Source organism: Lotus japonicus, chromosome 1, assembly GCF_012489685.1.
Source record: "Lotus japonicus ecotype B-129 chromosome 1, LjGifu_v1.2".
In the NCBI taxonomy this organism is placed as follows: domain Eukaryota; kingdom Viridiplantae; phylum Streptophyta; class Magnoliopsida; order Fabales; family Fabaceae; genus Lotus; species Lotus japonicus.
Genome location: NC_080041.1, coordinates 113380273 through 113442036, shown reverse-complemented (window position 1 = coordinate 113442036; position 61764 = coordinate 113380273). Strand labels below are relative to the sequence as shown.

The 61764-nt window shown below is 36.4% G+C and overlaps 8 protein-coding genes across 9 annotated transcripts; 5 read left to right on the top strand and 3 right to left on the bottom strand.

The window, feature by feature from the left end:
• Nucleotides 1-4412: 4412 nt before the first annotated feature.
• LOC130729423 (uncharacterized) lies at nucleotides 4413-6087 on the top strand. The gene is made up of 4 exons (XM_057581180.1): nucleotides 4413-4510; nucleotides 4596-4702; nucleotides 4848-4913; nucleotides 5461-6087. The coding sequence occupies exons 2-4, from the start codon at nucleotides 4601-4603 to the stop codon at nucleotides 5830-5832; spliced, it is 540 nt and encodes a 179-aa protein (XP_057437163.1). The 5' UTR covers nucleotides 4413-4510; nucleotides 4596-4600; the 3' UTR covers nucleotides 5833-6087.
• Nucleotides 6088-7980: 1893 nt separating this feature from the next.
• LOC130729421 (uncharacterized) lies at nucleotides 7981-10303 on the bottom strand. The gene is made up of 2 exons (XM_057581179.1): nucleotides 10071-10303; nucleotides 7981-8512 (listed from the first exon to the last, which is right to left on the bottom strand). The coding sequence occupies exons 1-2, from the start codon at nucleotides 10197-10199 to the stop codon at nucleotides 8216-8218; spliced, it is 426 nt and encodes a 141-aa protein (XP_057437162.1). The 5' UTR covers nucleotides 10200-10303; the 3' UTR covers nucleotides 7981-8215.
• An 11730-nt stretch (nucleotides 10304-22033) lies between these two features.
• LOC130729420 (histone H4) lies at nucleotides 22034-22539 on the top strand. The gene has a single exon (XM_057581178.1). It carries the CDS (start codon nucleotides 22103-22105, stop codon nucleotides 22412-22414), a length of 312 nt encoding a protein of 103 aa, XP_057437161.1. The 5' UTR covers nucleotides 22034-22102; the 3' UTR covers nucleotides 22415-22539.
• Nucleotides 22540-33212: 10673 nt separating this feature from the next.
• Nucleotides 33213-34347, bottom strand: LOC130732464 (EPIDERMAL PATTERNING FACTOR-like protein 9). Its single transcript, XM_057584505.1, has 3 exons — nucleotides 34054-34347; nucleotides 33699-33760; nucleotides 33213-33597 (listed from the first exon to the last, which is right to left on the bottom strand). The coding sequence occupies exons 1-3, from the start codon at nucleotides 34124-34126 to the stop codon at nucleotides 33415-33417; spliced, it is 318 nt and encodes a 105-aa protein (XP_057440488.1). The 5' UTR covers nucleotides 34127-34347; the 3' UTR covers nucleotides 33213-33414.
• Nucleotides 34348-38164: 3817 nt separating this feature from the next.
• On the top strand, nucleotides 38165-39505 carry LOC130729419 (cysteine-rich repeat secretory protein 55). The gene has a single exon (XM_057581177.1). It carries the CDS (start codon nucleotides 38203-38205, stop codon nucleotides 38986-38988), a length of 786 nt encoding a protein of 261 aa, XP_057437160.1. The 5' UTR covers nucleotides 38165-38202; the 3' UTR covers nucleotides 38989-39505.
• Nucleotides 39506-40148: 643 nt separating this feature from the next.
• On the top strand, nucleotides 40149-49080 carry LOC130729418 (uncharacterized). 2 transcript variants are annotated; one of them, XM_057581175.1, is made up of 10 exons: nucleotides 40149-40351; nucleotides 40505-40613; nucleotides 42209-42308; nucleotides 43357-43500; nucleotides 44729-44787; nucleotides 46082-46149; nucleotides 46235-46286; nucleotides 46853-47020; nucleotides 47177-47776; nucleotides 48680-49080. In XM_057581175.1, exons 1-10 carry the CDS (start codon nucleotides 40344-40346, stop codon nucleotides 48893-48895), a joined length of 1524 nt encoding a protein of 507 aa, XP_057437158.1. In that variant the 5' UTR covers nucleotides 40149-40343; the 3' UTR covers nucleotides 48896-49080. The 2 variants fall into 2 exon arrangements, with proteins under 2 accessions (XP_057437158.1, XP_057437159.1); XM_057581176.1 differs by lacking the exons at nucleotides 40149-40351; nucleotides 40505-40613 and adding an exon at nucleotides 41845-41961.
• A 1014-nt stretch (nucleotides 49081-50094) lies between these two features.
• LOC130729417 (ras-related protein RABA5c-like) lies at nucleotides 50095-53757 on the top strand. The gene is made up of 2 exons (XM_057581174.1): nucleotides 50095-50570; nucleotides 53119-53757. The coding sequence occupies exons 1-2, from the start codon at nucleotides 50234-50236 to the stop codon at nucleotides 53430-53432; spliced, it is 651 nt and encodes a 216-aa protein (XP_057437157.1). The 5' UTR covers nucleotides 50095-50233; the 3' UTR covers nucleotides 53433-53757.
• Nucleotides 53758-59088: 5331 nt separating this feature from the next.
• Nucleotides 59089-61503, bottom strand: LOC130729416 (cytochrome b561 and DOMON domain-containing protein At3g25290-like). The gene is made up of 3 exons (XM_057581172.1): nucleotides 60717-61503; nucleotides 59776-60030; nucleotides 59089-59641 (listed from the first exon to the last, which is right to left on the bottom strand). The coding sequence occupies exons 1-3, from the start codon at nucleotides 61329-61331 to the stop codon at nucleotides 59339-59341; spliced, it is 1173 nt and encodes a 390-aa protein (XP_057437155.1). The 5' UTR covers nucleotides 61332-61503; the 3' UTR covers nucleotides 59089-59338.
• Between the last annotated feature and the right edge of the window lie 261 nt (nucleotides 61504-61764).

Genomic DNA, 61764 nt, shown 5'->3' with positions numbered 1-61764 from the left:
ACATAAAATACATCCAAACAAGAGAATATTCCTATAATTTCTATATAGTGTTTCCCACTTTTACATATAATCGGTCAAAACAATAAATGAGTAACACATTGCTAACAAGTTTCAATATTCTTCACAAGCTTTGAGAATGTCTCTTGTCATGTATTGCATGTCCTCTTGTGGGATGCCATTTTCCATGCAGTACATGGTTTTGTCGTCGGTAACTAATCCTGTAAAAAAAACTACTGCCAATTTACCGCAACTTTTTCCGTCGGTAGGTTCAATTTTTTTGTTTATAAAAGAAATACGTTAACTGTCAATAATTGTGAGATTTTGCGACGATAATTTAGTATTTTCTTGTAGTGATAAGAGCAACAAAGGGCGACGGACGAGGGAGACGACAGAGAAAGATAGGAGAGAATGTAGGGTTTGAGAGAGTACTTGAATGACTTTAAACGATCTTTTCGAACAAAGGGCGGCGGTGGTAATTATGGATTGATGAAGATGATATTGATGAACACGAGAGAGATTAAAAATTAAAAAAAAATCGATTAAAATGTTTTAATTAAGAAATTTGGATTAGGTCCCCCATTTTTTGAAAAATTGGTTTTGGCCCCTCTATGAAGCACATTGCGTGCCATGTCAGCACCGCCGTACACCTGGCAAGTCACCGGAGTTCGTTTTTTTCAGTGAGGACCAATCTCAGCTATCTCCCAAAGTCTGAGGGCGTATTTTGGAAGATTTTTCAACGAGGTACGAAAATCAAAGATCGCTCAAAATTTAGGGACGGAAAACTTATTTAACCCTAGAAAAAATTGATATCACTAGTTTCACCTCAGAAAATGAAAGTTGATATATATATTTCTTGTATTGCAAGGGGAAAAAGGCCTTGATCACGGAGCATTTTACTCACTCACGTATCTTAGGCCAGTGACCTTGATTTGACTATCATTCAAAGCTTTCCTAGACGCGCAATAATGCCATAGAGGCACAAACATACAACAGGTTCATTTTCCTCATAAAGGAAGGGGACACTTTCACGTTCCTATGACAACAACATAACCTATTTGGCCAGATAACCCCAAAAACTTAATTTTCAAAGACAGGACCGGAGGACCCATGAACGCGTGTAAATGATAAGTAAAAGATTATGGAAAAAAATAAAACAGGGTTAAATTATGCATCTAAATATTCCCAAAATATTGAGAGGAAAAAACTTAGTTACATTTATGCACTCCTTACTTTGGCCAATGTGATTTTAGTCTCTCAGATTGCTTATTATCCCTCAATTTTTCAAATTGTTACAATTGAGTCCCTAAATTACTATTACTCTACTTTTTTTTGAAAATCACTATTACTATACTTAAAACTCTTAAATTTTAAGTACCAAAAAAAAAACTCTTAAATTTTCAATTTTTTAAGAAAAATATTCACAATTTAATTATTATATTATTCTCACCAAATCTAACAAAATCCTTCAAAATTATAAAAATATTATAATTTTTTTTTACTTTTAAACATTGAAAACTAGATTTGGTAATATAAAGCCAAAAAAATAAGAAAAAAAAAATTAGGGGTGCACATGGATCAAACCAATCCAACTCAACCTAATCTTAAAAGTACGGGTTGGTTCGGGTAAACAGGTTGCTTTGGGTTTTGTAAGAGAAAAAGCGATCACATTGGTTCGAGTATCTGGTTCATAGTTTGTGAACTCTAGTAAACCTGACTGAACATGTCCCTTGAAAGGTTTCACTCATAGTCTCACACGATCGCTCTTTCATATTTCACTTACGTTGTAAACAAAACCTAAACCCCTTAGGTCTTCGCCCTGACTTGCGATTCACCCTCAAGCCTAGATCCATGCTATCATCGTCACACTTCTTTTGTTGTTGAGCTCGTCCAAGGTCATCGCATTTCAATGGGATTTAGAGGTCACAGTGGATCGTGGATTTCGCCCTTTGTTTAGGTATGCACATTTTGCAAGAACATCACGTAGCTCACGATTGATCTATCGCCTCCGCCCTTCATGCTATTGTCCAAGTCATCTCCTCAATCCCAGTGGCAGATCCAGGACCCCGGGGTCAGGAGATTCAAATTTTTCAAATAAACACATCAGTAAAAATATAATTAAAAACAACTTTAATATGTTTATACTTGAGAAATTATACAAGTCGTAGTTGTGCAAATAGGTGGGTCTTTGGTGCAAATATGTGCAAAACTTAGTCTACTAGTATAATTTAAAATTTTAAGGGTGTTCAAAAAAAATTATATAGGAAATTAAGCGTAATTTTTTTTTTGTTCAGGGGGTTCATCTTGTACATACATCGTGTTGTCACTCCATCCTCGTTGCTTCTTAGCGTACATCGCCTCCATCCAGTCATCATCTTGGTCTGTCACCTTGATTTTCGCTTCATTCCAACTTAGATGGTTGTACCCAACGTAGGGATGGCAATTTTGCCCAAACCCATGGGTACCCACCCGAACCCGATCCGATTTGACGGACAAAATCCGAGTTGACTGGATTTGGGTTTGGGTTTGGGTTTTGCCCGTTACTATAGCCATTTATGGGTTTGGGTTTGGTATTAGTTAAATCCGTGCCCATACCCGCCCAAACCCGAACCCAAAGATACCCGAAACATAAAATTACAAAAAAACCCTCATACATATATATATTTATAAACTTTGTTCTTAGTGTTTGATGATTAATTGTACTTTTGTATGTTTGAGAAAGTAAACTCTAAACTATTGTTGTCTCACTTTAGTGATGGATGAGGATGATGAATAGTATTTGTTTTTTTTTTTTTCTATGAATTTCACTTTTTTTTTATATGAAAGTAAGTTCTGGATTGAGTTGCTACGTTACTAATGGGTTTGGGTTTGAGTTTCGGGTAAATCCGAAACCCAATGGATTTGGGCATGGATTTCATTTTATCGCCCATAAGGTTTGTGTTTGGGTTTGGGTTGGGGTTCTGGGATTTGGGTTTGGGTTTGGTAATTGTAAAACCCGTGCCCGATCCTACCCGTTGCCATCCCTAACCCAACGGGATTGGGATCCTCTCCAGCCTCTACGGCTCATTTATAGTCATAGATCAAAATAACTAATGGTTGAGATGTGTTGAGGTGAAAAAAGTAATTTAAACACTAATTTTTTTAAGTGTAGTATACACTGCTGGAGGGTCTAACCGCTAGAGAGGATTCAGATCCTGCCCAACAAGCTCCAACCTCTTCAACAAATTTCAAACTTATTTGATTTAATAGCAAAACAATACTTTTCTCTATGATTTTAGTTGTGCATGTTAGAATTTGATTTAGGTTTTCATGTTAATGAACTGTTGGTGAATGATGCGAACCAAGGGGTAAATTGGGTGCTCTTATCTTTCATCTTCAATTAAATTTTTTGTTAATTCATGATTCAACCAAAATGACCCGGGCTCACATTTGAAAAATGCAGAAACCCGATCCAACCTAACCCGACCCCATTTGATTGGTTTGGATCCAAAAATGTCATGAATTGATTCAAACCAGTACTACATCGCTATTGAAAATTGAATGAAGGACTAGATCTTCCTAACTTTAAAAGTAGGGGCTCAAAAATAAAGGAACAGATTCACACATACTACAAATTAATTGAAAAGAAATGCATTTAAGGAAAAAAAAAAAAAAGGTGATGAAATGAAAGTAATAAGAGATTTCAGTGCATCAAAATATTTGTGAGGAGGATTTGGTTCTGCCATAACAGTAACAAAATCTGTGAGGAATAAAGGTACCACCAAAACACACACGGAAATAGTATACAACAAGTGCATGGAATTTGGCTCCTAAAGTGTCGTATCAATTTAGAAGTATAGTAACCATTTTTTCCATTGATTTGAAAATCAATGGTTAGTATTGTGATGATATGTTGGTGCACCGTACATATATAACAAACTGTGTAATTATTTAAATCTCAAACATGATTGTTGAATCAAGATTCAGATCTGAATCGGAAGACCTATTTTCCGAATCGTGAATCAAATCTTTTTATGTATAGTAAGATACATGATACTAAAAACCTCATGAAAGTAGAAGTTTAATGAGACTTAGTAAAAGATAATCAGAAAATATATTTCTTTATAAAAATGAAAGTAATATGATGTAGGGGAAATAAGATTAGGAAATCAAGAAGTGTGGACCATGGAGGGAAAAATATCTCTTTAGACAATTTAACCATTTATCTTCTCGACCAGTTACAGTGGGATATAGCTAAACAATGAACTTTGCGAGTCTCTCCATTATTCTACCCATTAGCCTTTATTCTCGCTGTATTTATCTTAGGTTGAATTCCGGTCCTAGGTATGCCAACTTTTATAATATAATATGCTATATGAAACAAGCTTCATTGATAATATGTGGAAAGTGAAAACAAGTAAATGATATTGATTTTTTTTTTTGTTTGGGTTGTATGTGCACAATATTCTCAGGATCTGTTTGATTATAAATCTGAAAGGGGGAACAGTGCCCTTTTTTTCCTTCTGCAAATTGAGTATGATTCCCTAAATATTCAGCATATTTGAGTGACCATGTATTATAGTAGTGAAATACTTAAATCTGTCAATTTGTCACTTTAGACAGGATGCCTGTTATTTTGGGTGACAAGGATTCAACTGATACCTGGCTAAACAGTCCTCCTTCCAATTTTAAGAGTGTGCTGAAGCCATATGAAGAATCAGATTTGGTATGAGCTTTATAGATTAAAATATTGGGGATACAATTTTTATCTTCTTCATTAGTGTGGAATATATAATTTTATTTTCTGTTTTTTGACAAGTTTGGTATTGTGACATTCAGTAGTTATGTTTTTTTGTTTTTTGTTTTTTTAGGTCTGGTACCCAGTCTCACCTGCTATGGGCAAGGCATCATTTGATGGACCTGAGTGCATAAAGGAGGTATGACAATTGAACTTTCTTTTGATGTTGCTTCTCATCATTTGATGGACCCTTTAAGGTAATTTTTTCCCAATGTCTGATTTTTTTTTAAAACTCTGCCCTAATATCAATTGATAAGAACTGCAACGAAGAAGAAAGTTTGTGTTTATTGGTGAAAAGTATACTGAGGTAAAACTGAACTGTTGAACTGCCATAAGTTGTTTTCTACAGATAACTTCGATTCTGTTGTTACTCTTGTTTCCTATGCCTCCGAGTGTACGCCTACTAAATGGGTGGCTTAGCTAGTTTATGGACCAATATATTTGACTGGTTCCCATCAGGATATACCAGTTGAGGCATTAATGCGCCAGCACTTTTGGCAGTAACATTATTTTGTGTCAATGTGTGTGGAAGGGAACCCTACGAGTTATAATGTTAGCTGTCTGTCATCTTCTTGCATACATAGCTACATGTTTGCATATTACACTATGCCATGATTTCAAAAGAATGCTGGCTTGACTTTATCCCTAATGTTAATCTTTAGTTTGCGCGAACTCATGTTTGGCAGATTCAAATAAAGGCTGAAGGGAACACTTCAATCTCTAAGTGCTTCTCAAGGAAAGGAGCTGGAGATGAAGACTCAAAGCCAGAGCAGAAAATACCATGTCATGAGTTTGTCAAGACCGAACATACAGAAGACCTGAGTGAAGGAGGTAAAACTGAAGAGGGAGACAAAGACTTAAAATCCAGTAGTTATTCGCATTCTCCAAATGATACTAAGTTCCCAATCAAGCGTGATTATGATGCTCTTTCTGCGGATTCAAAGCCAGCTTTTGGAAATAATGATCAGGTGAGTGCAAAGCCTGCAAAGAAAAAGGAAAAAGCGAGGATTGCTGATGATAAACAACCAACCTTGTTTTCCTACTTTGGAAAAAGGTAACCACTAACTAGTTTTGGGTTTAATGACCTATAAGACCGTGATGTTCTGTATCTGTGTAAATTATGTAGGCCAATTTTCTTCTAGCACTTGTATGTCCATGTAAGTCAAGTTTTAGTTGTACTTGTACACCACATAGGGGTGGCAATATGGGTTGGCGGGCCGGGTTGGGCCCAACCCGCCACTAACCCGTCGAAATGCGGGTTGGGTTGGGCTAGCCCACTTTTGGTATTTGGGTTCAAAGTCTCAACCCAACCCATATTTTGACGGGAAAACGGGTTGGCGGGCTAGCCCACTTAGAAAATGTAGTGAAATAAAAAAAAGAAATGCAATGAGAAATTTTAAGCAATCTTTCACTTTTTATATGTTGACACATGAAAAAAGTAGAACAAGTACTTGTTCTTTATCTTTAAATGTTATGAGTTCAATTAGAAAGTCTCACCAATAGCAATAACAAAAAAATATTTATCATGTGTGGTTATTAAAAGTTGTAAAACTGTAACCTCACTAGCAACAAGAGTTTACTTTAGCCAATAATAGTCAATCAACAATTATAAAATATAATGTCGAGTAGTCATGAAAGTTTTAGACAAAACATAACCTACGAATAAGAGCAGCAACTTATATAGGTGAATCCATTGAAGGGAGTTTTCAAAATAATTTTATTTTTAGTTTAGGTCTGTCGTATTATATGCGCACCTTAAAATAATCTACTGAAAGAATAAAAATAGAAATAAATTTTAAAAAATTTCAAAAAAAAAAGTGAAAAATGGGTTGGCGGGCTAACCCAACCCAACCCATCATTAACCCGCCAAAATACGGGTTGGGTTGGGTTGACCCACTTTTAAATTTGGGTTCAAAATCTCAACCCAACCTGTCAAAAAAGGTGGGCCAAACGGGCTTGCCCCTAACACCACATCCTACAATTACAATCTGTAGTCTTGTTGAAGGCCTCAATCTGTAGCCAATAGTTCATGTTCATGAAAAAGACTGACAAACCGACCCTATATTCATTCAATACATGAATAGGACTTGACAACACATTGCAATATTCAATTCAATGTCATCAAAAGGACTGACAACACACACATTGCAATATTAAATTCAACATCATCAAGGCTAATATTCAATGTTCAATACTTCAATGTATTCAACCAACAACACTAGTAGACAAAATTACCATTGAATACTCCTGTTTCAGTACAATATTTCACATAGGTACATATATAGAGGGGAAAATAAAAGCGCACTGTTGTAGACCAGGATTTTGTGTGTTACATACACTATAAATAAAAGCACCCATATTCAGCCACACATGCACAAAGAAGGGGAATAAAGAAGTGGAATAAACATACCTTGATACATGATTGGGAGGCAACGAATCTAAACCCCATAAAGAGCCAAATAATTGACTGTTTGTCTTAGGGACCACAGCTTCTTTTGCTTTCGATATCTCCATCATATGGTCCCTCTCAATGTGCTGCTCTGACTCAATAAGGTTACTCCTCGAGTTTGTCATCGTCTCCGACATAGGGTCCCTCTCCATGTGTTGCTCTGAATCGACAAGGTTGCTCCTCGCGTTCGTCTCCAACATAGGGCCCCTCTCCATTTGCTTCTTCTTCTTCCTTGGCGTAATCTTCTTCCTCGAGTTTGTCATCGCTCCAGTCTTCTCCTCGTCTTATCTCTTCTTCCTCTCAGTTACTATTTCAATTTCAATGCTAGGGCTTTCGAATTGGGGTAACAAATTGACGGAATGACTAACGTTGTTCACTGAGTGTTAGGTGAGGGACGATTTATGTAATTAAATTAGGTAGGGGACTAAAATCGTCGCTTTTGTAAATGTTAGGGACCAAAGTTGCAATTAAGCTAATTTTTTTTTAATTCATGATTCAACCAAAATGACCCGGGCTCACATTTGAAAAATGCAGAAACCCGATCCAACCTAACCCGACCCCATTTGATTGGTTTGGATCCAAAAATGTCATGAATTGATTCAAACCAGTACGTGCTACATCGCTTTTGAAAATTGAATGAAGGACTAGATCTTCCTAACTTTAAAAGTAGGGGCTCAAAAATAAAGGAACAGATTCACACATACTACAAATTAATTGAAAAGAAATGCAGTTAAGGAAAAAAAAAAAAGTGATGAAATGAAAGTAATAAGAGATTTCAGTGCGCATCAAAATATTTGTGAGGAGGATTTGGTTCTGCCATAACAGTAACAAAATCTGTGAGGAATAAAGGTACCACCAAAACACACACGGAAATCGTATACAACAAGTTCCCATGCAAAGGCAGAACCTATTACACAAACTTGTCCAAAGTCACTTTCCCACTCCACCCCCTAAAACAGGCAAAGACTTTCACCACCACACATCACCACCAATCAATCACCTTCAATGCCAGAGCCATTATTGATAGGGGCAGCAGGGATTTCACTATCCTCCTTCATCTCTTTGCAAACTTTAGCAGCTGGGTATTTTATGGCATTGAGTTCAACTTTTCTCAAAGCAGCTTTGCCCAAATCAACACCACACATGTCAGAAAGCCTCACAAGGTAAAGCAACACATCAGAGAGCTCTTCCCCAAGATGAACTTTTTCTTCCTCTTTCCAATCTGGAAGACCCTTTGGAACCTCTCCTTTCCACTGAAATATCTCGGACAATTCTCCCACTTCACCCACCTACAGAATCAAAATAAAAAATTAGAAGATAACACCCCCAATCTAACAGTCACAGGTGCTTGATTATAATATTAACATAATTTTGCCAACTATTGCATTCATGAGTGGACCGAATCATAAAAAAAATTAACAGAAGGGAAAATAATAACTTTAGTGAAACATTAGTCAAATTCAACTTTAATTCATTTACCAACATTTTCTCCTTCATCCAAATTTCACCTATATGTTCTTCATATATTTGTATTAGAATATAGTGTGTGTTTGGCTCGGCGTTAGTAGAATTGGATCTGGCCAGAATTGGATCTGATATGAATTGGATCTGGTAAACGTGAGTTTGAGTGACGTGATTTATGTTTGGATACATTTATCAGGAATTGGATCTGATAGACTTGAATTGGATCTGTAAAAGGGAAAGGGGACAATTGGATCAACATTGATGCTGAAGCAACAAATTGTTGTGTTAGGATGGATCCAATTCTGGGGCCAGAATTGGATCAACATTTAACATCCAAACATCAATGGAGATGGAAAAATCACGTTTGAGGTCTTTAAACGTGCATCCAAACACACCCATAATATAACCCCATTTATGTGACACTTACCTACATGTTTGATATTATATTCTACTCCATCCGTTCCTAATTATAAGACTTAATACAAAAAATTACGCTTATTAAAAAAGTATTATATGTATCTAATTAGTGTATTGAATTTTTAAAAATGCATATATTCTTTCATATTTACCCTTTGTCATTTTCTCTCACTAATAAATGCAAGGTGCTAATTAAAACTTTGGAATTGAAAACTGAGGGGTATATATGGAAGAGAGGGGTATATATGAAAGAGTGGAATACTTTTTGCTAGATTATTGTTAAAGGTCTTATATTTAGGAACATGAAAATTTAAAACTAGGTCTTATAATTAGGAACAGATGGAGTAATAATTTACCCTCAATTGCTCCGCTATCCCAATTTCACTTCTACTTCTACATCCCTCTCTTACTTTTATACATTTACCCTCATTTTCTCTTCTATCTTAGTTTGAGATTCAAATTTTCATTTTAAGAATACAAATGTGATTGAGAAGTTTCAGAAATAATTTTAGGTGTAAGATGTGGTGTCGACTTGGACTCATAGTCTAAAGTGAAGATCTCCCAACACTTACCAAAGCCGATTTTGACTTGAAATTGACAGAGGCAAAAACTGAGAAACAGTCTATGGCCAGTGTGAACAAGGAAAAAAAAAAATTCTTTAGGACATTAAAAAGCTTCAATTTTTTCACTTTCCGATTAAAAAATAGACAACTTGAACAAACAGCTTTGGAAAAACACAGTCAGATTCTATGCCAATCTATGACACTGTCGGGTTAATCTTCAAAACCCATGAATAAAATAACAATAAAAAGTGCTTCTTCCCCCTAGACTCTTCGTATGAGACACCTCAAAACCCTCACCAAAGATTGCCAAAAAAATATTGAAACAAAAAAAAAGTTGATGTAAGGTGCAACAAGAACAAAATGAAGATAAGAAACCAATTTTGATTATGGAAAAGAAGGTTACCAGAGCCAAAAGAAGGTTCCTTGGGCTGTGAAAGCGTTCCCAGTCTCTTTCCTTAGCAAACTGAGCCATTATCTGCTTCAGCATGTCAAGGGTAACAGAGCCTCCTTCACCTTCAGGAACCCCAGTCATGTTGAAAACACAAGAAGACTAGAGAGACAGAAAAAGAAGAGAATGAAGAAAATTTATAATCACACAAGAGAAAAAGTGAAACGCTGTTACATAGAAGGGTTACAAGGAGTTATTATATATAGACATAAATATAATATTGTTATTATTTAAGAGAGATGAAAAAGGGAGCGAAAATAAGGGCAAAGAAAAGGGTTGGTGCTGCTGCACAGTCGTTTTCGGAAATTGGAATTGTGAAGTGAATGGAATGCGCGTGTTTCGTTTTTTTTTTTGTCACTGAATAATGCTTCATTGATAAAAGGCCGTAGCCTTGGGCCCAAAGATGGGAGGTACAAGAGAAAAGACAAGAAACAGGGACCCGACATAGCGTGGTCAAAGCTGCAAGAGCACATGCTCAATAACTCCAAAAAAGGTGAAATATGTGAGTGGGCCAACAATAAAGGTGATAACTGGCTATTGCCTGTTATTTAATGAAGCATGTAAGCCCATCATTAGCCGTTGGTTCTAGATGTGTGGAAGGGATTAAAGTGTTACAGGCTTGATTCCTCTCGGCACAATATAGACTTCTAGGAAGGCTTATCGAATCGCAACTTTGGCTGAGTTGCAAAATGGAGCCGCTGGTTAGCGCGACAGGGGGATCTTCTCAGAAAGTCAGCTTAGTTCATTGTTGTTTCTAGGATTTTAGGGGTTTGATTATGCGCGGAAATTGTGTATGTTGTTTTGTGCACAATAAATGAATTCAATGGGTTGTCTAGGACTTGGATTAGATCATGGGTGTGATGTCTTTTTATTTGATGGCTTATCAACTAACATATGAGTTAAGCATTCGAAAGGTGGTTCAAAATGTTAGATTGTGTCAAAAAACAAGTTGGAAAACTACGGAGTTATTTGGTGATACATTGGGAAGTTCAGTCTCCGAAGTGAGCCTGTTCGATGAACCACTAATAACTCAAAGAATCAAGGTTCTAGTGGACCAAAATTTGGGTTTCGAAAATAAACTCAAAGAGTAAATCAAAGTGCGAAAAAGAAAGAACTAAAAGGAAATGTACATGGAAAGTAAAGGAAAGCACATAGAAAACCATGAAATTAATGTAAAAAGGGTAAAGAAATGTGCAAGAGCAAATAAATGCAAGGAAAATTGCATTAATTAAATAAAAGGAATGAAAAAACAATTGGATGAGACTCTGATACATTATCTCGTGTACCACATTGTCTGTATATTAATTTGTGTTTGGGCGATTAAAGTGTTAGTATGTTGGTGTCCAACCCTTTTTCCATATTTCATTGGCCTGTTTATAGTATTGGAATTTAAATGAACTAACTAATCTTGCGGACTAGATTAAAATTAAAAGAAACTTCTTAGTCTAAGTCTTTCCGTTGGTATAACCTGTGTTCTTCTTCGAACTTGTGTCTCGAATTCCTTTTACCGCCTAGACTTGATCCACACGCACTAATATTAATGTTCGGGTAACTGCTCCTATCATGTTCGTGTGGCAACATGGCACATGAAGCCTCTAGATCTCTAAGATCGCTGGTTCTAAATGTGTTCTAGTTACGGTGAGCTCCAAATTATGCACGTGTCCTCGAACCAAATGACTCGATTCGCCTTGACTGTTTTTCCCTACTCTTGCCTTAATGAAAATTTTCTAAGTGTTGAGACCAGATGATTCTCGAAACCCTCAAGTAATTCAAATAACCTATCACTTGAACTTAGCTTTCCTTGAGATGTTATTAAGTTCATATCAGTTGCTCCATATTCTAGTATAGATGATAACAACATTTGCGGTCTTAAAATTATTGAGAAATATTTTGGGTACTAATGTGAAGTTGATGTTTCAAGAAAGACAATTACAAGAATTTGAAGATATGCCAAAGCAGTATTGGAACATCTATCAAATCCAAAGGCATTTCTATACAAGTGTTAAGACTAGACTAACAAGCTCATTATCATCCTTAATTTTCTACTGTCTTCCAAGTCTTCATGGAACGACTGCAACTCTGCGTGTACTTTCAAAAACAACATCTATAGAGATTAGAGAAAGCAAAGTCTGCAAACCTTGAAGTCAAAATCATGCTTGTCCTTTGACGCAATTATCATGGTCGAAAATAATCTCATTGAAGTATAGTGAGGATCAAGCCTGAATACTAAAAAAGGGATCAAGGCAAGCAAGCTACAATGACGAAGAGTCAAACCTTAATAAGTCCTTGTATCGTCTCAAACAGGCACCTTGTGCTTGGTTTCAACAACTCAGCTCTTTTATGTTGAGACTTGGTTCTACCGGTAGTCGTGTTGATCCTTCTATGTTCTTCTTCTATTGAGGACCAATCGCTCTCTATCTTCTGGTCTATGGGGATGATATCATTCTCACGGTAGTGATCCGCTTATCATACATCAATTTATTACTCGTTTGGGCACTGAGTTTGCCACCAAGTATATATTTGGGTAAGTTAGGCTAGGGGTGTGCAAGGGACGGGTTGAGACGGGTTTTGGTTAACCCTAACCCGGCCCTAAATATTGACCGGGCCAATTCTTAGACCCTAACCCGTCCCTAGACCCGAAGCAACCCGACAATATGCAGGTCCAATTTAGGACGGGTCTATGTAGGACGAGACCGGGTTGGCCCGAGGGACAATAAATCTAAGAGCATTTGATACTAATTGTAAAATTTAAAGATAATAACATACTAAATGAGTTATAAGTGAGAACTATTTTTTAGAAGAAAGAACTTGAAATTATCCAATTCTTGCATAATCTATGCCATAATCTATTGCACTTGAGAGGTTCACATTTTGTTTGATATATATGCACGTGTCACTCATTTTGTTTGATCTCTCTTCACTTGTCTCACATGTGCATTATATGATTTTCTCTTATTAAAGCATGAAAGTGTCCATCTTTTGACCAACGTTTATTTAATTCATAAGTTAGATGTTAAACATTTTCATCTCATCCACATGGTAAGATAAATTTGAGCACCATCTATCACATTTTGACCATTATAACAAATTGAAATCTTGTAAAATGTATATGTGGGACGAGCCGGGTGGCCCGAGTGCCAACCCGAACCCGACCCGACCCGAAGCCGGATAACTCTATGATTAACCCTAACCCAACATCTTTTAATGATCGGGCCGGGTTCAACTCGGTCCGAAAGGCTTGGGCCGGGACGGGTTGGCGGGTAGAGCCGGGTCTTGTACACCCCTAAGTTAGGCTACTTATGTGGGCTTGATATCATTTATACCTCAAATGACTTATTCTTAGTCCAGACCAAATATGTTCATGACTTACTCTCTCGTGCTCAAATGTTTGACTTTAGTTCGACACCACTGGTTGCTAGTACTCATTTGATTATTGATGGTTCACCCTATTTTGATTCGACGCATTATCGTTCTTTGGTGGGCTTTACAATATTTGACTATCACTGGTCCTGATTTATTCTTTGCTGCCAATACAATTAGTCCGTTTCTTCAGGCCCATATGGTAGAGCATTTTCAAGCCGTTAAGCTAGCGCATCCTTTGTTATGTCCAAGAAACTTAGCATTTCAGGCTCACTTTCAAGTGAGCTTGGCAAAGTGGCCCTCTTTACAAAGGTTGTTTGCCCAGGAAAGTTCAAAGCCATAAAGCAGCATGTCACGAATCTCGGTACATGAAATGTTGTTGGTTTCATGTCACGAATCAGGCTAAGATGTGAGGTACATAAACTCTACACGATACGAGTCTCTCAGCCCCAAATCCCCAACAGATTTGTCAGTGGCACTTTCAAGAAATCCGCCTCCCCAACAATTCTTGGTTATAGTGATTATGATCGGGCGCAATGCACCAACACAGTGGCGGAACTTCAACAAAATTACCGGGGGAGCTCAAATAAATTTAAATATATAAATTTCGAAATATTTTGTGAACAGCAAAAAAGTATTTCATAGTGAATCACCAATATCTAGTGTTTTTTTGTAAGCTACAAATTCATAACATCTAAACTAAAAAATAAGATGTAGAATCTAAGATTAAAGGCACAAAAAAACAGCACCCACCATGAGATAACCAACATGTTACAATTAAGAACATAACACTATGAATGTTGCATCTCTTTACGGTTAATCCAGAATTTACAAATCAAAACATTTTGCTAGATCTCTTGATCTAAATGCTTTAAATATACATTTCATACATTACAAATCAAATCCCTTTGCTCCTCTCAGCAAAATCAATTTACCCATTTTCCTATTATGACTAGGGTCTAACAAACCAAGTAACCAACCATTACAGTATTAAGGCTTTAAAGAGTTATTACTTTGAACAAAGAAAAAAACCAATCAAATGTTTTAAGTTGAAGGCACCACTACTAACCTCCTTTGATTTTGATTTTTGAACATGTGGAATTGTGGATTGGAGTTGCAGCCCTTGGATGAATTATTTTGTCTTGAGCCAATGACTATGAGCCGTGAGAAGTGAGAAAGATGAAGTTTTCAAAGTGCAAATCCAAAAAGTAAAGTTAAAGTGCTTTTGTCAATTGTATTCAGAAAGTACTAAAATATTAGTATTTTATTTTTTTTATAAACTTGTTGGGTAAGTCTCCTACTTTTTCTCCTTTTTCTGGTACTATGAGTCTATGACGTTTTTTTTAAAGAATTTGGTACTTGAGTCGGTGACATTGACATAAGTTTTTTTTTGTGTGTATTAAATTACTCTCACAATTTTAACCCATGTGTAGTGAAAGTTAAATATATTTTTAAAAATGAGGCTCCTAAGGATCAAAGACTCAACATATAATTTAACAACAAGTTTTTACCACTGCAACTTACACTTATTAGATATTATATATATGATTTTATAGACTATAATATATATCCTATATACTAAAATTTTTTTTGGCCAAATCTGTGGCGGAGCTACAGCTCCCCTATGTCAACCTTAAGGTCCGCCACTGCACCAACACTCGACGATCGACTAACGGTTACGTCATTTTCCTAGGTGATAGTTTGTTGTCTTGGAGTGCTAAGAAGCAACCCATTGTTGCTCACTTGATCAGTTGTGAATCTAAGTATTGAGCTTTGGAAAATACAACTTCTGAACTTGTTTGGTTTTGTTGGTCAATCAACTTCATGAGCTCTGTAACACCCCCTTTTTCCCATTGTTTTATTTAAAAACGTTTATCAGAGTTTAGAAACATATCTAAGGGAGTATTACACTTCTTCACGAAAACTCATTAAAATTAACACTGATTGTGTTTGAAAATTTATAAGTTCATATAGTTTTCAAAGAATAAATTATTCCTGCCAATAAAATTTCTAAACCAGCCAGATAATTCTGTGATGCATAAAATCACTTATTTAAATAGGTTTATCTTCCATGATATTCCAATAAAATTGATCATACTCAGAACTTAATTTCATAAGCACTTCGGCCATCAACAGTACGACATCGCCATAATTTAGAAAATTATTCAACAACTTCCATAAGGAGAGGTTATAAAATCCTCTCAACAAAAGTGTAAAAGTAACGTAAAATATATACTCAGTGTTACATTACAGAGCAAGACACTTATTTTATAATAATAATAATAATAATAATAATAATAATAATAACATAAGCTAAGACTCTCTGAAGCTACTCCTCATGAGCCACATCTCTACCTCCAGTACCTGAGCGATGTCGCATAGAACATCATTCCAACATAAGGGTAAGAACTTACATTGTATAAAATATAGCATAACAAAGAGCAAGTAAACAATTCAGATCCTGCTTTATAAACTCTTCAAATTGTCTTTAAAATCTGAGTGATTATAATATTTTCTCTCAAGACAGTTTCACAATTCTTATTAATGTTTCGGAAAATTATAAGCTTTAAGAAGAATAATAATTCGACTTTACCACAACAGCAAAACAATTCACCAACAATTCACCAAACACATAAAACCACTGAAAACGTGAAACTTAGTGTGTGAGACTCTAATGTAAGCATGTGGTACCAATTGTTAACCTTAGCGGTATCACCGCGTCCACTCCAGACAGTTAACCACCAATGAAGTCCACGCCAGACTTCCAGAACCACTCCAGTTCTGGGACAAACCTCAGTTTTATGATGAAAACCGACACGTTGCCTCTTGACTAAATGAAGTGTATTTCGTCCAAAAAATCATAAATTAAAACATGCAATTTGAGACCACTCCAGCCCCAAATATATAACATATTTTCTCACCAAATTCCATAACGGAAATCACACCAAGATTGCACAAAATAACACTTCAATACAATTATCAAATCATTCACTATTCCACTGACAAAATAGCAACACAAAATCATCAAATGTCTCATATCAATTACTAGAATCAGTTTCAGAATCAATCCCAGAAATAAGCAAAAACATAGCAAACTTGCATATAATCCTGGTACTAAATGAGCAGTCCAAAAATTATTAAAATTTTACCAAACATAGCCTTATACGTTAGCTTTCATATAAAATTGGTTTCACCCAATTTGGAATTCTGTAGAGAGAGTTATGCTCTCTACAGCATAGGCTGTTAGGGTGTCTGCGAGCAGAAATAGAGTTAACTTGCAGATAATTCTGGTATTCAACCAGCAACCCAAAAATTACGAAAGTATTACTCAATATAACTCTATGAGTTAGCTTTCATACAAAATTGGTTTCACTCAATTCGAAATTCTTTAGAGAGAGTTATGCTCTCTACAACACAGGCTGCTAGGGTGTCTGCGGGCAGAAACAGAATGAACTTGCAAATGATTCTGGTATTGAACCAGCAATCGAAAAATTATGAAAATATTACCCAACATAGCCCTATGAGTTAGCTTTCATACAAAAATTGGTTTCACTCAATTTGGATTTCTGTAGAGAGAGTTATGCTCTTTACAACACAGACTGTTAGGGTATCTGCGGGCAAAACAGAACAGAACCCAATTTTCCCCGGAACCTCAATTTCGCTCAAAATCAATTTTGCTCACCACATGTTAACACTCAACACTGTCTCTCAGTTCTGAATTTTCAAAGAAGATGGGGGTTCCTTCATGTTAAACTCAACCTCTGTTATTCTACAATTATACAAGGTAAATTCAAACCCTTACCTTCTATGACACCGGTACAAAGCCTCCTTGACCCTTTTCTTCTTGAAGATCAAATTCTAGGTTTTCTCCACCTTTTCTCCTCTCCTTCACCTTTCACGTGTTTCTCTCATAATTTTCTGATTTCTCTCTTTTTAATTCTCTCATAACCCTTAAATAATCTTACAATGGGCCCCACTCCCAACTATACTCACTTAAAACCTAAAACCCTTATTTATCTATATCACATAATAACTTAATTATCTAATAAAATCACTTAATGACCTTATCATCTAATTAAATCACATAATCATATAATCCTCTAATTAAATCACATAAATTATCAAATTACCATATAGAATAATAATAATTAAGATAAAATAATAAATAACATAATAAATAATTAAGACAATGGTCCCGAGTTGTTCGTTTAAGGAAATTTTCCTAGGTGATAGTTTGTTGTCTTGGAGTGCTAAGAAGCAACCCATTGTTGCACTTGATCAGTTGTGAATCTAAGTATTGAGCTTTGGAAAATACAACTTCTGAACTTGTTTGGTTTGGTTGGTCAATCAACTTCATGAGCTCCGCATATGGCTATGTTTGGTTGGAAAATACAACTTCTGAAAAGTAATGTTTTTTTCTTAAAGAAGGGAGAAAATGTAAATAAGATATTTTAATCATTTCATTTCTTCAGTCTAATATTCTATTAAGAGGTTAGTGAATGAGTATCACATTTATTAATTTAGAGGTACCGTAGAACTATGCACAATGGACTCATGTTGGGTCAAAGTTAATGTAGGCTAGACTTTTGGACCGTGAAACATGCAGTCAATATTTTTAGCTTTTTTTTTTGTTTTTATAAGCAGTCAATATTTTTAGTGTTTGTTTGGCAAATGCTAATTTGAGTAATCACAAGATCTGCTGTGCGATGAGATCTAGATCAACTGGCACTTACAATCATTTGGATTTGTCGTGTTTGAATGTTGCTTTGAGTTAATAAAATTAACTGTTGCTTCGTTTGGTATTGTTTATAGTTGCTTATAATGATAGTATGGAACCACCAACTTGAGAGTTAAATAATCTTCTGATATGGAGTTTTAGAAGTGGAGAAAGCATAATATATATGCAAAAAGTTGTTAAAATTCACGAGTTAAAGTTTCACTTTTCTTCACAATTCATTTTCCTATCTTCATGCACCCAATTTTTCTTTCTTTCTTTATTATTTTTGTGATTACATCATTTATTATATCATTTATTTTTCTCTTTTATTTTTATTTGTCCCTGAGAAGGTGTAAACAAAACGTAATTCTTAATTCAGAATTCATATATCTTTTTTTGAAAGAAAAATTCATATATCTTTATTCCTACAGTACCGATATGGTTATTTCTTATTTGAATATTCCTAATACGCAAGCTATTCTTCATTCAAAATATAATCTAATCTTATCTAATTTTTAATACATTAGTTGGAAACTCTATTCTCAACTGTTTTAGATTTAATTAATGAAAATGGGAGGATCTGAAAGATTGTGGAGCTGAAAGCGTGGATGTGTTTCAAACCTGGGATATGGTTGGATTCTTTTCAGTCGATCGACCATTTATGAATTGTTGAATCATGTTCCCATTTGGACCTGAAATCATTTGAAAAGTGGAAAATACAAAGAATAATATACTTTTCTTCTCCACTGAACACGTTCCAGTACAATAATACAAATACTAGTTAAAGATCCCTCAGATTTTATTCGAAAGTGATCAAATTGTTAGCCTAAGGGCTAAGACAGTAAGACATATTAAAAGACAATAGCTTTAACGATCATTGTCAGTTTGAAGGTGTGGAAACCTCTCAATATTTAATAGACTCTTCAATCTTCATCATGACTTGGTCCAATTATATACAGAACACTGAATTAGTTTTTTTTTAACCCTGGAAGAAAGAATAATTACAAAGAACAAGAAGAGATGCATCATCAGTTTGGAAAAAACAAATAGAAATCACTGTAACAGTAGTACTGGATAAGAAAACCAGGATCACCAACATCCTCCTTCCCTTCTGAGTTCTGAGTAACTCATGGCCGCCGCCAACATTTCTTCTCCTTCTTCCCCAACCTGAAGCACAACAGCCACCACACACTAATCCTTTCTTCAAAGCACTAGTGAATCAAAATTCTCCCTTGCCCTTCCTCTCAATGCGCGATAGAGGCTCTGTTAGTGAATCATTTTTGGATTTTTGTTTTGAAACTAAAAATAAGAACAATTTAGAGTTTTAGACAACCCCTTCTGTAAACAATTTGTGTGCTTGTTTGATTCACTTATCCGTTTCCTAAATTACAAAACTATTTTAAGAAACAATTTTTACAGTAGAAAAGCAAAAGAAAAAAACAGTTTGAATGAGGCGTTAAACACCCGCAATTTAAAAATTAAAAACATAAACAGAAAACACCATTAAAGCCTAGTTCGGGGTGGTTATTAGTTTTATGTTTTGAAATTTGTAAAAATCAAAACTAGTTTTAATTTCTTTTAGTTCTTTTTTTCCAATTTAAAAAGTTTAAGTTGTTGTTATAAATTCACAATAATCGTCATAATTGTAAGTCATCTTTTATCAATATTACTTAATGGTGGTGGTGGTGAATGTTATCTGTGGCGGTGATAGTGGGGACAACGGTGAAGGGTGGCAGTGGTGTAGTGTAGTGGTGATAACGACAGTAGTGACGATGATGACGGTGATAGTGGTAGTGCACGTTGGTGGAGGTGGCAATGGTGGTAGTAGTGGGTGGCGATAGTTGGAAGTGGTGGCAGTTGCAGTGATGAAGAAGGCGACGACCATGGCGATGGTGGAGGTAGGTGGTGGTAGAGGGTAGAGGTGGTGGTTGTGGCGATGATGGAGGTGGTGGTGATGATGGTGGCAGTTGCGGTGGTGGTGGAGGGTGATGGAGTTTGGTGATGGTGATGGCGATGGTGGTGGGGGTGGAGGTGGGTGTGGCTGTCGGTGGAGGCAGTGGTGGTGGATGTGGTTGTGGAGCTAGTGGTGGTGGTAATAGTGGTGGTAGTTGTAATGGTAACGTGACGACTGAGGTAGTGGTTGGCACTTATCAGTGATGTGAACGACGGTGGTAGAGGATGGTGGTTGGCGTTGTTGGCGGTGAGTTAGATTACTTATTCTGAAAACTAAAAGCTATAATCAAAAAATCATTTTTATGATTTTCAAAATTATGATGAAGTTGTTTTGAAATTACGTTGAAAATCATTTCAGCTTCATTTTTGTTGAACACATTTTATTTTCAATTTTACATATGAAAATGAAAAACTAAAAACTCGCAACCACCTCGAACAAGTCTTAAGATATTTTGAGATTTAGTTTTAAAAATTGAAAAATAAACGAGCCAATGTTGGAAAGAAAATCCAGCGGGCAGCCATTTTAATTTTTAGGATGGGAGAAAGATTTGAGTTTTTGCGGAGCTGTGAGAAGGAGAAGAGAAAAGATAAAAGTATTTTCTTAATCTTGAGTTTTAATTATTTTTTCTTATTATTTAATCTTTATAAATTATATGTAATCTGCACGTTTAAATTATATGTAATCAGGAAGAGCGAAATGGAAGTAGAGCTTGGGCCAGGAGTCAAGCACAAGGGCAAAACGCAATACGATTTGAGGCGTGCCTTTGGGGAGTATGACAATGGCGAAATAACATGATTTTTTAGGAGATTTCGTGGACTGCCAATGAGGCGTGGCGTACCTGAGCCATGAGCACGATGAAATAGAACGGCTCTGCAATGGGAGTGATGAAACAGAGAAGGGTGTTTGGATGGCTCGAAGGTGGCAGCGGCCACCGTCAGGGAGAGTAAATCTCTGAGTTGATGGCAGTTTTAACCCAACAACCAATCACATTGGTTATGGAGGTCTAATGCGTGACTCTCATGGAGATTGTATTTGCGGTTTTCATGGTTTCCAAGCAGGGGCAACGTCTTACTGTCAGAAGCAAGGGCTCTAAAGCTTGGATTACAGATAGCTTGGGACCAAGGGTATAGAGATGTCACCCGCGAGCTCCTCCTGGTATTGGATGATCAGGAAACTTGAATCTTCTTCCCTGTTTTGCGTGAAATTCATGAGCTGAGGATGAGAAGTTGGAATTTGACTCTTAGTGCTATCAATAGAGATTGTAATCAGTCTGCGGACTGGCTATCTAAGAAAGGTGCATCGTCTCCGTTCATGGCAATCTGTGTTCTTGAAGCTCCGCCGTCGGCGTTAGAGATCCTCATTTTGAAAGATCGTTTGACTATTCCTTAGTTTTCTTTTTTTGTTAGTTTTCCGATGTAGCAAAACAAAACTATTTTACTAATAATCTAAAGACTTACAAAGATTTGGCACAAATGACAAATTATTTTAGGACTATAGGAAAACAAACGGCCCATCATAAACCTGGTCCTTATTACCCAACCTCAAGTAAAATGTTTTCAAACCCCTAGCCAAAAAAAGTAGTAGTAGTACAAAAAACCTTGAAAATAAGATTTGTCAAAAAAAAACCCCTGAAAATAGGAAAAACGAAAAGCAGCAGCGCCAAAACTCAAAAAATCGAACAGTCAGCAGTGATCCGCACACGACCTACAATGCAAAATCTAACCGTTAAAATATCTTTATCGACGGTCACTAATTCTCCATTTAACCATCCACGGATCGCGAACCAAGACCGTCGATTAATCCAAATCCAACGGCAGAGATCAAAACACAAAACTCAAAAGCCTCATCCTCTTCCTTCTCCCGCTGCAATAAAAACCCACCATCACCTTCAACGTTTCTCACAATTCAAAACCCTAAATCCCCAAATTTCGAAATCCCCAAAATTTTCTCGGGAAAATGTCTGGTCGTGGAAAGGGTGGCAAGGGACTCGGCAAGGGAGGAGCCAAGAGGCACAGGAAGGTGCTGCGCGACAACATCCAGGGCATCACGAAGCCGGCGATTCGGAGGTTGGCGAGGAGAGGTGGCGTGAAGAGGATCAGTGGGTTGATCTATGAGGAGACTAGGGGTGTGTTGAAGATCTTCTTGGAGAATGTGATTCGTGATGCGGTGACGTACACGGAGCATGCTAGGAGGAAGACTGTGACTGCTATGGATGTTGTTTATGCTCTCAAGAGGCAGGGAAGGACTCTCTATGGATTCGGAGGTTGAAGAATGTTGTTACTTGTTGTTTTGTGATATGTAAATCTGAATGAAATGGAAGCATAACTGAATCTTTGTATGCTTAATTGGAAATTAGTGTTTTCTGATGAATGATAGTTCAAGTTTCTGTTCAATGTGTTTTCTCAATTGTCTTCTCTATTGGTATACTGAAAATGTTTAGGCTAACAACTGTTTACTGTGGGTTGTAATTTATAATTATCTGGAGAGTTTAACTTTCTAGGGTAAATAGGGAAGAAACAACAACCATTAGATTCCAGCTAAAGAGTAATCATGGGTTCAATTGCTGGCTCTAGCATTATTCAACTAAACCTATATGATTGAAGCGTTTTGATTTGACTACATAATAGAAGTGAACTGTGAAAGCATAGAAATGTTGAGTTTGTACAAAGTTATTCTTATAGAGGAAGATAGTGCTTGAAAAATGTTTTCTGATTTTACTCTTAAAAGTTGAGATATCCACATTTTGAATCCAACCTTCATAATGTGCTCCCATTGGACATTTTTAATCCATCAAATGCACATAAAGTGCAAATACTACTCCCTCCGGTCCTATTTATAAGCAACAAAAAAAAAAATTCACATAGTTTAAGAAATGTAGTTAAATTAGATAAAATGCATTAAATTTGTCTTGAATCAAAATAAACTTCCAAAATTACCCTTTGTTATTAGTGTTGGAAAGTGAGAAAGAGAGAGAATAATTAATGAGACACATTTTACAAGTTAGAATTAATAAGGGCATCATTGGAAAAAAATAATTAATATAGCTCAAACTTTCATTTGGTTCTTATAAAAAGGACCAAGATTTTTCTTCTTTTTCATGCTTATAAATAGGACCGGAGGGAGTACATGATATATTATCAAACACTAAGAAGAGTAAACAATGCTAACTGAACTATTCACTACTGCAGCATATGTAAGGTGAGGCTGGGGCATGTAAAAGTCCAATATTCATGAGGAGGAGACCATTACCCTTTTGCAATAGATAAGTTTCAACTCAACTTTGCAAAACAAGTTGCAGTAATACAAAAAGGGTGCCTTAAACAATGCAAATCTATTATCCAAATTCTAGATCATTCCAAGTTAGTGAAGAAGATTGGTTATATCTAGAATTAAACTACTCCTACAGAAAGCTATCATGTCAGAAGTGCCAATTCTAAACTCACCCTATCATGAAGCTTTGACCTAACATTAACATTCCAACAAAAAATCCGCTGTTACTCTGTAACTTCATTCCTAGCTTACTTCAAAGATATTTGCGAACTATCAATGCAACTCTGGTAATAATCTTTTATTCCCTGTTTCTAACAGTATCCAGCAACACTAGTTTCAATGATACATGTGCATCAACTTCTTTGTGCTCAGACAAAGAGAGATTGCGCATAGACCAAAGAGACCTATCTAGCTTTACTATGAAATGGATGCTTATCAACTATGAGCAGGGAAACTGTGCCTTTTGAATTGATTCATATGAATATTTGGGGGCCTTATTCAATTTCATCAATTCATAACCACAAACTTTGTTACTATCTTGGATTATTATAGTCGTTTAAAATGTTTTGTTGAAAACTAAAGTAGAAGTAAGCTTGCATATGAAGAATTTTGTCAAGTTTACTTTATAGAACTCAGTTTCACATAATGGTAAAATAAGATTTGAAGTGACAATGGGCCAGAGGCAGAATTTTATCCTTCCAAGGGGATATTGCATCAAAGATGCCGTGTAGATACTCCTCAACAGAGTGTGAGAGTTGAAAGAAAAGAAGGCATCAACACATTAAATGTTTCAAGCCAATCATTACTAATGTATTTTTCATTTAGTTTTTCTCATAAATAGAGTACCTTCCAACCTTTTGAAGAATAAGTGTCTTTATTAGGGTCTTTGTCATTTATTTAAAACCAGATTTACAAGATTTTCGGGATTTTAACAAAGCATCATGATTTTCTTACTCAGAAACAAACACTACCTATTTCTGTTACAGATAATGAGATTTCTAATACACAGCCATTGTCCACATCTATTGAGCATATTAGGTGAACAAATAAACTTTCTAAACATCTTGTCTTCCTAGATTACCGTTGTAGGCTTGTAGCACCCTTCTTACTTCTCTTACTGTTACATCCACTTGACCACTTGTTATCCTATTTCCGATTATGTTAGCTACCCCAATTAATCCCCTTCTCAGCAGCAATGTTCACAAGCAATTAGAGCCACATTGATATGAGGAAGCTAAACAATTTCCTTGCTGGGTACAAGCTGTGACAGAGGAACAATTAGAGCCACATTGTTGATTTTCCTCCAAATGTTATTCTCATAGGTAATAATTGAATTTACAAATCAAACATCATGCTGATAGAACCATTTCCCGTTGCAGGGCTCGTTGATAGGTATTCAGAGAAAGATGAAGAATGAACAGAAGGAAACTTGTATTATTTACTAGGATTCTGGTGAAATCACCAAGAATCAGTGTAGAAACAGTACAGAAAGAAAGGAAATAACAGTGATAGCAGAAGCAAATTCGAGAGTGCTTCACTTCTCTCCTAGTCCAAGATTAATCCAATTCTAGCCTACCCCCCTCTCTCTCTTCCTTTGGTGTTTATACACACCACCTGGCCTGATTCTCTGCAAAGGGAATCTGCCAGCTTACAATTAGTTACCCTACTCTCCTAAGGTAGTGGGACTAATGTTTATCCCCACTTTACCCCTACGCTTGTAAACCTTAGAGTAATCCTTGCTCTTACTAGAGATAAGGTTCCTATCATCACTCCCCCCTGGGAAAAACACCTTGTCCTCAAGGTGGAATGTTGGGAACTGGTTCTGGAACTGCTGCAGTGACTCCCAGGAATTCTCAAAATCAGGGAGGTTCTTCCAACTGACTAAGAGTTCAGTTTCCCCAAAGGGGTTAAGTCTGGAGTCCAGAACAGCTGCTGGCTCGACTTGTAGCTCCCACTCTTCAGATAAACAATGGGGTAAAGGTTGCACCTGAACTGTAGGAGCCAAGGATTTCTTCAATAGAGATATGTGGAAGACTGGATGAATCAAACACCCTTCTGGTAGCTGCAATTTGTAGGCCACAGGGCTGATCTTGCCAACCACTTCAAATGGGCCATAATACCTAGGACTGAGTTTTTGATTGGTTCTTTTAGCTAGGGTCTGGAGTTTGTAGGGCTGTATCTTCAGATAGACTTGATCCCCTAATTCAAACTGGACATTCCTTCTATGCTTATTGGCTTGTTGCTTCATTAGATTCTGAGCTTGTGCCAAGTTTGCTTTCAGCTCCTCTAGCATGTTGTTCCTTTCAGCAGTTAATCTGGTAACCTCTGCTACTGCTGTGGAGGTCACATCACCTCTAACTATAGCAGGAGGGTCCTGGCCATAAAGAGCCTTGTAAGGAGTAGATTTGAGTGAAGAGTGGTAATTGGTATTGTACCAATACTCAGCCCATCCTAACCACTTAGACCACAGCTTCGGTTTACTCCCTGTGAGACACCTCAAATAGGTTTCCACACACCTGTTGACCACTTCAGTCTGACCATCTGTTTGTGGATGGTAGGCTGTGCTATATTTTAATTTGGTTCCTGCTAGCTTGAAGAGTTCTGACCAGAATGAGCTTAGGAACACACTATCCCTATCTGACACAATAGTTTTAGGAAAGCCGTGTAACCTGACCACCTCTTGAGTGAAACTTTCTGCCACAGTTTTGGCAGAATAAGGGTGTGACAGGGCTATGAAGTGGGCAAACTTGGTGAGTCTGTCAACCACCACTAGTATGGTATCCTTTCCCATGGACCTAGGTAGGCCACCTATAAAATCCATGCTAATATCTGCCCAGATTTGTGAAGGAATAGGCAAGGGTTGAAGTAGGCCTGCAGGACTTAGAGCTTGGTACTTGTTCCTCTGGCATACCTCACAACTCTGGACATAATGCTGAATTTCTGACCTCATATTTTCCCAGTAAAATAGAGAAGAAATTCTCTTCATGGTTCTGAAATTGCCAGCATGCCCTCCCACTGCAGAATTGTGAAATTCTTCTAATATCTTAGGTATCCTTGAGGATGTTTTGGGAATCACCATTCTGCCCTTAAAGTATAAGAGTCCCTTTCTATACTCAAAGTCTCCTTGTGACTCTGGATTAGTGAGTAGAGTTTGGATAATAGTGTTGTACTTGGCATCTTGGAGTAATTCTTCCTCTAACCCTTCCCACTATTGGCACTGTGCAGTAGATAGAGCAGAAAAGTTAAATTTCCTGGATAGAGCATCAGCAACCTTGTTCTCTATCCCAGGTTTATATTTAATTGTGAAATTGTATCCCATCAACTTGGTGATCCACTTCTGTTGATCCTCACCCATTATCCTCTGTTCAGTCAAGTATTTGAGGCTCTTTTGGTCTGTGTGTATCACAAAGCTCCTACCTAATAGATAGGGTCTCCACTTCTGTACAGCTATCACAATGGCCATTAGTTCCCTTTCATATACAGACTTGTTCTGATTCCTATCAGAGAGAACCTTACTCATGTAAGCTACTGGCCTTCCTTCTTGCATCAGTACAGCCCCAATGCCCTTGCCTGATGCATCAGCCTCTATCACAAATTGTTTGTCAAAATTTGGAGCTGCCAGTACAGGTAAGGTAGTCATGGCCACCTTCAGCTTCTCAAATGCTTCAGTGGCTGCTTGGTCCCACTTGAAGTTATCCTTTTTCAAGAGTTGAGTAAGAGGTAGTGCTGTCTTGCTGTATCCCCTGACAAATTTTCTGTAATAACCTGTCAGTCCAAGAAATCCCCTAAGACTTTTCAAATCCTTAGGTGTGGGCCAATCAATCATGTCTTTGATTTTGCTTGGATCTGCAGCTACTCCTTGACCAGAAATTATGTGGCCTAGATATCCTAATTGTTTCTTCCCAAAGGAGCATTTCTTCTGATTTACTACTAGCTGGTTTTCCTTGAGCAGTTGCAAGACTTGTCTCAAATGATCTTTATGTGCTTCTTTATCTTGGCTATAGATGAGAATGTCATCGAAGAAGACAAGGGCAAACCTCCTTAAGTATGGCTTGAGCACCTGATTCATTAAAGCTTGGAAGGTGGATGGTGCATTGGTTAGCCCGAAGGGCATGACCACATACTCATAATGGCCCTCGTGTGTCCTGAATGCAGTTTTAGGAATGTCTTGGTCTTGCATCCTTACTTGGTGATATCCAGACTTAAGGTCCAGCTTGGAGAATACTTGAGCTGTCCCCAACTCATCAAGTAGCTCCTCAATAACAGGGATTGGGAATTTGTTTGGGATTGTCATTTTGTTCAGAGCCCTATAATCTACACAGAATCTCCAGCCCCCATCCTTTTTCTTCACCAAAATTACAGGGCTGCTATAGGGACTATTGCTAGTTCTGATGACTCCAGAATTCAGCATGTCTTTTACCAATTTCTCTATCTCATTCTTTTGATAATAAGGGCATCTGTAAGGCCTGATATTAGGGATGGTAGCCCCTTCTTTTAAGGTTATAGCATGGTCACAATCCCTTCTTGGTGGCAGTCCTTGAGACCCTTGAAAAACCTCTGGGAATTCTGCTAGAATGGCAGCCATGTCATCTGAGATTCCCTGCTCATCTTCTGTATCCATTAGTGGATTTTCACATGTCACATAGAACCCTTCTCCCTTGTTTTGCAAGGCTTTGCATAAAGCCTTCAGTGAAGTTTGAGTACAGCTTAAAGAGGGGTCCCCTCTTAGCATCATTTTCTGTCCTTCAACCTGCCATTGCAAGGTTAATTCTCTGAAATTTGCCTTTATATCCCCTAGACTGGATAACCATTCCATGCCCAATACTAAATCTGTTCCACCCAATTCCAGGACATAGAATTGTTGGGTCAAACTCAACCCTTGCACTAGCAATTGTAGGTCCTTGCAAACCCCCTGATTCTGAATCTTATCTCCATTACCAATCTCCACTTCATAGGTCACAGTCTCGGTGATGGGTAACATCATCTCTTTGACCAGTCCCTGTGATATGAAATTACTTGTGGCACCACAGTCTATGAGTATGAGGATTGACCTTGCTTTTTCCCTCTGACCCAGTTGACCTCGTAGCTTGAAGGATCTACTGGTGGTGATGCCTTCCTTGCTCTTGAGGGATAAGAGTAAGGTTTTGTGTTCTACAGCAAGTTCAGATTCTGCTTCAAAGAATTGTCCATCTTCTTCTTCTTCCTCTTCATCTACCGTCTCCATCAACACGAATTGGTAGTGCTTCATTTTGCATACATGCTCCCTGTTCCATTTTTCTCCACACTTGAAACATAGGCCCTTCCTGCTACGATCCTGGAGCTCGGATTGAGACAACCTCTGGCCCCCCGTCCACTTCTTCTCTTGTCCCTTATTCTCCCCTGTTTTAGCTTCAGTAGAGCTTTTATCTGCACTTGATTTCTCTGCAGTTGTAGATCCTGCAATTTGGCTCTTCCACTTGTTTCCATCTATCCAAGTCTGATGTGCTTTGCTCGAGGATACTCCTTTTTCCTTCCATCCTCGCTTGTCCTCATCTCCGCCCTTGCTGTTGCGCATAGCCAGATTTTTCTCTTCCAATAACAGCGCGCGGTCCATGATCTCCTCCAGTTTCCCAGATCTGTACAACTTCAGCTCGGCCCTGATTTCTTCCTTGAGGCCATTAAGGAAGATTCCCTTGATGATATCTCGGTCAGTGTGACGCAGCGGTGCTGCGACCATCTCGAATCGTTCACGGTACTCCATCACACTTCCGGATTGTTTGATGCTCAATAATGGTCCAAACGGGTTCTGCACTAACCCGGGTTGGAACCTTCGAACCAGAGCCTCCTTGAACGCTTCCCAAGTGCGTTCCGGGGTCTGTTCTTCCCACCATTGGAACCAGTTCAGAGCACGTTCCTCCATGGCTACCACCAGGAGTCGCACTTTCTCAGTATCGTCAACTTCGTTGAGTCGGAAGAATCGCTCGACCCGAACAATCCACCCGTAAGCATCATCCCCATTGAACACAGGGAGATCGATCTTCCTTCCAGTGCGAATATGCCTCCTCGGGGAAGCATCCTCGTGTCGCAGCGAAACAGATCGGGAGCTACGAGAGTCATCGCCGGAGTTCGACGAGTGCTGACTTCCCGAGCGGTGACAGCGACGGGGCGTTCTAGATCTGCCCCTGCTCCGGCGTCGCGTCTGTTGGAGCATCAGCTGTCGGAGCTCGTCGACAACAGTCATCATCTCTGAGACGTTCTTCTCAACGCTCTCCATACGGTTCTCCATTTGTGCGCGGGTGAAGGTCATACAAAGCTCCCTTTGGATCGGGAGCTCTGATACCAATGATAGGTATTCAGAGAAAGATGAAGAATGAACAGAAGGAAACTTGTATTATTTACTAGAATTCTGGTGAAATCACCAAGAATCAGTGTAGAAACAGTACAGAAAGAAAGGAAATAACAGTGATAGCAGAAGCAAATTCGAGAGTGCTTCACTTCTCTCCTAGTCCAAGATTAATCCAATTCTAGCCTACCCCCCCTCTCTCTCTTCCTTTGGTGTTTATACACACCACCTGGCCTGATTCTCTGCAAAGGGAATCTGCCAGCTTACAATTAGTTACCCTACTCTCCTAAGGTAGTGGGACTAATGTTTATCCCCACTTTACCCCTACGCTTGTAAACCTTAGAGTAATCCTTGCTCTTACTAGAGATAAGGTTCCTATCACTCGTTTACTGGCAAAATGGTATAATCAAATTGAATGTTTTGATTATTTCAATACTTTTTCACTAGTTGCTAAATCGTCTGCTATGAGAATGGTTCTTGCCTTAGCTTCAATTAATAGTTGGCAATTGAACCAGCTGCATGTAAATAATGTCTTTCTTCATCATGGTGATATTCATGAAGTGGTTTACAATAACACGACCCTGTCACCAGGCTTCAAATCTCAGCAGTCAAATAAAGTTAGTAAGCTTTTAAAATTGTTATATGGTCTAAACCAGACCAGTATACACTGGTATGAAAAGCTACCACAAATCCTGGGATGTAAATTTGTTACTACACAAATTGAATCAGCTAATCGTCTTTCTCAAACAATTCAAGATCCTTTTCCTGATGTTGGTGCTTAATTACAGAAGATTAGTTGGTCGTCTCTTATTTGGTAGCTTTAACTGTAGCATTGGTAGTAGCTCTACAGTTAATTCGTTAACTAGTAAATGCTGCCGGTGATTAGGACACTGCTGCTACTGATGATTTGTCAGAGGCTACTGCGTCCAAAAACAAGCATACTGTTGCTAATTAAGGACCAGGACCAAGGTCTGATATCTTGTCGTTGGCTTTGTTGTCTTCCATCTAGTTAGTGACTCACTTGAACATTATTCATTCTTCTTTCCGATGAAAAACCAGCATCACCAATTACAGGCTTGGTAACTAGTACTACTAGTAGCGGTAATATTTCAACGCATTTTTTTTTATGTGGCACATTTTCTGACTTGTCCACGCAATTTCCATTGTTTCCGCGCCGTTCTGCACTTTGCTGCAACTTAGGTGGCTGTGCAGGCCTGCAGGGTACTTATGCTGCAACTTAGGGAAGACTAACAGGAGAGAAGAGGGAGATATGCTGAGAAGGATCAAGAATACTAATTTTTTTTTTTAAATCACAATGATTACAAAAGTCTGAGAAACCCTTCTCAAGAAAAAAAAGAGAGACAAACCCAACTAAAAGGAGGGACACAACAACCTCCCAAGAGCAGCAAACAAGACGCAAGACCTGGGCTCCAACTGTGCGTTACCCCCGACATCGTGTTGCTATGCAATTTTAGATTGATCAAAACATGATCCATCCCAAACTGCATAGCAACACGATGTGGGAGAACTTCTTTTCCAGCACAATACCCATAGACTCAGAGACTCTCAAGCAACAAACATTTGCGCCGATTATAACCGATGCTAAAATTGCAAAATAAAATGTATATATTTTGTCAATTAGCGTTGACTTGGTAAGCCTCATAAACTAGTCTACCAACATGACCGACGCTATAAAAAGACCATAGGAGTTGGTCGTCTTGTCAAGTGTGTAGCGTCGGCTAAACATGAGTTTATGTGACGCTAATGTAGCGTCAACCAAATTGTACAACATTAAGGTGCTAGCTTTGAATAAATTATCGTGGGTCCCGACACTAACTCTAAATTAACTTACGCAATGCCTCATTAGCATCAACCTTTGGTCCACATTGATGAGTGTTTTAATAATATTCTGGTGCGGCATATTCTTCACGCGTGAGATTTTCCTCTATATAGAAAACTTGAATTTGATGCATTTCTTAACATGAATCAAACATGTAGCAACCACCCGACCCATTATATTGGTGTAGGCAAATTTAATCTCACTTATGGTGAGTTCACAAAAAGGAAAAGAAAATCATCATTATTTTTGGTTATAGCATAGCCACGGCAATTTAATTTGACCAATTTGCTTAAACATATGTGCAGTAAATAAAAATGCCTGTCCACTCTCAGGAATGTTCGGTGAAATTGATTAGATTGAACACGCTGATACTGAAGTTTGTCAAAGTACTTGCAACTTGCATTCCTGCATAAAACTGCTATGATAAGGCCAGGCACATGGCAACATATTTACGTCTTCATTGTCTTAGCTTCCTTTTTACACAGAAAATGGGACCTCCCTGCATATACGCATGGTCTGCTCTATTCAAATTTAGTTTTGCCACTTTGTGCAAATGAATAGAGATCAAACAAATTACCCACGTGACCTCTTGGTCGCTTATGCATAATAATAATTTGGGACCACTTTCATGTGCCAGCTTGCAGGGAAAGTTCATGCATTTTTTTTTTCTATCTTGTGATGTTGAAACCTTTCTCATAATCACTTGTGGTCATCACATTTTTGGTACAATGTTTTTTACCTAATGAATATTAACCTATGCTTCTTACTTAGCCATTTCATTAAGTATGAATTTTCTCAAAGTTTGAGTTAAACTTAACTTTACTAGAGAAACTAGCTTAGGTGGGGATTGTCCTACTTACTAGTTATTTTTGTCAATATTTAGTAAATGTGAAACTTTAACACTCTACACGCACAAGACTGAATATCTAAAATGTGAAGTTTGCAGGGCTGACATCTACGGATAATCGTTTTGTAAATAGCCAAATAAGCAAACCTTCGGTGATATCACATTAGAAAATGAATTAAACATAACCCAAATTCTTTAAAATGTAAGTTAAAAGCATAAGGTTTCTCTAACAAGGCCTATAGGATATCACAATCTATCATACATCCGCTTATTAGAGACCAATCATATATGAGTCATCTACAAATTTCATTCCTGTAAATTCAAGGCTCCAGATGTCTTGCAATGACTACAAATATAACTAATTAAGTCTTTATAAAGGGTAGATCAATTATCACCCTAAGCTAATTTTTGGCCTAACCCAAATTCTAATATGGTACCAAGAGTCTATCTTAAATCCATTTATTGGAGAGCATTCATATATGAGCTACCAACAAATGTTCATTCATACAAATTTCATTTTCTGGATATCTAGTCCTAGGTGTAATGAGATGTGCTAAGTTCCTAAAATGACTTAAATAAGTCTTTATAGGGCATAACAATCTTCACTCTAAAGCTAAATTTTAGGGTAGACTTAGGTCTAACCCAAATTTAAATTCAAATACAGGGAGTGTGAAGGTATATGGAAGCAAGAAATTCAATGACATTACATACATAATAGGCCAATTGAGAGTGAGAATGATACAAAGAATCACTCATTTCATATCTATGGTTAAAAAAGAAACTAAAATGAAACATAACAAATAAGCTTCTCATTATTAATTGCATGACAACATAGAAAATGCAAATTTTGTGCATCTTTCAACACAAGCACTCGCAATTTCTAAAATTGGAAGAGGGGGAGGGGGGGTGTAGGAGTTGAAAAACTCAATTCTCCAAGAACTCAAAATTACATTATGCTATAATCTATCAATTAATTACTATCATATATATCATCTATGACAAACGCATCTGTAGTGGTATGGGCTATTGATTGGGTCGTTTCCTTCTACAGGCACTTGCTCAGCTCTGCATCTATACTTACACCCTCTACACTCATTGTACGTACAAGTTGGTGCTGTGGATCCAATCATTAATCTCCTGGAATTCCTAATCCTCCATGCTTCATTGCTATCCTGAGATTCAACATATTGAAGAATGCATAAATTTCAGTGCAGAGGGGAACAAACATACCAAACAATTCAAATTCACAATTCATGTGTTTGGCTTGGCTCACCTTTAAACTTGGTTCTTTTTGTTGTTGAGAGGATTGGGATACCCATCCTTCTGTTTCAATTCCTGCAACAAGAGAGTGTGAGCAACTAATAGCAGTACAATTCTTAGACATAAAGAAACTGAGCCTAGATTATTCCTCCACTGAGTTGAATTTGAGATACACAAGCATATATATATGGTAGCAACCACAGAAACTGAGACAAGTGAGATTCTGTTAAGAAACTAGGGAATAGTCTATAAAAGAGAAGAATCCAAGGGAAAAAATAAAAAAAGAATAGTAGATAAGAAGCAGATGAGAATTCATTGAACTGTTGAGAAGAGAAGAATTCAAGTAGGACAATTTGACATGACTAGACCTTTTATGACTTTAGCTGCAAGAATTAAGGCCAATAGAAGCAACAGTACTTTGGGCACTTTGGTGTTGCCCATTCTCCTCTTTTGTGTTGTAATAACTTTGAAGGGGGTATGAATATTGATGTAGCTATGTTTAAGAGATAAATATGATTTTGTAGAAAGATGAAAGTGGGGAAGGAAAGAGAAAGAGATAGATAATGGTGTTGTGGTGAATTAGTGACCATAAGAGATTGACTGGCAAAATCTGCATAGACAGAGGAGCATGATCAAATGGTACAGATCGAATAGTAAAACTCCCTATAGTGGCAAACTATAGGTGAAATTCTAGACCCAACTAGATTTTACTAGACTGCCCATACCTTAATTATCCTTGCTATGGTGAAGATAGTGATGGATTTGATATTTTGCTTGGGTAAAAGTGGTGTTTCAATTCAAAGAATCATTTGGAATGGCACTAGAAATGTAAAGACAAGTTAACCACACAAACGATATCAGGGAGGGCTTCCATATTTTGGATGAGCTTTCAGGCTCCAATAAAGCTTTTTGAGTAAATATATACAAATCATACGGATTTTTATTCTTTCAAAGTATCATTCAATGTGGTCAATAGGGGCGTGAGTTCAATGTTTCATATTTTAAAGGCTTAATACATCAGAAGGCCCCTGTAATTGTAAAGGGAATCAGTTCCAGGGCCTGAAAAAATTTTGCATCAAATTGGGTCCCTAAGATTTTTTTTTTAATTCAATTAAGGCCAAAGTGTGCCAGCAGGTGATGTGGCTTGATTTATAGCTGACTCAGTTTTTCCACGTGGCATTTTAATTTTTTTTTAAATAATTAATTCCAAAACTTAATTTTTTTATTCCAAGTCATAACTTAAAAATAAAAACTTAATATAATCTTTAAAAAAATCTAACCTAATCAATACTAATCCCTAATCTAATCTGTTCAGCCCCATCATCTTCAACCTCAATCATGTTGATGTTCATGTTCATTTTCACCATGTTCTTCATCTCAAATCCAGAAACAAATCATCAACACACAAATACTTCAAAAATAAAATTCAAAAAATAATCACCATAACCAAACCAAACTAGTAATTGAACATCAATATTCAAAATTCAGTTTAGATTAAAGTTACGCAATTTAACACTCATTGAAAAAAAAAATGGTGCAAAAAGGAGAGTCATGAGAAGATAACGCAGAGCAAGAAGTGAATGGGTTTCATCGGGGAAAAAAAACGATCTCACTCTCCCCCTCTCACTCTCTTCAATTTGAGTTTTATCTAGATTTGGGTTATGTGAAGAATACATGAAGAAGATGAGGGCTTGGGATTTTAAGGATTCAAAATGAGACAAAGAAGCATAAAAGGGTTTCGTTTTCACCGCGAAACAAACCGCATAGGCAGCACCGCAAGAACCCCACCGAACTATGTTCCGTTCATCATCTTTTTCATCGTCTCTCTCCTTCTCTTAGATGTAGACCATATCCACCAAGTCACACCATCGAAACCTATTTCCCTGCCATGGATTTGGAGTAAAGGTGCGAACTTTGAGGGAAGGAGGTAGATCTGGAGGAAGAAGAGAGAGAGAGAGGAGGATTCACATAGATCTGAAGATTTGAAAGGATGAGGAGGAGAAGGAGGAGTTGTGAGAGGAAGTGGTGGGGTGGGTTTCGCTGGATCTGGGGTTGTATATGTGCAATGAGAGAAGAAGGGGTGAGAGTAGAGAAGAAATGAAGGAGACCCTGGGTTTTGCTGAACCTGAAGGAGCTAAGCACCTCCTCGAGAACATCATGAAGGAGTGAAATTGATTATACATACTCTATGGTGTCCAAGTTTGCAATTTTCGATCTGGAAAATTGCCACAGTGATTGAAGTTTCAATCTTTCTGAATTCTAATAGTTTGTTGTTGATAAAAAATTTAAAGTGTTGAAGATAATGAAAAATAAAAATGTTTCGAGATGAAGGTGATAGGATTTTTTTTGAAAAGAAGGTGATAGGATTAGTATTATATTAAGTTGGGGCTCAACAGATTAAATTTGGGGTTAATCTTGATTAGTCTAGGTTTTTTTAAGATTATATCAAGTTTTTATTTTTTAAGTTATGACTGGGAATAAAAAATTAAGTTTTGGAATTAATTATTTAAAAAAAAATTAAAATGCCACTTGGAAAAGCTGAATCAGCTAAAAATCAAGCCACATCACTTGTTGCCACACTTTGTCCTTAATTGGATTAAAAAAAAATATTTTAAGGACCCAATTTGATGCAAAAAATTTTCAGACCCTGAAACTGATTCCCTTTACAATTACAGGGGTCTTCTGATGTATTAAGCCTATTTTAAAATAACAAAGTCAAATTCTCAACACATCACCCATTAATTAACTTAATAAAAGTTTAGCTTAGGGAATGGTAGCACTGTATTCAGTGTTATTATCTTAGTAGTATACAATTTCTCTAGTAGATATCAGAAATTTGAGAATCTTTAAGAATTTACATCATCGTGTCCTTTTTATGAAAATCAAATTAAAAGTTTAATGCTTTTAGGAGTAAGAAATAACTTCAATTTTGTGTTCAATTTTTTTTAGAAAATACCAGTAATTAATTATTCAAACATTTTTCTTTCTCAAGAGTACATGTTCTGTTTCTGAATGATAATTCAAGTGGTAAAAGCTGAGTGACATACGAGTTAGGGGGAAGATCCAAAAATCAATCATAAATGATGTAATTTATCTTTCTGATTTATTTAAAAAAATAAAAATTATACATGTTCCATACTATTACCTATGTCTCAAAACAACTGTCTAAAAAAATATACATATTAAGAAATGCAATTAATATTATTAACTTTTTAAATTATATTATTTGTTTTCTAGTTTATTCATTGAAGTGTATTTTTATCTCTCCTAATTTATTGTTCTCATAGGGATATTATATGGAAAAACATCAATTAGTGTTACATTGAATCTTTAAGTTGACAGTTATCATGAAACTATTTTTTTTTGCTCTAAGTGGACAATTATTTTGAAATGGACGAAGTACTACCTAGATTTCAAATGTATGTTGTTTTGATTTTTTTTTCATTTTTTCAAAATGAGTTTTTAAAAACTCAAGAAAATTTATTCAATTCTGAACACTTTTATCCTTATTTAAGTAAAATTTTCTCACCTATCACATTTTATCTTGACCAACTAACATTCTTCTTCATTTCAAAAAAAATAAAGAAACTAGTAACATTCTTCTTTACTAATGAGTGAATATTAATGTGGGTTATGTGAAAACTTGAGAAAAATAAATGATATAGGTGGGTGTCAAAAGGGATACTTCACTCAAGTTTTATATCAGTAACTGGAATTTTATTCTTTGTGCATTACTTTAAACAATGAACGTTCTGAAATAGAGGTGGTAATTGAGTTCAACTCCTCTCTCCACTCACCTATATATTATTGAGGATAATTGAAGAAAGAAAAATGCTAGTAACACTCTCTTAACACTTTTTCAATAATTGATTGAAATTCATGTGAGTCCATTAAAAATGGAGTCCACTTCAAATTTAATTGAACTCTCATAAATTTTAAAAAATCAATTAGAGAATGTTAAAAATAAACATCAGAGACAAAAAAATAAACAGTCATAATTATATAGGGGTGAAAACAGAAAAAAAAATGGACAATGAGTACAATTGAAAACCGGAACCCAAAATTTATTTAAACCAGCAGAATGATTTAACTAAAAAAATTTCCATTTCTTAGTAGTAAATATATATAAACAATTTTTCCACCACAGCGTCCTTCAATAGACAAAGAAATTAAACAAAAAATTGGCTATAGACATTCGGTAATTTATGATCTCACTTCCCACCCAAATTTATTCAAATGGCCATCAAGCTTCTACTATATTGATGCTTAATTTTCTAGAGTACATTCCATTCATTCAAAGATATTTGTCGCTTGATCGTATGGTATAAGTTCTGACCACAAAAAGTCTACCAAACCCAATCATCTTCCTTTTACTCCGTAATTGAGGTGGAGACAAGCTTTGAAAGTCAAAATTGTCTGCTGAAAGGGTCACATTCGACTATTATATATTGCCCACATCTGTTTTCCTTCATAAGAAGCACTTAGTAGCTTCACAAAAATTGTCAAGGAAAAAAATCATGCATCTATTATACAAAATCATTTTCTCACTACTTCTGTGCATTTCAATTGCAGAATCTCAAGACCTTTCAGGCCCTTTAGGGGAATTTTGCAATGAGAACACAAAAATTAGCAGTGGAGGAAAATTATCAGCCAATATTGATAAACTCTTAGCTGAATTTATCCTTAAAACCCCCTCCACAGGCTTTGTTGCTACTTCATATGGCAATAACCAAGACCAAGTTTATGGTCTTGCTCAATGCAGAGGAGATGTGAGCACTCAAGACTGCTCCAATTGTATTCAAGATGCAGCAAAGCAAATCCGTCAAAAATGTCCAAACCAAGTTGATGCAAGGATTTGGTATGATTATTGCTTTTTGAGGTACAATAACAAGAGTTTCATTGGTGATGTTGATACATCTTTTGGCATATTCTATTTCAATGTTGAAAATGTGACTGACCCTGAAGGTTTTAACAAAGAACTTGGATCTCTGATGGGAAAAATTAGAGGACAAGCTGTTAAGCCGAAAGCACAAGGGCTTGGGAAGGGAAAGACCAATTTGTCCCCGTTTTTGACACTTTATGCCTTGGTGCAGTGCACAAGGGACTTGTCTGAGATATCTTGTGCTCAATGTTTGGCTGTTGCAGTTAGCAACTTCCCCACATTTTGCGACAATCGCAAAGGTTGTAGAGTTCTATACAGTTCTTGTTATGTTCGGTATGAGCTCTACCCGTTTTTCTTCCCTCTTGATTCAAGCAAAACAGGAGATTCCAATGTAGCAAGGGCTATTGTTTATCCTTATTGAATGCGCCAAGGTCATTTAGCAGTGCCAAAAGTCCATGTAATGGAAAATGTTGTTGTTACCTCTTAAATATGGAAGTTGCATTTGAAAAGAAGATCAAAAGACTTTGTCATACAAAAAAAAAAAAGTGATAAAAGAAAGAAGTGGACGTACAAATAAGAAGACGTTGTCTCACTTGTCTCAGTGTGTGTTTAGATTTCAGTTTGCAAAACAGAGTTTGAGTCAATGTGAGTTTATTGTAATGTGATTTATGTTTGGATACTTTTATTTTAAAAGTAAGTTTGATAAATTGATTTTGTTTGGATAATATTAACCAAAAGTACTTTCATAGTGTATAGTACTATAAAAGTTCAATATCAATTAACCAACCAACTTTCATCCAAAGTAGACGTGAGGATTGAGTGGAGTTGAGTGAAAGTGGGTTTTGGACACAAAGTGGGTTAAGGTGTTTGGATTTTTCAAACTTTGTAGATGAATACAAGCTTTGATATCTATCTAATGAATATTCTATGTTCGTGGATATGTATCTTTTCTGTTTTATACATGTCAATTATGAGTTTAAGCATGAAAACCTTCTTTTACGCCAAATTAATATTGAGAATTTAAGAGTGAGTAAGAAGTCTCACATTCAATGAAAAATAAATTGTTGAGCAGCTTATAGCATACCTTACTGTTTTAGATGATAGATACGGTATCCAATCCACTTATGTTATTTGCTATTTTAGCCTAATGTGGAAATCTTCACGAGTCTTAGAGTGTGTATTTGAGTTGAGTTTTGGTCGGAGGGGAAGGAATGAGAGGCTTAGACGAAGTCCTCCTCTTTTAGCCAAATGCAGAGATCTCCAAGAGTCTTAGAGAAGGCTCCCGCACGGGGCGGGGGCAAGGAGTGCCTCCTCATCCTCACATCCTCCTTTATCCCCATCCGGATCGGGTTGTTCCTTTGCTTTTCCAGGATGTCTTAACGGAGGCTTCTAATAAACACAATTTTTTTTTGTGCAACTTTGCATAAAGTTGCTTTTTTACCTGCCATCACCACTAAGTACTAGGTAATCTTTTTTTAAAAAAATCAGACCCAAATTGTTTCCTTAATTCTACTAGCCCAACACTATTTTGAACTAATTCTTATATGCCCCATGGCCGAGTAATATATTTGTTCAATTTTTTCCTTCAACAAAGTCTCAGCCGTGAATTTCCAAAAAGAATAAACGGACATTGCGTTGCGTGTACACATCACTCTCACACATGTCTACTATTCCTCCCATGGACATGGTTTTGATTCAAACGGCGGAGACAAGAAACACCTCGTTGTTCTGCCATTTCTAAGCCATCAACTACCTGTTCCATCCATATTTCAAACAATGAACAGGTATGCTCTCTCAAATCACTGGTTTATGGGTATTCCAGGATGTGAATGTTTGCCGTTTTTAATGGGCTTTTCTTCTTAATTTTCTTTCTTTTTAGTTTTCTCACTGTAATGTAAAAATTGTATTTGGGTCTGACTCAGTATCTGATATAACAGAGTGTTGAAGAAGACTGTTTCAAATGTCTGTGCACTGAAAATTACAAGGAAGTCATTTTGTACTGAGGTTGTCAAAGTTGCTGGTTCCACTACTGGAGATCCTTCCAATGTAAGGACTAACTATCCCTCATATCAATGATTCTGCTTTTAGGATCATTTTATTATTAGGTTCACATTTCACTACTTGTTTTGAGTTTATATGTATAAAATGGCCTCCGGGAGACAATATGAAAATGGGTGGATTTGTCAGAGCAAGTTGGGGATTGTTATTTTTTATATGGAATCTTGAGAATTTAGGTTCTGGCAGCTTCAAATTTTAGCAATATAATTTGATCAAATGTTTGTTATTGTGTATCTAAACTGGCTATTTGGGATGGATATACATGAAGATTGTAATCCTGTTGACTGGCAGATTCTGGAGTGTTACTTTTTCAATATTGATTGAAAGATGTAATGCTGTTTCCCTTAATACAGGGAACAATTATCATCAGCTAGTTGGATTTATAATTCTGATTATAATTATGGAGATAATTTTCTTATATACTTGTTTGGCTTTATGATTAGATTTTAGATGATGACCAGTATGAAATTATAATTTCTAGTCACTGATAGGGAATCTGGTTCAGATTTGATCAAGTTAAAAAGGGAGAGGATAGGAGATTTGATCCTCAATCAGAACCATACCAATAACTAAAAGCATACTGCATAAGCTGAACCCAAAATATATAATCGGTATCACTAGGGCTTATGCTGTTTTATCAATATCAATAACTAAAAGCATACTGCATAAGCTGATCCCAAAATATCTGTTTAGAAAAGCTATAATCCTATGATTGCATAGAGACACAAGTACTTTTTGGCTTGGATGCACTTCAAGCAGAAAGATAATATAAAATAGTCCTTAACACTCCTTCCTCTCTAGCTGCAAGCTCCTGGTTTAAGTAGCAAAGCCATAAACAAAAAACAAAGAGTGCTTATCAACTAAATTTTATTATCTCTATGCATGTCCCTTGGAGTGATAGCCAGCAATGAGCAATGCAAATCAACTAGATTGTGAAACCTCTGTATTTGCTTCAATTCTTTTAAAGCCGAATCAACCGCAAACCAAAACTAAACACCAAATTTGTGCATCTCAACGTCACACCAGGAAATAAGTGTCTCTATGGGTTAACTTAACACAGACCAGAATCATTATTAAGTTGGGCAATTGCCTTTACTCCCATGGTAGCTGCTTTATGGATTAGCAATTTAACACATATCACGGTTATTATTAAATTGGTCAACTAACCCTCACTCCCCTGATCATTAAATTCTATGGGCTAACACATAACTGAATCATTATTTAGTTTAGCAACCTGCCCTCCCTATCCTGAATAACAAACTCAGGTTAATACTGACCAGAAAAGTAAAGGGAAAAGTATGTGACATGGCCTTCTTTTCTCCACTTTTTTATATAGGTTTGTAACATAGATTTTACTTCTGATTTTTCTTTCTGTACTTTATTTTTGTCATATTGATTGAAGTGGTGATTGTGATTGATATCACTTGTACCTTATCTTCATAATCTTTGTCCATTGTCATCACTTCTCACATACTCTTTTTTTTTTTGTTTTTGTGTATTTTTGTATTATAATAACAACTTGTGCTGAAAGTTAATGATTTGCCAATGAGAATTGCATAATTTATGGTCTGGAAATTGTGTAGGAGCATGGGAAGAAGCAGAGTATAAGCAAAAGCATTCCAGAATATGATATTGCTATCGTTGGAGGTGGCATGGTTGGCATGGCTTTAGCTTGTTTCTTAGGTAGGTAATAATCTACTTGCAGATGGGTGTATCATGCATGTCTGAGTCTGAATTTTATTTTTTCTGGGCTGCAATATTATGCGGCACCCCGTCGTCTTTAGAACTATCTTTAGCTACTCATGTCTTCACCAGAGTTTAATCTTTTGTCTTTCTGGTCTGGTTTTTGCCCCTTCTCTCAGGTCAATATACCAAACAATAGTTTCACTTTTCTTTAATTTGTTGTGACTGGTGAACTGATCTCTAATCCTAATCCTAAAAATGTTTGATAATCTGCTTCATTATCATTACATGCTTTAAGTTGAATTTTGTGTACTTGGGTACTGTCCTTGGTCATTTTATATAGCCTTCTAAATGGGCAGCTTGGGCGTGTTCCAAACCACATCATGTGCTATGCTATGATGGTTGTGATCATCATTAAAATCAAACTAAGCAGGCAGCTATAATGATTCATTATAACATATCATTCGATCATTGCTACTTGCAATATCTAAAGTTTGAAATCATAATTACATTTTCTTCTTGCAAGGTTCCAGGTGAAATTAATAAAAATAATGGTTAGGCGGCTTGAGGATTGTATTTTGGTTCTGCTTGAACACCCTACAAGTATTTGTTTATGATAGCTCTTGATGACTTGAGTTTTATCAAAGAAAGTATTAAAGCCTGTAATTGTCTTATACTCAATTTATTTGAGACTATTTTGTAAAGATTAGTGTCCAACCTTTTTCACTTGTGATTGATGAGGTTGCTTATTAAATTTTAATGTTGCATATGATCACGAGCAATTTGTGCTTTTCTCTCTTAAATATATCTTTGTTGTTGGATTACTTATGTCGGTGCTTTGGTATTTTGTAATTTGGTATGAAGCAGGCTAAGAATGATTGTGGCTATAGTATTATTGAGAAATGACACAGGTGAAAATAGTAAAAAATAAGACTAGCATACAATGAAAACATATAATTACCTAATTTATGATAATGATGCTGAATGTATTATTTAAGTTGCACAAAACCATTGAAGCCACAACTGACCAATTGTTTTGTTCTTCCAGCAAGTATGCCATTGACGAAACAGTTGAGTGTTGCAATTATTGATAGCAATCCAGCTCTGGGTAGTAGCTTGTGCATCAAGAAGGAAGACCCCCCCGATCCAAGAGTCAGTACAGTAACTCCTGCTACTATATCATTTCTCCGAGGTATGCAGTTTATAAAGTTTGATATTCACTATCATTGTGGTTACAATTTCAAATTCTCTTTTTGCTTCTTTTTTTCCTGATCATACAAGCCAAACTTTTGTTAAGAGAGAAAAGGAGAAAGTACTACTATGCCGAGAATATTACACCAAAGAATATTACACCAAAGAGAAGAAATACATATTATCCTTCCCATGTAAAGTTCATGGTAGAAGAGACATTGTCATATACACGTGCATTCCACGAGTCACATAAAATTGTTGTTCAGACTCCCCAACTTTCTACATGTTTTGCCAAAACTAAAGCTTATTAAGCCTTGGGCAATCCTCACCTCATGAGTTAGCTTTTGGCGTGGGTAGGCCTAGCATAAGTTCACCCACTGCTATCCAAATCAACCTGGTCCCATGGGTTAATTTTCTACCTGACCTTGCGAATTTGAAGTAAAAATATCAGTACTATAATCTCCATACTCCAAATGTCTAGTCCTTGGTGTGAGGGTTGTGTTGAGATCTCACATTGACTACATATATGACCAAAGTAGAGCTTATAAATTCTTAGGTACGATCCTCATAAGCTAGCTTTCAGGGTAGAGTTAGGGCTAGCCCAAATTCAAGAATTTTTCTCTTCTTTCTTGCCAAAACCTGTAATACTGAACCATGAAAAATGGCTTCAAAGCATAAAGGAACAATGATGATGTGAATAGTGGATAAAAGTATTTGTGGCACAGAAAGCATGGCTATATAGAATAGAACAGAGCATAACAAAACTATTGTGGAAAAGACGAAAAGAAAAAATCTACTTAATACCATTCATTCAATGACAACGAATGCAAATGGAACCACTGATATATATGAAAAACTAAACTGTGTACAAATACAAATCATGCATGCTTAATGATAATCAAATGTCTAATTATATTAGCCATGAAACACAACCTTTAACTTTTAACCCTGAAATCATAGATGTGTATCTTGAAAGTTCTCAGGAGTCTAAACATCATTATTCCTCACTCCTTAGAGATCTAATGGCATTCTTCTTCCTCATTAAAGTGCACAGCAGTTCTCTTGGCTTATTTGTACAAAACCATGTGCATGTGAGAAAATTGAATCTTCCTTGCTTAGGTAACATGTATTAAAGAGGAGCATCAAAGGTGCTGGGGCGTTGTGCTTGTATGATAGGGAATGAAACTTATGATTTCTGTTGTGACTCTTAATACATGGTCTATTTCCAGATGCCGGTGCTTGGAAATATGTTGAGCAAAATAGACATGCTTATTTTAATAAAATGCAGGTATTTTTTTTTCTCTCTCTCTCCCACTCATTATAGTAATTAAAATTTTTATATTTTTTCATGAATAGCTCAATGATGGATATGACTCGACTGAGTTCTCAAAGTGAAAACTGCAAAGTTGTTAAGAGCTTATTTAGCGAAATTGACCTAAATGCTATGCACATACACTTCTTTCTTGTGTATATACCTTGCGTGAGTGTTTGTTGGGATTTAGTTGTCATGTAGAGTTGCAATTTCTTTAACCATTTTAATCCATGAATGAGATCTCCAAGACATGCCAGATGAATAATTCTTTCCAAAAAAGGGAAGTGAGAGAGCTCATTTAAAATTCAATCATCTTTTACCCTTGATGTCAAAGCTGCACCAAAGATGCTATGGCAAGGTGCACGAGGGGTTCTTGCTTCTTGATACTGCAGGTGACCCCTTCTGTCAGGTTCTTTGCTATGTCCTCCGTTTTGGGCCTTCTGACACCTTGTTACCTTTGGCGCCTTAGTAAGCTGCATAATTTTGTTTTGTTTGGCTAAGTGTAAACATAAAAAAATCAAAAGCTGATCCTACATTAATATTATGATTTTTCGATATGTTAAAAGATATTTGGGTTGTTAGTTCTATTGCTAGTGGTCTTGGGAGCTTTAGCCAGTCAAGAGGTCCTGAAGGTATTTTGACTAGCGAACAAGGAGCCATTCTTGAGGTGCTGAACCTTAATTCCAGAAAGAACTCAAGGGAGCCAAGCTGCTTGACTGAAAAAATATTTTAATGAGAGATTAGCTACTAGATAGCATGGGCTGCGCTTCCGGTGAAAATAATTAATTATGTCATAAGTTGAAAGAAATATTATTGAAAGGAATAATATTTTCTGATTGACAATACGATTAATGTGTGTTACACATGACTAAGAAGAACAATAATATAAATAAGTATCCTAATCTATCCCAAGTTCTTAACAATAGGTTTCCTAGCCTATCTCATAACATGATAATACCTACCATAACTAATATTATCATAATAAAATATATCTCAAGTTTGATCTTACTTTATCAAAACAGAACTGGTGGTTGCTGTTTTTTTTGGAAGACTTGGTGGTTTCTGTAGATGGTTGTAATATTTTATTCATCTTTGTAATTTAAGCTCCTTAGTTTAACTAGTGGTGGTTGGCTGGTTGCGTTTTATGTGCTTCTTGCCACAGGGATGTAGATTCTCCTTATTTCCCGATTCCCAAGGATGCCTTTTTCCTTTGAAACACTGTTTATTCTGTTATTGACAATTTTGTTAATTCTTTCATCTCTCTCTGCAGGTCTGGGATTATACAGGTTTCGGATATGTTAGATATGATGCAAGAGATGCAAATAAAGACTTTCTAGGGTAAGTGTGGTCATCTGTTATAATGAAGTGAAGCTCTTTACAAAATAGCTATCGCATTACTAATTGCACAAACTTGATCACTCAGGTGCGTAGCAGAGAATAAAGTACTTCATGGTGCCTTATTATCATGTATGAAGGTACTCACATTGTCTGTCTGTGATATGCAGTATGTAACTACATGACTAAAAATTCTATGATGAGCATTTAGTTTCTTGGCCGTTCTTCCTAACTGGAGTTTCTTTATGTATTCATAATTGGAATTTGGAAGCTGTTTTGTAGGATCCTCGTTCAGTAGATCTTTAGTTCTCTTGCCTCCTAACAATTCTGTGATAAATGAATTTTTCTACTTTGTTAAAAATGTACTTCATTAACTAGTACTGCAAACTTGATCACTACAGATTCTGTCTTCATGTATGCTAACTGTTACCTTATAAACTACTCTCTGAATAGTAATCTTGCTAGTATTAATGTAAAATGTTAATGAGTAGCAATATTGTCATATCGTTGTCTTGTTCTATGTAATTCTTCTGGTTCACTGATATGTTTTAAAGTCAGGACCATTATGTCACTAAAGTTAGATATGTTTTGGCTGCTTCCGTGGTTTTCCATTAAGAACTTAGCTTATTTCATTATCTATGAGTATAAGTTGTTATTTTAAGGCATGCCACTTACATTACATTGAGAACGACAAACTTATTGACAGGATTCTGATTTCAAGCAAACAATCTATCCGTTGAGATTAACTTCAATGACTTTGAATACAAACTCTATGTCTGTGGTGGAGGAGAATACAGCATCCAAAGATCCATTGTCTGCTCAAGGTGCAAAGCTGCAACTCAGTGATGGCAGTAGCATATATGCCAAGTTGGTGGTAATTTAAACTTCGCTTTTGTGCTATGTTGCAATGCTACAAATAGCAACATAATTATTCTTAATTTACATTATGGAAGCTGATTAGCAACTATCTGGTTGTTTTTCTTCAATATACAACAATTGGTGTCTAATCAAATAGATACTTGTTTTGAAGGTTGGGGCTGATGGAGGAAAATCACGTGTTAGGGACTTAGCAGGATTCAGAACAACTGGATGGAACTACTCTCAGAATGCAATCATTTGCACAGTAGAACATGCTTCTGAAAACCAATGTGCATGGCAACGTTTTCTACCTACAGGTCCAATTGCACTTTTACCCATGGGTGATAAGTTTAGCAATATTGTTTGGACCATGAGCCCAGCCGAGTCAAACAACCGCAAATCAATTACCGAGGAAGATTTTTTGAAGGATGTGAATTCTGCTCTAGATGATGGATATGGACCTCGTCCTACATCAAGCTTATTAGGAACTCGAGACGTGTTATCTTGGTTTAGAAATGATGCAGCACTATCAGCTAACGAATTCTTTGAAATTCCTCCAAAAGTAGTAAGATTGGCATCTGAAAGAATGGTCTTTCCTCTGTCTTTAAGGCATGCCAATTCCTATGCATCAAAACGCGTGGTTCTTATAGGAGATGCAGCACACACTGTCCATCCTCTTGCTGGTCAAGGAGTTAATTTGGGTTTTGGAGATGCATTTTCCCTTTCAAGAACTATTGCGGAGGGGATTGCTTTGGGCAGCGATATTGGAGAGGTATGTTATGTTTCCAATTTTTTGTCATGGTATATACATAAAATTATAGACTCTTAGAATGTGCAAAGATGGGGGATCAAATCCTGCCTTCACCCTTTCCCCTCCCTAGATGCAGTATGTACTAGTTTGTACGTGTGTTTCTAGCATGAGTCATATGCTGGTTAGATTATAAAGAGTTTCCTTGATTAACTATTTAAATGCAATATATTTATGTAAAATTGAATCCTTTCATTCCAGTTGTCACTTGTTGTGAACTCTACATGTGTCTAGAAGATTTTATAAGAAAGGAGAAAAAGTGTTGTTATCAATCTTGTAGTGTGGCCAACCTAAGAAGGGTAGAGATTGTGAGTGGCCGTTGTATTGAAGATTACAAATACATGATAAATAAATAAATCATAATTAAATAAAAGCTAAAAAATAAGTCGTCAAAATTATATATTCAAAGGGGAGCTTTGATGCTATGATCGGAGTTGCTGCCTTATGAGTAGGAGTTCGTGTCGTGTAATCAGCTTTGTGTAAATGCAAGATAAGACTACCTATAATAGACGCGCAATTGAGTCTTTGACCCTTCTCTAGATCCTGCCATGGTAGGAGCTTCATGGCACTAGTTGCTCTTACTCTAAGTTATATATTTCAAAATTAATAGAATTATAGAAATGAGAACATGCGAATGATGTTTTTCATAGTTAAAAACATAACACATTTATAAAGGAAATTTCACTGTCAATTTGCTTGAATTAGAGTTGCCTTTTATTGCCTTAGTTATTGAACCTTTTTTGCTGAATGTCGCTTCTTTTATGAGACATGTTTATATCAGGAACTTAAGGATTATTGTATTAGGAACATACATGTCACATATAAAAGTGATATGATTGTTTCTTGTTTATTTATGCTGTTCTGCAGGTAAATTTGTTAAGGAAGTATGAAGCAGAGAGGAAACCAGCAAATATTATGATGATGGCGGTCCTTGATGGCTTCCAAAAAGCTTACTCTATTGATTTTGGACCTTTTAATTTTCTACGAGCTGCAGCCTTCCAAGGGGCAAACTATATATCACCGCTCAAAAGAAGTATTATTTCCTATGCTTCAGGGGACCATAAATTGCCCATTTTCATGTGAACGGAAAAGTGGTGTTTAGGTGAAATCATATCTTTTTTGGCTTAGCTTAGGTGAAGTCATTGACTCAGTACTTTTTGCACTTGTCTCAGTCAATCCTTTCTTGTGCTAATAAGTATTATGTTGATCAAAATAAGTATTTGCCCAATGTTCCAAGTCGCCAAAGTTTTTTTTTCTTTCCTCTTTTATTAGTGGTCTGTGTTTGTTTTATTTTTTTAATAATATTATTTTACCCTTGTAAATTCTGCATGTTTATTGATTTTGACATTAAATGTGATTACACAAGGTATTTTCAATTAGATTTTGCTGGGGTTTCACATGATCAAATAAATTAAAATTAACAGGGCTTTTGTGATAAATATGAAAAATTATAAAAGGAATTTGCAAGACATATAGATAATTATAAAACAAACGGAGAAATTTAATTTAATTAATAAGGGTTAAATATGTTTCTTCTCCTGACTTATACATTCTAACCTAAAATGGCATTGGTCTTGTCTATTAATTAATTTGGTCGAATATGGCTTGGGCCTAATGTAGGCTAGATTATAAGCTATTGTGAGCAGTCTGTCCTACTTCTATCCCTATTTGGGTGATAGGAGGGGGAAGGGTTGAGTGCGGTGGTTCCCCAAAAAATGTCTTATACCCCCTCTGTTCCTATTTATAAGTCACAAAAAACTAATTCTCTTAGATTAAGAAAAGTAGTTAGTAATAATAAATTTATAAAGGAAATGATTAGCTTTCCTAAACTACCCTTATTTACTTTCCTATGATTTTCTCTCTTCAAGTTAATATTCAAAAAGTTCATCATCTCTTTCATATTAAATATGAGGGTGAATTTGGAAAAAATTATTTAATGCTTCCTAGATATTAGAAAGTGACTTATATTTAGGAATAATTTTTTTTCAAAAAAATGTGACTTATAATAAGGAACGGAGGGAAGGGAGTATGTAGTAAGAGTGAGAGAGCATCTTTAATCATTTCCTTTTCCTCACGCTTTTCCTTATTTTTATTACATAAAACAAATAAAGCGGTTTAAGTCAAAGCCTTGTAGTTTTTAATTTAATTTAATTATTCACTCCCACAGTCCCACGCACGAAGTGCAAGCAAAATCCACCGAATATCACAAAATACCCGCCACTAATCACGCACCATGCCCGAAAAAAAGAAAAAGCGAAGAAAAACCCCAAAAACCCCTCACACGCTAACACCTCATCTTCATAATTGCCTTCACGTTCTTCATCCATTCACATTTCACACCACACTGTTCTTCCTTTTATACGTGACTCCCACGCACTTCTCGTGAAGCGAATCATCATCCACCGTTGAACTGCGACGGCGATGGAGGACGAGAATGGCGAAGTCGGCGAGGAGTACTTGTTCAAGATCGTGCTGATTGGGGACTCTGCGGTGGGGAAGTCGAACTTGCTGTCACGGTTCGCTCGCAACGAGTTCGACAGCAACTCCAAGGCGACGATCGGTGTGGAGTTCCAGACGCAGATGGTGGAAATCGACGGCAAAGAAGTCAAGGCGCAGATCTGGGACACCGCCGGGCAAGAGCGGTTCAGGGCGGTTACTTCCGCTTACTACAGAGGCGCTGTTGGAGCTCTTGTTGTTTATGATATTACCAGAAGAGGCACATTTGAGAACATCAAGAGGTGGATTGAAGAGCTTGATAGTGAGTGCATTTTATCCCTAACCTCATTTTTCTCTCAATTTCTGGTTATCTGTTTTTGTTTCTTTCTATTTTTGGCTTTAGAAATGAGGAAATGTGTTGCTAAATTAGTGTATTGTATTGCTTGAAATTGAAGAATTGATGCGACTAAGACTGATTATGCGGTTTTAGATAGTGAAAATTGCACCTACAACTGAGATTTTGAACCACTATTCAAAATCATCATCTATTGTATTAGTCCTTTAACTATGAAATTATCTTCAAGACGCGGTTAAGTGTGCGTTTGGATTTCCGTGTGGATCCACGTTGGCTTACATACGTTCACGTTGACACATTGAACTCAACGTGACAAGTTCTAACTTCGACGTTTGGTGGATTGAGATACGTGAAATCACGTCTGTTGGCTCTAACGCCAAACACTAAATCATTCTCTGAAGGTGTGTTTTGTAAGTCAAACTAATTTCCCACTAATTTGACAGATTATTAGTACTGTAATCATTGACATTATGTCCAAGATACCAGGATATGCATTTATAAGTCAAATAAATCATCTAATGTGGAAACTAATTTAACTGACCAAATGCACGTCAGTCACAGAACTCAGTTTATTAGGAATTAATATATTTAGGCTCATTTGGTTATTTACTAATTTTAGAAACTAGTCCACATGGTTTTTCTTTCCCCAAGTTATTCTGGGTGTTTTTTATGCTTTAATTGCACATGATTTTTTAAGTTCCATTGCCCTTTTTTACCCTTTTCTTAAAGATGATAGAATGATTTTGTTGATCTTCCCCTTTTCTTTTTGTCCTGTTCCATGGGCTTTTGTTAGTGGAAAATGAAATACAGAGTTTGATATGATTAAGGAGTAGAATTGGAGTTGCGTTTGCATTTACTTATATGCTAATACTGCAATTTCTAGAAACAGTTTAGACATTGGTATTTGCATCGTTGACATGTTGTCTCTGTTTGTTTTTTTGCCACTGGGAACATGAAGCGGTGGAATAAGAAATTAGATGACGGTTGGGCATTAATTTTGTATTTACATGTAAAGTCAGTGAATCTGAAAACGAATAAAGTCCTTGACAGAGATCAGGTGGGGGTTGTCAAATGTGGTACGGAATCTGGTAGAGGTGAATTGGGAAGGTATTAAATTGGTTGGTGGTGCAGCTTAGAATGATGTGTCCAATCTGCTCTTGGAGATTGATTGCTTGATAGAAGTAATGAAGAGTATAGATATGTTATCCTTTCTATCTATCTTGATTATGAGCTGATCTAATTTTTTCTTAATTTGATTTGATTAGGATATATTGATTCTGAATTAGTATATATACTTGCTCTTGTTTCCTCTAGAATATGAATGAGAATTTCCTAACTAGTGGCCTAAAATATGGAAATTATTGAAGATTAATAATGCGATTTAATCTTGTTTATCTGAGAATGAGGGACACACTGATTGCTGGGTATTTCAGTTTAATATCTGTTCAGACATAACATTATATTTGATAAAAAGAACCTGACCCTGTTTGTGCTGGAACAAAGATGTAAGGCTGCCCTGAATCACCAAAACCCGTTGCTTAGTTGTATTTGTCACCATCCTTGTAGAGGCAGATGAGATTTGTATAGCATTCTCAAAGTTAGCAATAAATACACACCCTTCTAGAGAACTAGCAAATATCTTTTAAACTATGATGAACTATTTTTTATGTTTAAATGCTGCTAGCATGACTGGTCCTGAATTGTGTGTGCATATTCTTTACCCTGTACTACATGAACTAGTTAAATAAACTTCCATTTGCTTTATTTTATCTTATACTATTTCTTTCACACTTTACTTGGAGTATGTGCTTCTGTAAGTTTCTTAATAACTAAATAGTTTTTTAGCTGCCAGACTTAATGGCACGTGTCACTTTGTCAGAAGACTCAGAACTCAGAACCTTTTTTTTTGAAAGTACAGAACCTGAACATACTAACATAGCATCAATTTTTGCATATTATTTTACTCCGCTTAACTTTAGTGTATTATTATAGTCAAATATGAATAAACCTATGTTTTAGTCAAAACTCATTACTTTAGTTCTCAAGAAGTTTCTGTTAGCAGTATTCTCCCTACTGTATTCTAATTATGCTTCAACCCTTATTTTAGTCTCTGGATTTTATAATTTATCTTCAAATTTGACTCTTTTGTTTAACTAAGCCTAAGAGAAATGAGTGTAATGGAGTCCTTATTTAGGGACTCATTTCATGTTATTTTACATTATAGATGGACTGCATTATTGGGGGACTAAATTGGTCAGAGTTATTTGTTGAACCTTTTGAGTATCAAAGTCATTTGACTATTTGAGGTTTGTATGAAATTTGTTTTTCTGCAAGGGCTAGTTGTGTCTTCTGGTGGGGTCAGTCAAGTCATTTTGGGAGATAAACTTTTAAACCTGCATTGTTTACCTTTTACATATCAGCAGTGACATGCCTTAAAAATCTTAATTTTGTTGATTGGTTTGGTTTCCATGTAATTTTGTAACGGAGTTTGATTCTTGCATAAATTATCTTGCAGCTCAAAATGACAGCACCATAGCAAGAATGCTGGTGGGAAATAAGTGTGATTTGGAGAATATTAGAGAGGTGAGCATAGAGGAGGGAAAAAGTTTTGCAGAAGCAGAAGGATTGTTCTTCATGGAGACATCTGCACTTGATTCCACCAATGTCCAAACAGCTTTCGAGATTGTTATCCGTGAAATTTACAACAACATCAGCCGGAAAGTCCTAAACTCTGATTCTTATAAGGCTGAATTGACTGTGAATCGAGTAAGCCTGGTTAATGGGGCAGGATCAAAGAAAAATCCTCTCAGTTTTTCATGCTGTTCTTGATGAGATTTTGATTTTTACTTGGATTGGATACTTGTTTGGATCTTTCAAGAGTAATTTTTTTTTTTTGGCATTTGCCTAGTTATAAGGTGGCTACTACTATTTCTTGGCTTTTGCTGTTACCTTTTTCATTACCTCCTCCAAGTTTTAAGTTCTAGGGACCCTTACACCTACCTCTCTGAATCTGTTCAGTAGGATGTTCAACTATCAATGGCCGCTTCTGGTTAGAATTTGTTATCAGCTCTTAAATTCTTGTAATTTGTTGAAAACTTTAACAACACTTTGATGATAGCATTTATGGAGTTTTAGGTGAACAGATTCATAAGGATATGCTAACGCCTAAGATCTCCATATGTTTCGCGGGGATAGGTTGTCAGAATCTTAGGTATCCTAACTTGTTCATAAATGGACTAGGGTGTGGCATTGATTATCTATTTGCTTAGTTTTCTCATTTAATATTTAGCACAAGAATAATTTATTTTCTTCGAGAACAGAAAAAAAATTGATTTATGCTTATTATTTTATAATGATATATTTAGTTAATGAGATTATGTGTTTAATAACTATCTACTGTCTCATTTTATTTTGCCACATCATCAACAATTAAATTAAGAAGTTACAAAAAAATAACATGATAAACTATATAGTATAATTGATGTTTTAAAATTCTTTACATTGTTAGTGCATATAACTTAAGTCATAAGATCACAATATTTTTTAACTCTATCATGATATGTTAAAAGCTGAGTTTAATTATGCATTGACTGTATAATATTTTAAGCAAAAATTCAATCATAATTTATTATTTTACAATATTATAGATAAATTAAAATGAAAAAAGAAATATAATAAGGTATCATTGGAGTTTGGTGGCTTTTAGCTGGCACCAGGCAACATGAAAACACACTTGTTATAACAGGTATTTAATGGGGAATTAAATAAAAATAAAATGTAGTAATATCTTTTTAAGTTACCTTGTGTCGTGAACACCCAACATTTTGTTGTCAAATATTTCCTTCTTCCCTATAACACCGTGCTCATGGAAATCTTGTTGGAGCTTTGGTTCTTCCCTGAAACCAAAAGAAGAAACACCTAATCTTTGTTACTTTTCCCTCAGTCGATTGGTTCTTCCCTGCAACCAAAAATTGCTTTCCATTTAATTAAGCAACTTTTTGTAAGCTTTTAAATTCAACTGAAGCAGAACCTCACGGGTCACGGCTACTCACGGCATCCTCATTTCGTGAACCAGGGTTTAATTATTTGGTTTGTCTTAGAGTATCTTGATTCTTTTGCTTTCAAAAAATTGACATTGTTAACATATTATAAATTCCATTTGTCCTTCTGGAGTTACCCTATATGTATATCTGATAGCAAAATTATTTAACTCCCTTAGGATACATGCATCAACAAACAGTAATTGTCCAGCCAAATGAAGTAATCCTAGTATCTTTCAAAAGGAAAAAGTAATCCTTGTATGAAATGCGTCACATTAGCCACACATAACACTAAATTAACCAATAATATGAACTCCATCAATCATTGAGTAACAAGTTGCTACTTTATTTCTACGCTCCTATCAAACAGAAAGTGAAGAGTGTAAAATTAGTAATAGGTTTCATTTGAGGGATATAATACACAATTATATATATATTACAAGATATATAGTGCAAAGTAGCTTGGTAACGATAAATTAGCCACCCACTACACTTAATTAACCATATTTCAAAGCAGTGTTAACTAGAAATATCACTTGAAAGTCTCAATTACTAACCAAATACGAGCATCAACTGACCATGCATTTGCTTAGTGTTGTAGGAGTAAGTAAGATAACAAGCGGATGATCAGTCTAAAACGTGATTTACATGCAACAATTGAAATAAATAAATGTAGGTCTCTTTTTTGGTTACAAGAAAAGTAGGTTTTATTACCCACTGAGTATTATGTTGCTAAGAAGTTTTTTTAATAGGCTAAAGTATTGCATTAAACGGGAGTACAAGGGTATTCGATCCAACGGCCCTTTATGCAAAATTGAGAATTTAAATTTTTTTTCCTTGGTAATAGAATCGGAGCAAGAGATATTTGAGGAGGTTTTGCATGGTGATCTTGATTTCTCTTTAGATCCTTGGCCTAATATCTCTGAAAGTGGAAAAGACTTTGTTCGGAAGATGCTTGTTAGAGATCTAATCAACATATTACAACACATGAAGTTCTTAGTATGTTTCAGCACTCCATATACCCATTGAGAAAAAATCACCATACATCCTCGACCAATAGAGGACATACAAAGTGTTCGCCAACCTAGTTACACAAAAAGGGTGCGTCATCAACAACTCCAAGTATTCGGGAAAAAAAATCTTATAAGAGATTCCTTCGCGTCAATATGAATATGTGATGAAACTGAAGAAGGAGGCTTCACGAACCGCTTCAAGGATTACCCAACTCCTCTCTGCACAGTAGAGTACGCAAGATAGATTAAAGAACAAAGGGAAAGAAGGCTCCAAATCAAGAGCTTGAAAAAGAATTTGAAAAGCCCTAATGTATCCCCAACCGTTCATATGAAGGTGAGAAGCTGCAACTCATAGATGTTTCAAGACTTGGACCCCAACCCCGAGAAAGAGAGAAATACACCAAACGTTGTAAACTATATTCATATACAAAATGACTTTGACCCTGGCTTGCCCATTGGTCGCACAACTAGTTGTATCAACATGGAATCTCAATTACAACTTCATTATTTCGAAGGATTTCAGCCGACAAGCATATGCGAGATTTAAGTAGTGATTGGTCTCTCTCCTTGAAGAATACTTCATAGGGAAAGACATAATGAACAATTTGGGGGAAGCACTCCTCGAACTCATGCTATTGGGATAACCTACGCATAAAAGGAATAAGGATTCATAAGCCCAACATTTACGAAGGAGAGATCTTCAGGGAAGCACAAAGACTATGCCTTTACTTATTGCTTCCCAACACGACGACCTAGAATCCACATCCTTGATAACGCAAATTGTACGCAACGACATGAAAAGTGAGACAACTGCCACCCACCATTGGTACAACAAAAGAATATAACAAGAGATACAATGTAAAGTTCTTAACTTCCACTACAGTGTGAAGAGGAAAGTAGCAAGAAGCATGAAGAACTTACCAAAATAGTGGAGAGTTGAAAATTTTAGCAACAAGTGATTCACATGTTCTGGATTCGAGGTCTCCAAATGAAGAGGCTTGGAACGATGGAGGAAATAGGAAGAAGGATAAATGGTACCCAAACTCCTACTTGAAAGGTAATGAATCGGGGGAGGGGGGGGGGAATACTATCTTTCATCTCAAGGCATATACGACCTTTCATACCTTTCTACCCTATCATTGAAGCACCTTTAGAGAATCACATTGAATGAATCCTCATAAATCCAGATGTAACACACATCGACTTACTCCATCAACGATCAAACGGTGACGAGACACATCTCTTCCTGTTTCGAGGGACCTCAGATAAAGCGTTGATACAAAAGGAAAAACCTTGTGACTGGATGAATTTGACTCACATCATCTCAGACACATGCCTTAAAGCTCTTAAGCTCAACTCGGACCACGAGTATGGGGTAAGCTAATAATCTCATTGTTTTGGACCATAGACTATCTCAAATCTTGACACTCCAAACATACTAAGGCCTCAGATACTCGAACCATAGACTGTCTCATATCTTGACACTCCAAGCATACTAAGACCTCAGATACTCGAAATGGGGGGGGGGGGGGGAGTTGTTACGGTAAAAATGATAGGCCCAATAGCAACAATGTTTAATGCATATGAGAACAAGTACTCTTAATCAAGGTGATATCTTATATTATCATAGAGTATCTGTTATATCTTAACATATCTCTATCACATCTTGGATGTCTCCTTCCACCTTTGGTATACCTAAGTATATAAATACACACCTCGGGTACATACTATCTTCTGACCTGAAGCTTTATTTCTCCTTCAGGTTTGCTTATTGATTGTCGTAGTGCCTTGGAGGTACCCACCTCTGATGCTTACTTGGACGTTGGAATATGAGAAGACAAAGTCCTTCCAAGGAGAAGTCGTTCAACGAAGCGTCCCTTCAGTGCAGCTATACAACCTTGCTCCGGTAAAGTAACCTACCACCAAAACAAATATCATCTTTTTCAAAGATAGAAAAATCTCAAAGTTGTTAGAGGACTAGAAGTTGATCCAAGTGGTAGGGTGAACTAGTATAATAATATCAATATGTTGTTTCCTATCCTTTAAACTAGTCATTTGTGTAGTAATTAAAGGGAATTTCAATCGAAGTTAAAATCTTAAAAGAAGTTAAAAAAAGATTTGATTAAAAGAAAAAATTCAAAAAAATTTAAAACACCATTCAAACCTTCATTTATAATTTTGTTATCTTAGACTTTCAAACGGAGCATTAATCTTCCCAAAAGCTAAAAGGGGCTTTTACAATTAATTTGTCCAAAACAAATTGAAATTCATCTTGGTGATTAGTTTTCTTCAACCTACTCCCAAGTAATGAGTATGGTGTCCATGCATGCATCACATCACATGGGAATCTCATAAAAACGAAGCTATGATTTAAAAGAAAGCAACAAAAGCATGAATAACGAAAGTGAAAGAATTAGTTGTGGGGTTAAGGGGATAGGAACATTGCATGCCATGAGGCTGAGGGACCATATACAACATGGTTTGGTAAATAACTTTAAGCAAACGTTTAACATCAACAAAAAGTGTGACTTTTGTTGTCAGTTAGCTTAAATAAGGGATCCCCACAAAATATGACCAAACCAATGTAATTTATCCACCTTCATAACTTCCAACAACTTCAAGAAATTCCTAAAGAATTAATTGATTCTTTCAAGTAGATCTCTGCCTTTATCGCTCCACATAAGGCATCCTTTAGCGTAATAAAGCATGTGACTAGATTTGTGACTCATTGGTCTAATTAGGCATCATGATTTATTTTATACATATGGTGGAAGTCACTATCATCATGTGTTAAGTGTTGGCTTAACCAATTTGAACATAAAAAGTGTAATAGTATCAGCTCAGATGAATAGGAGGGGAATGAACTTGTAGCATGTAATAGTACTAAAAACCACAGAGCCTGTCGTAATGAAGAATGAATAAATTAAAGATTGATTTGGATTTTGGAGTACAGACGTAATTACTAATTAGGATAAAGAAGGGTACTATACACCCTAATATAGGAAGAGAAAAGTGATAAATTGTGACATGTAGTGTGGTAGGAACTAGGAAGTTAGATACATATAAGAAAAAAAGTTGGATGGAGTTGAGTTGGAGTATTATTGATCAAAATTGTGGTCCCGCAATGGTATCACAATCGTTATTGTGGCTGTTTTAGGCCATTTTTGTCAGTAATTTTGTAAGATCAGCATTGACGACACACCTTTAAAAAGTTATTATATTTTTTGAAAAATGTATTAGTTTTTTAAGAAATAAATAAATTATAATAAATGTGTTAAAGTGTGTCCTTAAAATAAACGTGTTGTTAGCATTTCACATTTTCAATGTAGTGGCCGTTGCAAAGTCGCAATGCAGCCATATCCGCAATCGCAGGGTAATTTATAAAAGTTAGATTTGATAAAGTTAGCATGAATACGCAACACTTTGTTAGAGTTGTGGCCTGGTTTGCCAGCCTAGCATACAAGGTTAAATAATTATAGGAACAGGTAACAGCTTCCTGTAAAAGTTTTCCTTAACCTAATTACAGAGAGACTGAAAAATCTATACGCCCATAACCCAAACCAAACCAAGCATTACACTAAAATAGGTAACATAGATATCATATAAAACAATTACAATATCAAGAGTATACTACTAGGAGATCGAAGAAGCCAAGCCAAATCCGTAAACACTTGATCATATGTTAAGGTTGCCTGCTCTGTCCATTGTTGTTGTATCCGTCGTAAGTATTGGACTTGCTACAATATTTTCTCTTTAACACAACAATCCATGTCAGAACTTCCAAAACCAAGACAAGTGCACCCAATATGAGAAGCACATCGAGGTATATTGCTCTGTATTTCTCATCAGGTTGCAAGATGAAGAAGCCCCTGAATATGTTCACAATTCCCAGGACAATTATAGTGTATCCAAAGCTATGGTGAAAGATATTCCACAAGTATCTAAACTTGTGATCCTTGTTTGGCCTTATGAACAATGCGAAAATCTGCAAAACCAAACAGATAGACACATAAAAAATGTCTAAAAATTACTCTAGCTCAGAGGTGAGGACTATTTTGGTCATATCTGTTATCAATGCGAAACTTTCAACACTTTCTTTTAAGGAATACAAGGTGTTACCTGGATTGTGGCGAGACAAAAGAGGGCGATTCCGATGTTGCGATGACCGCTGAATGGATTCTCTCCTGATTTGCTTCCCAGTTTCATCCCAGTTCCCCAGCCAGCAACACCAATGACATAAGCAGATAGTTGGCAACCAACATGAAGATAGAACCAAGCTGGGTCTGCAGATGGGAAAACCCTCATGTACCTTGCTATGATAACTCCAAGGGGAAAGAGAAAACCCCAACTCACTGCATTCAGTATTCCATGTATCTGTCATCAAAGAATATCACATATTAACAAACATTCTGTCAAAAAGGAAATCTTCTCCTTTTTCCACACTCTGCTCAAACGACTAAAGACTCCCAATTGTTCAAAAAAAAGTTAAATAAACAATCTTAACACCCAAGTAAAATAAAAAAAGTCAATGAACAATCTTACTTTCTGGACTGAAAATTCATAGAAACATTAAGAAAAAACTTATTATTTTGTCAAATCATAAAAACCAATTAAAAAACTAAAAGCTCACTCCCTTCAACAAAGATTAAATTAGGGGAAAAAAACTATTTTCTGCAACCAAGGAAACTCATAATTAAAAAAAAAAGGGGAAAAAAAAACTATAACCCACCACAGTACCACACTCTTCAACATGAAAGGGCAATTTACCAACAACACCCTTTTGCCTTTTCAAAACCATAAAACATGGAAAAAAAAAAAAAACTCACATTCGTAGAATCCAACAGGGTCAATGAAATTCAAACTTTTTTATTTCTATTTTGCGCAGGGTAAAGTGGAAGTTTGAATCCGTAAATTAAGAGTTCAATTTCTAAAAAACCACATATTTAAAGAGACATTTGACTTTCACCATACCGAGTCAGAATTGCAAAAATAATTTAATAAAAAAATTAAAGTAAAAACGGAAACTAACAAACACCCATTTTCCAAAAGCAGAAACTCACATTTTTCCTCCTGGTGGTAAAATCCACGGTACCAGCAGCAGCATCACCAGAACCATGCCCTCCAGAGAAGCTGAGCCTCCCTTTAGAATTCAAATGCGGCGGATCAAACTCATGCTTCCCAATCCTTCCAGCCGTTACAGATGGCCCCACCATCCACACATGGTTCACCGCCATAGCATGCTCCGGCACCTTCACGGTGGCGAAAATCCTCACCACCCCGCCGACCTCCTCCGCCCTCATGTCCCACACGTCGAACGACAGCTTCCCCGGAATGATCTCGTGGTAGGATTTCAGGTCGAAAGTCTTCACCGTCACGACGCCGGTGTTGTTGTCCTTGAACGCCACCAGCACCTGCGCCCCCACCATGCCGTCCCCTGTTGGGTTTATCCCCCATGACACCCACCCGCCGGGGTTTGGCGGCGCCGCTTCGAACGCCACCGTGAGGGAGTTGTTTAAATTGTTGTAGTCCCAATGGAGGAAGGAATCGAGTGTGGGCAGGTCCGCGCAGTTGGGGTAGACCTGGTTCAACTTCAGCATCTGCGTGGTGCACCTGAGGGATGAACATGTGACAGCAAACAGCGAGAGGAGAAGGAAAAGTATCAAAGGTGAAGCCATTGTTGAGAAGAAGAAGAGAAACAGAGTGTGTGTGTTTGTTTAGAGAGAAAGAGTATGGAATTAATATACAAGTGTTACTATTTTTTAAGGTTTTGCAGAAGGGAATGAGTTGGTGATATTAATGATTTTGAGGTGGGAATTGAATGGAATGCGAAGAACAAGGAAACTGAAAGAGAGAATCACTATATATTCATGAGAGAAGGGGACAGCTAAGTATATACTAGTATTGTAGCCCGTTTCCGTGCTATGCACGGACGATCAATTCTATGATTAAATATATTTATATGTATTATTTATCATGGTTAAATAATTAAATCAAAGTTTAATAATTTATAATTTTCTCTTATATATAAAATCAAAATATTATAAAAGATGTTACGAACATACAAAATATTATTTGAGACAATACATATACATTTATTCTTGGGTACAA

Excerpts from the sequence above, each read along its gene's own strand:
- LOC130729418 (XM_057581175.1), top strand. Across the intron at positions 47,021-47,176 it reads GCATATATGCCAAGTTGGTG|GTTGGGGCTGATGGAGGAAA; the intron begins GTAATTTAAACT and ends CTTGTTTTGAAG. Across the intron at positions 47,777-48,679 it reads TGGGCAGCGATATTGGAGAG|GTAAATTTGTTAAGGAAGTA; the intron begins GTATGTTATGTT and ends GCTGTTCTGCAG.
- LOC130732464 (XM_057584505.1), bottom strand. The coding sequence starts at position 34,126 with ATGGGCAACACCAAAGTGCCCAAAGTACTGTTGCTTCTATTGGCCTTA. Across the intron at positions 33,761-34,053 it reads TGCAGCTAAAGTCATAAAAG|GAATTGAAACAGAAGGATGG; the intron begins GTCTAGTCATGT and ends CTCTTGTTGCAG. Across the intron at positions 33,598-33,698 it reads AAAAAGAACCAAGTTTAAAG|GATAGCAATGAAGCATGGAG; the intron begins GTGAGCCAAGCC and ends GTTGAATCTCAG.
- LOC130729419 (XM_057581177.1), top strand. The coding sequence starts at position 38,203 with ATGCATCTATTATACAAAATCATTTTCTCACTACTTCTGTGCATTTCA.
- LOC130729416 (XM_057581172.1), bottom strand. The coding sequence starts at position 61,331 with ATGGCTTCACCTTTGATACTTTTCCTTCTCCTCTCGCTGTTTGCTGTC. Across the intron at positions 60,031-60,716 it reads TTACCACCAGGAGGAAAAAT|ATACATGGAATACTGAATGC; the intron begins GTGAGTTTCTGC and ends CTTTGATGACAG. Across the intron at positions 59,642-59,775 it reads TTTGTCTCGCCACAATCCAG|ATTTTCGCATTGTTCATAAG; the intron begins GTAACACCTTGT and ends TTGGTTTTGCAG.
- LOC130729417 (XM_057581174.1), top strand. The coding sequence starts at position 50,234 with ATGGAGGACGAGAATGGCGAAGTCGGCGAGGAGTACTTGTTCAAGATC. Across the intron at positions 50,571-53,118 it reads GTGGATTGAAGAGCTTGATA|CTCAAAATGACAGCACCATA; the intron begins GTGAGTGCATTT and ends ATTATCTTGCAG.
- LOC130729421 (XM_057581179.1), bottom strand. The coding sequence starts at position 10,199 with ATGACTGGGGTTCCTGAAGGTGAAGGAGGCTCTGTTACCCTTGACATG. Across the intron at positions 8,513-10,070 it reads GGAACCTTCTTTTGGCTCTG|GTGGGTGAAGTGGGAGAATT; the intron begins GTAACCTTCTTT and ends TTGATTCTGTAG.
- LOC130729423 (XM_057581180.1), top strand. The coding sequence starts at position 4,601 with ATGCCTGTTATTTTGGGTGACAAGGATTCAACTGATACCTGGCTAAAC. Across the intron at positions 4,703-4,847 it reads CATATGAAGAATCAGATTTG|GTCTGGTACCCAGTCTCACC; the intron begins GTATGAGCTTTA and ends TTGTTTTTTTAG. Across the intron at positions 4,914-5,460 it reads GACCTGAGTGCATAAAGGAG|ATTCAAATAAAGGCTGAAGG; the intron begins GTATGACAATTG and ends CATGTTTGGCAG.
- LOC130729420 (XM_057581178.1), top strand. The coding sequence starts at position 22,103 with ATGTCTGGTCGTGGAAAGGGTGGCAAGGGACTCGGCAAGGGAGGAGCC.